We start from the raw sequence: 71,466 nt of genomic DNA, 5'->3' as shown, positions 1-71,466 counted from the left end.
TCTCGCATATCCGATTGACTCAGCCTGATGCCGAACCGCTTGATGCCGTGCTGCCTGCGGCGGCGAGGGCGGCTTTGTGCCCGCTCATCACCATGGCTGCATTTTATTATTGGGTAGAAGGAAAAAGGAAAACAGTTCGACCACCGACCGGTATTATTGCACAGGTTATTGCACAGGGTATTAAATAGTTATTGCGCATTAGTTATTACAGTTATAGTTACAGTTACAGTGCAGCATTGTATAATCTGGTAGCAGCAGGGATGAACTGCGGTAGCGCTCCTTTTTACTGACAGGATGTCTAAATGTTCAAAGTTTCTCTTGGAAAATTTTAGTTGTTTTGCATTTTACAATTGTCACATTTTGTAATTAGGTTACATGTTAAGTTTTTATTCAGGTTATCGCAAACAAACTATATTTGCAATTCTAGCCAAAACGTGAAGCACCTGATTTTTCACCAGCATAAGCACCTGAATTAAAATCACCCTTGGAGGGTCGTCCCAGGATTAGTGCAGCCAAAAAAATCTGCACTGATCATTTTATGGTGAGTGTGTTTGTCACAAAGACTTTAACCAGATGAAGACCTATAAAGAAATCAAAGGGAAAAAACAGGAGATCTGTCAAAAAGTTGGTCTCTAGAGCGCCCCTTACTGGGCTGCACAGGCTGGGCTCATTTTTCTAGATCTCCCCAGAGACAAAGTTGAGTTGTAATTAAAGTAAAACTTTCAGCGGGACTTCCAGGAAGCCACAGAGTTGCTCATTACACTGAGAGGAAAATATCTGTAAAATAATCCAGTAATTTCCTCACAGAGACAATAAAACCAATCTGAAGTGGCTTGACATGGTAAAAGCTCTGGGTCAGAAATCACCTGAGTTCAGCATCCTCCTCCCTTTTTAATGCTTTTCTGTGTTAGCTGAAACAGTTGAAAGTGTATTTATTTGGACCATTTAGACATGTTTAGACATATTTGCAACAAATAATGTCCTCTAGGTAACTGTGTCCTGCATGGCTTAAGAACATTTACCCATTAAGAGATTCTTTGAACAGCCGGTACTTTCTCTGAACTGGATAAGTTGGATGTTTAAAAGCATTTATGGAGGACTACTCAACTCAATTGTGAGATTTTAATTATCCATGATGTTCATGACTCAGCATCTCAGCATCCATGTTGTGCAAGAGGTCACAAACAAACAAAACATCAGTGAGCATAAGAGGTATCGGTGGTATGTTGCTCAGAAAGTAATCTGAATAGATCCCAATAATGTCATAATTAAAGACAATAGACTTTAGGGGATTAAAACCCTGCAGAAAAACTGCAAGATGCAATGTTTTTCATCTTCCATCCATTTTCTTACTCGCTTTATTCCTCATGGGGTCGCGAGGGGTGCTGGTGCCTATCTCCAGCATTTCAATGGGCAAGAGGCGGGGTCGTTTTTCATCTTATATGATAGTTTCGTGTTCTTGCTTTTTTTCAGCTTTTCCTGTTTGAATATGACTGGAAAATTCAAATGTTCCCTGTGAGCTAAGAGACAAAATGATAAGTTAGTACAAAAAGACTTTGCACCCTAAAAACACTTGACTGAAAGAGAAGAATTTCTAGTCTGCTTCCTTTCTGGGTGTACCAGCAGGGCGTAAACAGAAACAGGTGTGGCTGACTGGTGTCCTTATTGTTGATTGGCAGGTTACCTGCTGCTGATTATGTGAATATTGTTCATTTTCACCTGAGTCATAGTTTGGACTTTCTCTGTTTAAATTTTTTTTTAAAATAACAAGCAGATATAAGCATAATAATGGTGGCAGAGCAGTAAAACATCTGGGGACAGATTTCAGATCTCACATATTGCTGATTGAACACAGAAACACAATGCATTTTATCTTGTCTATTTATTCTGTGGTTTTAGTGTTTCTACTTGCAGTTTTATAATGATATTGCATGCTAGGTATAAGGGATTGCTACTAGGTCAACAGCTCAATCCGAATACCTTTATAGAGTAAGCAGAAGTCCATCAGCGTCTGAATAGTGCAGTCAGTGAGGAAGGAGGCAGTAAAAGGAGCCTGGATGCTTCCTACCGTGGCTAGTTTAGCCTGGGAACCCCGTAATGTCCCTTACTAAGAAGCCTTAAGGAATCCCACAATTTTTTGTGTTACATGACGTATAATAACAGCCTTCTCAGAGAAATCAATGAAAATGTCCAGAGAGAAGAGATCGACACTTTTTTAGTCCATGTTCAGAAGGCTGTAGGCCCAGATCTGACTCCATCATCCATGTTTCCGCCACGTAATGACGTCAGAGTTAAAGGCTGTCTGGAATCAGCATCCGAAGCTCCTTTCCTCCCCACAATAGAGTTCTGACTGTTGACCCCATGAAAAGTTAAGGAACAGGAGCTAGAAGCTGTTATTAAGGGTATTTGGCTGGAGTCAACAACTCAATGCCCGAAACTGTCCCTGTGGCTCCATGTTCATCCAGGAGGATTGAATGCTGCAGGTCAATGACTGGATGCAACCTGCTGGGTTTCCAGAGAGAAAACTTTAAACCGATCTGTCTGGAGGATTTGATAGAGTTGACTTTGTAAAGTGTCTTGAGATGGCATGTTAATTGGGGCTATATACATAAATTGAACTGAATTTCTCCGAGTTGCTGTGCTGGCCTGTAAAAGGCCTTGTTGCAGTGTAACGATCTTTCTGTAAAATGCTGGAACTCAACAGCCTTGCTTGTTCCAGTGTTTCCTGTTAGCCAGATAACAAAGTCTTCATGCAAGCAGCTAGTTCCCTGCGCTGCTTAGAAGGCAGGGTTACATGTAGTCTATGGGTAATTATGAAATAACTTGAGGAAACAGATCACGTTGCATCAGTTACTTAACTTTTACCTAACAGGCTATTGTTAGATCTGGAACATTCCAGAACGAAATACTTATGAGAGCTCCAAACGTCGTGGTTGATTGGCCCTTCTGGGATGACGTCCATCAGAGTCACTGTGAGTTAATCATAAAAATATGAACAATAAACATGAAATATATAAAATAAAAAAACTCTCTGAAAGTCATCTTGAGCTTATTCAACTTGTTTAAGAAATCAGTTATTTATTGGTATATTGTCATAACATGGTTCTGACAGAGGTGTGAGAACTGGGAATTTCTCTAACGTAGATCCAGAACCTTCTTGCTTCTTTTGTTCTCCTTTTGTCTCTGCCAGACCTGCTTTCTGTCCTTCATTTGACTTATGTGGGAACTAACTGAGCCATCCTGAGTGTGATTTCCCACACCGCGTGAGCCGTTGATTCAATTTTTAACTCGGTAGGGTTTCTGCAGAGAAGTAAACGCTTTGGTGTGAGTGCTGACAGGACATGTGCTTTGGTCCTAAAAGCTATCCTCAATCTGAACAAATAAGTGGCTAAAAAACTAATTACAGGCAGGTATTGATTTTATCCACAGTGTTACATTTGTGGTTAAAATGATGAACCTGTTTCTTTATGTTTATTGTTAATTTTAAGACATTTAAAACCAAAATCAGCGTAATTTGCCAGATATGCAAACACATACAAGGTAGTAATAAATTAATACAATAATACAAATCTAACATTTTGCAGTATAGAAAACATGTGAACACACTATAAACAAGCAGACAAAGCTTAGCAGAATCATTCAGTTGGGTTTAAGTACTAGCAGGGGACATATCACGCCAAATCAGCTTTTGTAGCTTACATACATTGTTTTGTGTAGGAGTGCAGAAAAGTTTACTGTAGTCTGTTCAGAAGCTGGTTGGGTCTTATTTTCCATTTTTTGAGCAACAAATTCATTGTTTTTTTGTTGTTGTACCTGTTCAATAAGTTCTCCATTCATTTTGATGTTTAAATCTTTTGTTGTCCAAATTATTTTTATAGAAAAATACATAGACTTGGTTTTGTTTAAGTTTAAACAGGATTTGTTTAGTCTATTGGACACTTTCTCCAGACTTTTGGTCAATGCGCTCCCAATAGCTGCAGAGGTTTTACCGGGCACATAAACCACTGAGTCATCAGCGTACATCTGAAGGTCGACTTTGGGACATACTTGGGCAACTCGTTCCCATACAGGTTGAAGAGAATATGCCCCAGTGTGGTTCCCTGCACTAAAGGAGGTCCAAACAGCAATCTATGGAAAACTGTTTCTCCCCCAACCTTTGGGTAAGCATGGAGCAGCATTCAATCCTTTGCTGCGAGGTGTCCCAGCTTTTCCAGCTTCATTCAGCAGCATAGTTGTCTGATTGACTGTGGACAGGAATGTATTACAGAGACAAGTGGCAATAATTTAAATATGTTCAGTTATTTATGTTTGATTTGGTTTGGAAGTTCAAATTAACAAGTTAATGTTTTTATAGCACTGACTGACCATGTAGATCATTTTGACTGAAACATTGTGATGCATAATCTGTTGGAAACTTTCTTTTCACTTAACTTTCTCCATCCGCATCTCTCCCAACATTTAATGCTCAAATGTACTCCCTAGAGTAAAGTTTCACTGTCGGTCTCGATTCGCCACAATGTAGTCAAGAGACACAGGAAGATGCTTAACTGAGGGCAACAGTTACTTGATTAATTCTTCACCAATAACCCAATACCTTCATACAGAAAGGTGAAACAGAAACTGGACCCAATTCTTGGATTGAGGAGCCATAATGCAAGATATGATTTTTTTCTGTCGGAAGTCACTTTTTGTCATCTGATTTCTCAGTTTTGTTGGCATCCTTCCATGTCCATTCATGCCAGTAAGTCCACACACTCTGTCAACTACACCCACCCCTTGCTGTGGATGGTTGTCACTTAAACATGTTAGTTTGTGAACCATTCAAGTCGACATTCTGGACTTCTCCATAATGAAGCTAAAGGCGGAAATTCAACTGAAGAAACTCTTGCTCACTTCCATCCAATCGGAGGCTGGACCGCCAATCCACTTTGAGCCACACCTCCTCAAAGCCCAATCATCATCCCGTGTTCACCTTAAAAGCAACTCCAAATCATCTCTCGGCCTGCTTTTCAGCAAGCGCAAGAACCGTCGCGCCAATGTCGGATTTCGATTCAGACAACCCTGCTGGGTCCCTGTTCCACGATCATCAAATCAATCTATCTTCAAATCCTCCCGCTCAAAGAAGTTCCCATCTAGCCCTTTCATCTCTTTCATCTCCGTCTTCTGCACTGTGCTTCAGGGGTATTTTGCTAGGCTCCGACCTAGACTCTGCTCAGCTGTCTCAGTTAGACTCCCTCTTGCCTCACCAAGATTCATCTCCATCTCCCCCTCCATCTGCTCCTCCGTCTGCTCCGAATCCAGGTCGTAAGCAGTTATGCAAATCCTCCTCTCCCCCCGCTAAACGCAGCAGAGGTTGCTCCAGGTCTACCCCAGCTCCAGCCGCCGTTACGCCCGGTCCCTCTCTTCGTTCCGATACAAACCCAGGTCCTTCTTCAGACGTCCCCGTAATGTTGGCTTCTCAATCCATAGCGGCACCACCTTTCCCCAATCCTCCCGCTGTTGATTTCGGCTTCCCTCTGCTCCACCCTGGATTCTCTTATTCGCTCAGTTTCAAGCTCATGTCTGCACGCCTTCAAGCCCTGGAAAACCAACACACTGCCACACCATCGCTGTCATTAACTTCGCAGTTAGATCACCTCCCTCCCCCTCCTACATTCACACTCGCTAACGCCCGCACCTGGCCAGCTTTAGGCAGATCATATATTCCAATGTACTCTAATGTTTCTCCTCGCCTCCGTTCAAATATTATTCAAGGAAAATATGTTAATTTAGTTTCACTCATCCTTCCCTCTTCTGAAGTTGAACACCAAGTTGCCTCAGCAGGCAATATTACAGCCATTTTCAAATCATCTGATCCCCGTTTATCTAAAGACCTCACCATTGGCCAATTCCTAGCATCATTCAGCATTTACAATGACATTCTTTGTTAAGTTTATCCGGACCGCAGGGTCGAGCTCGACACTTATCTCGCATTAATAGCAGATCTTCACATCAAATTTGGCAATAATCTCTTTTATCAATATCACCAATCATTCGCTACTAAAGCAGCTGCAACCTTGGCCCAATCCAGAGTTTGTTTGGACTGGTCCGTCTTGAATACAGATCTCTTAATCATGTTGACTCAGTCCATCCCCTGCTCTTCCTGTCATTCAACCGGTCAAGTGCTTTTTGCCCATCAATTCCCTTTAAATCTAGTACTCCATCTATTCCTCCTCTGCTCTCATCTACATTCGTCCAGCCCACTGACCGCAGAGGTAGAAATGTTCAGGTATTTAACTCCAGACCCATTTGCAATAAGTTTAATGAAAGTTTTTGCACCTTCCCTAATTGCAGTTTTCTCCATATTTGCAGTCATTGCAAGGACGCGCATTCCAAGTCCGTCTGTCCCCGCCGTGCACGCTTCTTGAGAAATCGTACCTTCAAACCTTAATAGCCCGTCATCTTTCCACCCCCATTATCATTTCTGAATTGCTGGTTTGTCTTTTTCATCATCCTGACCTCACTTTTGTCAATTTCATTCTTACCGGTCTTTCTCAAGGTTTTCATGTCGGAGTTTACAACCCCCCCATCCTCACCCACGTTTCTCCTAATCTCCAATCCGCTCCAAAAGTACCAGATATTGTAGATCAGTTACTTCACAAAGAAGTGTCCAAGGGTTTCATGATTGGTCCTTTCAAAACTTCTTCTTTTGCTCTTTTTCGTGTGAGTCCTCTAGGGGTAGCTACCTGTAAATATCCTGGGAAAAAGAGGCTCATATTGGATTTATCTGCCCCTCATTCTGGCCGTCACTCCTCAATAAATAGCCTCATCCCTCTTTCCCCTTTTTCCCTTGACTACGCTTCCGTAGACCACGCTATTTATCTGATCAAGATCACCGGCCAAGGGGCTTGGCTGACTAAAGCAGACATTTCTGATGCTTTCAAAATCGTTACCATTCACCCCTCTCAATGGCACCTGTTCGGTGCAAAATGGAAGTCCTTGTTGTATTTTGCTGTCCGTCTCACGTTCGGCTGCAGGAGCAGTCCTTGTCTGTTTGACAAAATTTCAGAAGCTTTGTGTTGGATTCTCCTTAATGTCACTCATCTTCCATGCCGTCTTCATCTCCTGGATGATTTCCTACTCATAGATCCTCCCTCCATCCGGCCCAGTTTGTCTCTTCTCAAACTGAAAAGGCTCTTTACCCGTCTCGGCGTTCCCCTGTCCGAAGAAAAAAACCATCGGCTCTGCAACAAAAATCGAGTTCTTAGGCATAGTTCTTGATTCAGTGGCCATGATAGCATCCCTGCCCGCAGACAAGCCTATAGTTCTGCATCAATTATTTCCAAACATTAGCTGCTTTCCTTGCTCGGTCACCTCAATTTTGCTATGCGCATCATTCCCCAAGGTCGTTCCTTTATTTCCCGGCTGCTTGACTTGGCTAATTCTGTTCCCTCCCTCCTAGATCAGGTTTCTCTAGATGAAGGTTGCCGTTCCGATCTTTCCTTCTGGGCTAGACTCCTTTGCGACTGGAACGGCAAATCGTTTTTCTATGACGACATCATTCAGTCTGCTGACAAGCTCCAATTTTTCACGGATGCTGCCCCATCCGTAGGTTTTGGGGTGTTCTTCCAAGATAGGTGGTTTGCTGGTTTGTGGCCTCCCTCTTTCACTAACTCTCAATCATCTGCGCTATGCGAGGTTTACCCTATAGCCGTAGCTTGCCGTCTGTGGGGCCCGCTTTGGAAAAGAAAGCGCATATCCGCTTTCTGCGACAACATTGCAGTTGTTGATGCCATCAATAAAGGTCGCTCCACCTCTCAGTCTCTCATGCCATTCATTAGAAGCATAACTTGGCAAGTAGTCATTAATAACTTTATCATCTCAGCTTGTCACGTTCCTGGTCATTTTAACCATGCTGCTAATGCTCTTTCTCGTTTGAAATTTCAGATCTTCCGTCATCTTCTTCCTTCAGCCGATCTCCTTCCGACCCCTGTTCCTCCACTAGAGGAACTCATTCTCAATTAACTCACACTCTTCATTCATACTTACTTTCTTCCAGTTTCTACATGAAATCAGGTTTAGCCCCTTCAACTCTCAGAACTTATAATTTCGCATGGCAGTTGTTTGCAAAATTTTGCTTGAGTCTCCACATACCTTTGTATCCATTACTTATTACCTCTGTTTTGGCTTTCATTTCTTACTGCTTCGACAAACGCCATTTTAAGCTTTCTTATATCCACAGCTTCTTAGCTGGTATTAATTTCTTTTCGAAATGCCATAATCCCGATTCGCCTAGTCCTTTCAAAAACCCCTCCGTTAAGCTCCTTTTCAAAGGTTTGGCAAAACATTCTTTACGTGTATTTGATTCACGTAAGCCTATAACCTACCCGATCCTTAAGAGGTTTTTGTCCTCACTTTCGTTAAGCCCCACTCTTCCTACGTTAAGTCTCTTTTATCAATCTCTTTCTCAATGGCTTTCTATGGCTTCTCGAGAGTAGGTGAATTCACTTCAACCAATAGTCATTTTGATCCTTCCTGACATTTGTCTCTTTCAGATCTTCGTTTCTAGATCGATCATTACAAAATATTTTTGAAACATTCTAAAGGGAAAGGTTCATGTTCTATTTCTACCACGCGTATAGGTGCCCCCTTTTGCTCGTTCATCACTATGTTTAAATTCGTTCAAAAACGGCAAAAGTTTTTTCCTCATTCCAAAGCTCTTTTTGTCACACCTGAGGGTTCTCCCATGTCAGCACGCTGATTTCAAGAACATCTCAGAATACTATTAGAATCCTGTGGCCTTTCATCTAGTCATTATTCCAGCCAATCATTTAGGATAGGGGCAGCCACAACAGCAGCTGCTCGTGGAGTCTCTGTGGCTTCTCTCCAGCAGTTGGGCCGATGGACATCATCGGCTTACACCTCATATATCCGCCCCGAACACTCATCAATCCTAGCAGCTCAACGCTCTCTCTGTCTGTAGGGTAAGCTAACTTCGAATACTGGTGGTGGTTTAAAATACATTCTCATCATCGCTAGACCCATCTTTTATTATCATACCCTGCCATGCTCCCTGCCACGCTCCCTGCAATGTTCCCTTCTATGCTCCCCGCCATGCTCCCCGCCATGCTTCCCGCCATGCTCCCCGCCATGTTCCCTGCCATGCTCCCCGCATGTTCCCTTCTATGCTTCCCGCCATGCTCCCTGCCATGCTCCGCGCATGTTCCCTTCTATGCTCCCCGCCATGCTCCCCGCCATGCTCCCCGCCATGCTCCCCGCCATGCTTCCCGCCATGCTTCCCGTCATGCTTCCCGCCATGCTCCCTGCCATGCTCCCTGCCGTGCTCCCTGCAATGTTCCCTTCTATGCTCCCTGCCATACTCCCTGCAATGTCCCCTTCTATGCTCCCTGCCATGCTTCCTGCAATGTTCCCTTCTATGCTTCCCGCCATGCTCCCCGCCATGTTCCCTGCCATGCTCCCCACATGTTCCCTGCCATGCTCCCCGCATGTTCCCTTCTATGCTTCCCGCCATGCTCCCTGCCATGTTCCCTGCCATGCTCCCTGCCATGCTCCCCGCATGCTCCCCGCATGCTCCCCGCATGCTCCCCGCATGCTCCCCGCATGTTCCCTGCCATGCTTCCCGCATGTTCCCTTCTATGCTCCCTGCCATGCTCCCCGCCATGCTCCCCGCATGTTTCCTGCCATGTTCCCTGCCGTGCTCCCTGTCATGATTATTCATTCATCACGTGCATCAGCCCCGAAACTGTCCATTCACCTCTCCATTCACCTCACCATCCACCTCACCTCATCTTCCCATTCATCTCGTTTCAATTTTTGGTAAGCCTTCGCAGCATCGGCCTGTTTGGTAAGCCTTAGTGGAAAGCGGCCCTGTTTTTGGTAGGCTTTTGCGGCAACGGGCCCTTTCCTAAGCTTTCACGTCCTTTCTTCTTCTCTCTGCCTTCTGAATATGCTGACAGTCTGGCCTGGACCTCGGCATTTTTTGGGGGGAAATATCCCTATTGTCATACATCTGCTTATCTACATTAAAGCATAAATCAGCGTTTATGTTTCCTGCCGAGGTCTGAGCGCCAAAGTTAAATTATTGTATCAATAAATTCTTCTAATTGCCTTTTCTCTCTTTGTGTGTTTTTCAGATTGAAATGGACAGATCCTCCACTATATTGCTAAAAGTAGGTTAAAGGCATGGATCTTGTAATATAATTTGATTAAGGAATAACAAATAAAATCAAATAATACAGTACATTTCTACATTATTTAAATGTAGAAATGCACTCAGAGAAGGATGCAAGTACCCGGTTCGATCCCCAGCGCCTGCACTCTGGGTCCCTGAGCAAGACACTTATCCCCAGATTGCTTCCCGGGCGCCACACATTTGGCAGCCCACTGCTCCCCAAGGGTGATGGGTTAAAAGCAGAGAACACATTTTGTTTCAATGTATGTTTCAATGACAATAAAGATGATATTACTATTCCTATTACTAAATACACACTCTAGAAAAGATATAGCCTTATAATATCCACTGTATGTACACAGAGGGAAGACGTGAAAGAGGCAATTCAGTATTTTCTGTATTCATGATGGTGTCAGCATCCAGAGCCTAAATGGTCGTCTAGAAGGTTGCTGGTGTGATGCCGGCTCCAGAGAGCTTCTCACGTTCCAGGCTGGAGCTAAAAGCAGAAAAAGACTCGTTGATCTGGAGCAACCAGCTTCAAAGTCGCCTCCGTGATCCAGGGACCAATTTATCTTTAACTCTCCTCTGTTCTCCTCTGCCCAGTTTGTTTTATCACCTTTTTTCTCTGTTTCATGTCATCGTTTTGTCATCGTTTAACAGCAAATAAAAATGATGATCTGGATGGAAATAAGGTAACAATTATATATGTTTTATCATCATGACACATTTCTTAATCCGGTCTAATCGGTTCATTTCTCTCCATTGATCACTAGGAGCACATTGGGTCGTTTTGGTTTGTTTCAACCAATCACAGGTCGTAGAAGACAGCATTAAACCTAGCAGCGGTGTCAACCCCACCTCACTAAGACATTTCTGTAGTTTCCTTCCTCAGAGTCGCTCTCAACAGCATAAAAATCACTGAAGCTGAAACTCCATGGCAGCAAGTTCTAGGCTAAGCTAGGAGCCCTGAGAGACTCAGAGTACCTTTATACAATACTGTAAAAAATCAAGCACGTTTTGAAAGAACAGGTTGCTCTCTGGACCTCCTGACTCCCAAATCTTCCCCAGTCAACTGTCAGTGGTATTAGAAGAACCTTCCACAGAGTCCATTCCTAAAGACTTCCAAACTTCATGTGGCTTTCCTATTAGCTCAGGAACAACGTAGAAACCTTCATGGAATGGGTCTCCATGGTGGAGCAGCTGCAAGCCAGATAGCACCAAGTACAAAGCTTTAGATGTATAAAGCACGCCGCTACTGGACTCTAGAGCAGAGGAGACATGTTCTCTGTAGAGACACGTCACGCTTGTCTGTCTGGCAATCTGACAGAGGAGTCTGGGTTTGGCAGTTGCATGACAAAGGTACTTGTTTGACTGTATTGAGCCATTTGTAAAACTTGGTGGTAGGGTGGTTCAGGTGTGGAGTTGTTCTTCAGGAGCTGGGCTTGGCCCTTACTCTGAATGCTTCAGCAGACCAAGAGATTCTGGACTATTAGATGCTCCCAACTTTGTGGGATCAGGTTTGAGACAGAGCCTTCCTTTTCCAACATGACTTAGCACAAAGGAAGGTCCATAAGACCTGGAGGAGAGACATTGGTGTGGAAGACCTTGACAGGTCTCCCAAGTCCTGACCTTGACCCAACAGAACACCTTTGGGATGAATTAGAGTGGAGACTGAGAGCTTCTCGTCCAATATCAATGGTCACAACTTCACATAAACACTCGTGAACCACCTTCCCAGACGTTCCAACGTCATGTTGGTCCACCCATACATTATTCATTACTTTCTAGCTTACAGTCCATGGTACTCATTTTTCCATTCAAACAACTCCATCTTTAAAGGCTAAAAAATTTGACACATTTTTTTATGTCCCTGTGGAACCCTGTGATAACTGTGCATGATTTATTTAAAAAAAATTTTAGCACTTGATTCTTTTATCTTCAGACAAACACAACCTTGCCAAAGGAATGTTGCTTTCAAGACATCTTCAAATGTTTGACAGCCTTGCCCTAAACATTGGTCCATAAGCAGCGCTATGATTGGATTCCAAGTCTATGTCTCCTGTGATAGCAAGCATCCTCCTGACACCGGTTTCCCATTCCCTATGTGAATCCTAAAGCATGTAGGACATGCTTTATACAGACTCTTCTGTTGGGTTTGATCCTATGAAACTATGGTTCCATACCTGTCCCTAAATGAATGTTTTCTCCTTTTCAGAGTCACTGGTCTAAATGCAAGCCTGAAATTCCTGCCACTGGACATTTCAAAGAGCGTGAGATCTAGCTTGGCATCACTACAGAAGACCTTCCCAGGTTGTGTGGAGAATGCCTTGCTGACCAAGTACCTTGAGAAAAGCCCAGTACCACTGGTAGTTTAAAATACATATTGACGGTATGTCTACTTTCTGTTTTCTTTCCAACAGCTTGTGCAGAATTTGATTCTTTCAAGGTAAGCCCAGGTTCAACAGTGCATTACACAGTATATCTACACCATGCCATGTGCATTTAAAGGACTAAATTGTCCTGCATTTCAATTGTAACAGTAATGATACAAAGGTTTTCTCCTTTTGAGTAGCTTTTACCACTAATCTAACAATTGTTGCTTTGTTTGTCCTCAGTGCAAAGAGACACATGCTGATGGTAAGTCTGCTGAATATGGCTCGTTTAGAAATTGATGAAAATGCCGAATTGGTCAAATACCATCATATGACGCACAAATCTGTTGTTTTTTTTTTTACAGAAATGCTCATCTGCTCTGGGGTAGACAGGTAAGAGCCTGGCCATCGTATATGACGCTGACTTAGCAAATAAGTTTACAAAGTGTAACTAAGGTTGCAATGTTTTCTCATTACTCTACACAGCTCCAAACTCCAGACAACACTGGAAGATGACAATTCCACTTCAGCCGTGTGCAATTTTACCGTCATTGAACATGCCTGTGCCACGGTAAGATGCTCATGTGCAAGCTATAAGACAAGATTTTGATCTTGGCTGTAGTATATTGTGGAAAAAACAACACATTCAAAGTTTGCTTTTCTTCTTTAGCCAACAAACCTCACAGCAGCCAACCTGGCCACACTCTTGAAATGCTCTGTGGAAAGCAACGCACCATATGTGGTGGAAGTTTGGCAGCTTCTTTTCCAAAAAGCATCTTCCGTGCTCCAACAGGCTCTCCCACTGTTCGCCACCATGGTATATCCAACGCAATCAATTCGAAATACTCTAGGCTTTTTGCTGTTACTTCTACATCCAACTGATTTATCTCCCATTTCTAGGCCCCCACCACCATGAACTCTGCCTATTCAAATTCTCTTGATGCTCTGGGAGAAGTGGTAGTTAAAACCCTCACTCAGGATCAACTGAAGAGTGAGGATGCCATTAGAAGTCGGTTCCAGACAGAGCTGCGTCCGTTCCTGGCCTCTCCGTCAACAAATTTCCTCTCCTGCCTTGGCTCATACAACTTCAGCTGCCAGACATACCAGATTGTGTAAGTAGATGCCAGACTTACTGCATGACCGTACACACTGTCTGAAATAAACCTGCAGATTGCTTTGAAGTTAAAATCCTTTGCTCAAATTTCAGCATCGAAGCATTCAGCAACCAAAGCTCACTGATGGACAACAAGAGAAAGCAAACAGTCTTCACTCATCTCATCCAACCGTTCCTTTCCAGAAAAGATTTGCCAGGTAAAGGCAGGCTCCCAGGTCCTCCTTGGTAATGTCTTGATTGCATGTGGTTTAAACAAGGCAGGGTTCTGACTTCCTGTCATTTTGCAGACCCTGGCTGTGTGTCATCTGCCAATGGTAGTCAGCTCTGGCTACAAGCCAACCTTGGAAATTTCTCAGAATTTGCAAGCATAGAGGATTTGCAAGCCCTCAATCCAAACTTCTCCAGTGTGAGTGTAACTAGCAGAGTTGCTTGGTGTCTTGGGGCTCTACGGACTTTTCTGCCCTGAAGTTTTAAAGTTACGTCTACCTAAATTCTCGTTTTCTACCTTTGCAGGCCCAAGCCTTGTCAGAACTGTCTCCCTCTCAGGTAGCACAGTTACTGCTGAGCTCAGACATCTCAAATGACACCAAATTGATTGATCGAGTCTTTGACCGACTGGAGGATGGAAACGCCGTTGACAACGTGGATCAATTCTTTACAAAGCTCACAGAGCAGGAGAAGGTAAGCTACACCATCAAGCGGGATAGAATCCCTGTTTTAGAAACTGCACCTAATGGCAATGAAAGCTGATTTGTAGCCTCCAAATTATGAAATGGCAATAATTCATCCAGTTCTACTGTTTTTGCAAGCTTGGACAACTAATGTATGTTGGACTTGCTTCAGAGAAACTTAGTGGTGTTGGATTGCTCTCTTGTCCTACTTTGCCAGGTCCCCGAGTTCCAAGTTGACGTGAGGGATCGCATTATGAACAGGACCTACATCATCGTCAGTCCATCTTTCCCAAAGTTCACTGAAAATGACTTTTTTGCTTGGTTTCACATCAAACTGGTCCCTGTCCTTCCAAGTTTCACTCCACAAATGCTCCAAGGTGTAACTACCAGCGTGAACTGCACAAACTATCATGTCATGTGAGTTGTATTTTAAGAACAGCCAGAGTTGAATGCTCCAAGCTGCAGAGTACTCTTAAGGGACTGTGTCTGAAAGACTTGTTCCAATCTTTGCAGTGTGAGTGGGGTGGGCAAGGTTGTCTCTGCAATACCTCAGCAAAGACTACAAGCCATTGCAGATGTTTTACTCAAATACCTGAAAAAATCTGCTGCTGTCATCAACCTACCAGGTACGTCTCCCATATTAACATTGTGTTCACTTTGCCAAGGCTTTGTTACAGGCTTAGAAAAAAAATTAAAACAAAAAATGGACAAATCCTTTGAATACCCAGAAGTTTAAATGTGTGTGTATGTGCCTCAGTTTGCAGGCAAGGAATCGACAATGATGCCCAATGGGTTGAAACAAACCTGGGTCCATTTTCTCAATACACAACGTATTCTGAGCTCAAATTCTTCAACCTCTCTCAGGTAAGAGACATCCTACTGTAGATGTCTGCAAAAGCAAGAACAAAATCTCCACTTTGTGGCGGGTCCACACACGGCTTGGAGTGTCAGGTCAAAGAGAAAAGAAATTCACATTTTCTCCTTCTTTCTGTCACCAGGGAGCACTTTTGACCGTTCTATCACCAACACAAAAAGCTGAGCTGCTAACGGATCCAGACAGCGGTGCCTTGGAGGACGCCACCCTTGTGAAGGAGGTGCTCACAAACTTGACAGAGTCCGGGGATACAGAGCAGCTCGCTCAGTTTTTACAAGAGTTCACAACAACCCTCCAGCAGGTAAATGCCAAACGGGAACTTTGACACATTTGTCCCAATGTCCTTGTTGCCGCAAACCCCGCTGATCATTTTGCAGGATTTTATTGGAAAGAAAACTCCTCCTGAGCTACAATTTGGATCTGTTTCTTTGCAGACAAACACAACCTTCATCCAAAATGTGGCTGTACGAGAGACCATCTTAAACCTGACTTTGAACAGCCTTGCTCCTAAACTTGCCTCCTTTGAAGCAGAAGACTACGAGCTCTGGTTCCAAGTCTATCTGTCTCCTGTGATAGCAAGCATCCATCCTGACAGCCTGCGGGTGATACCCAGTAACATCAGCTGTGAATCCTACAAGGCTATGTAAGACATGACCCTTAAGACAGGAATCTGATTTGTTGGGTTTGATCCATATCGAACTATGGTTCCATACTTGTCCCTATAATGAAAGTTTTCTCCTTTTCAGAGTCACTGGTCTAATGCAAAGCCTGAAATTCCTGCCACTGGACATTTCAAAGAGTGTGAGATCTAGCTTGGCATCACTACAGAAGACCTTCCCAGGTTTGTGTGGAGAATGCCTTGCTGACCAAGTACCTTGAGAAAAGCCCAGTACCACTGGTAGTTTAAAATACATATTGACGGTATGTCTACTTTCTGTTTTCTTTCCAACAGCTTGTGCAGAATTTGATTCTTTCAAGGTAAGCCCAGGTTCAACAGTGCATTACACAGTATATCTACACCATGCCATGTGCATTTAAAGGACTAAATTGTCCTGCATTTCAATTGTAACAGTAATGATACAAAGGTTTTCTCCTTTTGAGTAGCTTTTACCACTAATCTAACAATTGTTGCTTTGTTTGTCCTCAGTGCAAAGAGACACATGCTGATGGTAAGTCTGCTGAATATGGCTCGTTTAGAAATTGATGAAAATGCCGAATTGGTCAAATACCATCATATGACGCACAAATCTGTTGTTTTTTTTTTTACAGAAATGCTCATCTGCTCTGGGGTAGACAGGTAAGAGCCTGGCCATCGTATATGACGCTGACTTAGCAAATAAGTTTACAAAGTGTAACTAAGGTTGCAATGTTTTCTCATTACTCTACACAGCTCCAAACTCCAGACAACACTGGAAGATGACAATTCCACTTCAGCCGTGTGCAATTTTACCGTCATTGAACATGCCTGTGCCACGGTAAGATGCTCATGTGCAAGCTATAAGACAAGATTTTGATCTTGGCTGTAGTATATTGTGGAAAAAACAACACATTCAAAGTTTGCTTTTCTTCTTTAGCCAACAAACCTCACAGCAGCCAACCTGGCCACACTCTTGAAATGCTCTGTGGAAAGCAACGCACCATATGTGGTGGAAGTTTGGCAGCTTCTTTTCCAAAAAGCATCTTCCGTGCTCCAACAGGCTCTCCCACTGTTCGCCACCATGGTATATCCAACGCAATCAATTCGAAATACTCTAGGCTTTTTGCTGTTACTTCTACATCCAACTGATTTATCTCCCATTTCTAGGCCCCCACCACCATGAACTCTGCCTATTCAAATTCTCTTGATGCTCTGGGAGAAGTGGTAGTTAAAACCCTCACTCAGGATCAACTGAAGAGTGAGGATGCCATTAGAAGTCGGTTCCAGACAGAGCTGCGTCCGTTCCTGGCCTCTCCGTCAACAAATTTCCTCTCCTGCCTTGGCTCATACAACTTCAGCTGCCAGACATACCAGATTGTGTAAGTAGATGCCAGACTTACTGCATGACCGTACACACTGTCTGAAATAAACCTGCAGATTGCTTTGAAGTTAAAATCCTTTGCTCAAATTTCAGCATCGAAGCATTCAGCAACCAAAGCTCACTGATGGACAACAAGAGAAAGCAAACAGTCTTCACTCATCTCATCCAACCGTTCCTTTCCAGAAAAGATTTGCCAGGTAAAGGCAGGCTCCCAGGTCCTCCTTGGTAATGTCTTGATTGCATGTGGTTTAAACAAGGCAGGGTTCTGACTTCCTGTCATTTTGCAGACCCTGGCTGTGTGTCATCTGCCAATGGTAGTCAGCTCTGGCTACAAGCCAACCTTGGAAATTTCTCAGAATTTGCAAGCATAGAGGATTTGCAAGCCCTCAATCCAAACTTCTCCAGTGTGAGTGTAACTAGCAGAGTTGCTTGGTGTCTTGGGGCTCTACGGACTTTTCTGCCCTGAAGTTTTAAAGTTACGTCTACCTAAATTCTCGTTTTCTACCTTTGCAGGCCCAAGCCTTGTCAGAACTGTCTCCCTCTCAGGTAGCACAGTTACTGCTGAGCTCAGACATCTCAAATGACACCAAATTGATTGATCGAGTCTTTGACCGACTGGAGGATGGAAACGCCGTTGACAACGTGGATCAATTCTTTACAAAGCTCACAGAGCAGGAGAAGGTAAGCTACACCATCAAGCGGGATAGAATCCCTGTTTTAGAAACTGCACCTAATGGCAATGAAAGCTGATTTGTAGCCTCCAAATTATGAAATGGCAATAATTCATCCAGTTCTACTGTTTTTGCAAGCTTGGACAACTAATGTATGTTGGACTTGCTTCAGAGAAACTTAGTGGTGTTGGATTGCTCTCTTGTCCTACTTTGCCAGGTCCCCGAGTTCCAAGTTGACGTGAGGGATCGCATTATGAACAGGACCTACATCATCGTCAGTCCATCTTTCCCAAAGTTCACTGAAAATGACTTTTTTGCTTGGTTTCACATCAAACTGGTCCCTGTCCTTCCAAGTTTCACTCCACAAATGCTCCAAGGTGTAACTACCAGCGTGAACTGCACAAACTATCATGTCATGTGAGTTGTATTTTAAGAACAGCCAGAGTTGAATGCTCCAAGCTGCAGAGTACTCTTAAGGGACTGTGTCTGAAAGACTTGTTCCAATCTTTGCAGTGTGAGTGGGGTGGGCAAGGTTGTCTCTGCAATACCTCAGCAAAGACTACAAGCCATTGCAGATGTTTTACTCAAATACCTGAAAAAATCTGCTGCTGTCATCAACCTACCAGGTACGTCTCCCATATTAACATTGTGTTCACTTTGCCAAGGCTTTGTTACAGGCTTAGAAAAAAAATTAAAACAAAAAATGGACAAATCCTTTGAATACCCAGAAGTTTAAATGTGTGTGTATGTGCCTCAGTTTGCAGGCAAGGAATCGACAATGATGCCCAATGGGTTGAAACAAACCTGGGTCCATTTTCTCAATACACAACGTATTCTGAGCTCAAATTCTTCAACCTCTCTCAGGTAAGAGACATCCTACTGTAGATGTCTGCAAAAGCAAGAACAAAATCTCCACTTTGTGGCGGGTCCACACACGGCTTGGAGTGTCAGGTCAAAGAGAAAAGAAATTCACATTTTCTCCTTCTTTCTGTCACCAGGGAGCACTTTTGACCGTTCTATCACCAACACAAAAAGCTGAGCTGCTAACGGATCCAGACAGCGGTGCCTTGGAGGACGCCACCCTTGTGAAGGAGGTGCTCACAAACTTGACAGAGTCCGGGGATACAGAGCAGCTCGCTCAGTTTTTACAAGAGTTCACAACAACCCTCCAGCAGGTAAATGCCAAACGGGAACTTTGACACATTTGTCCCAATGTCCTTGTTGCCGCAAACCCCGCTGATCATTTTGCAGGATTTTATTGGAAAGAAAACTCCTCCTGAGCTACAATTTGGATCTGTTTCTTTGCAGACAAACACAACCTTCATCCAAAATGTGGCTGTACGAGAGACCATCTTAAACCTGACTTTGAACAGCCTTGCTCCTAAACTTGCCTCCTTTGAAGCAGAAGACTACGAGCTCTGGTTCCAAGTCTATCTGTCTCCTGTGATAGCAAGCATCCATCCTGACAGCCTGCGGGTGATACCCAGTAACATCAGCTGTGAATCCTACAAAGCTATGTAAGACATGACCCTTAAGACAGGAATCTGATTTGTTGGGTTTGATCCATATCGAACTATGGTTCCATACTTGTCCCTATAATGAAAGTTTTCTCCTTTTCAGAGTCACTGGTCTAATGCAAAGCCTGAAATTCCTGCCACTGGACATTTCAAAGAGCGTGAGATCTAGCTTGGCATCACTACAGAAGACCTTCCCAGGTTTGTGTGGAGAATGCCTTGCTGACCAAGTACCTTGAGAAAAGCCCAGTACCACTGGTAGTTTAAAATACATATTGACGGTATGTCTACTTTCTGTTTTCTTTCCAACAGCTTGTGCAGAATTTGATTCTTTCAAGGTAAGCCCAGGTTCAACAGTGCATTACACAGTATATCTACACCATGCCATGTGCATTTAAAGGACTAAATTGTCCTGCATTTCAATTGTAACAGTAATGATACAAAGGTTTTCTCCTTTTGAGTAGCTTTTACCACTAATCTAACAATTGTTGCTTTGTTTGTCCTCAGTGCAAAGAGACACATGCTGATGGTAAGTCTGCTGAATATGGCTCGTTTAGAAATTGATGAAAATGCCGAATTGGTCAAATACCATCATATGACGCACAAATCTGTTGTTTTTTTTTTTACAGAAATGCTCATCTGCTCTGGGGTAGACAGGTAAGAGCCTGGCCATCGTATATGACGCTGACTTAGCAAATAAGTTTACAAAGTGTAACTAAGGTTGCAATGTTTTCTCATTACTCTACACAGCTCCAAACTCCAGACAACACTGGAAGATGACAATTCCACTTCAGCCGTGTGCAATTTTACCGTCATTGAACATGCCTGTGCCACGGTAAGATGCTCATGTGCAAGCTATAAGACAAGATTTTGATCTTGGCTGTAGTATATTGTGGAAAAAACAACACATTCAAAGTTTGCTTTTCTTCTTTAGCCAACAAACCTCACAGCAGCCAACCTGGCCACACTCTTGAAATGCTCTGTGGAAAGCAACGCACCATATGTGGTGGAAGTTTGGCAGCTTCTTTTCCAAAAAGCATCTTCCGTGCTCCAACAGGCTCTCCCACTGTTCGCCACCATGGTATATCCAACGCAATCAATTCGAAATACTCTAGGCTTTTTGCTGTTACTTCTACATCCAACTGATTTATCTCCCATTTCTAGGCCCCCACCACCATGAACTCTGCCTATTCAAATTCTCTTGATGCTCTGGGAGAAGTGGTAGTTAAAACCCTCACTCAGGATCAACTGAAGAGTGAGGATGCCATTAGAAGTCGGTTCCAGACAGAGCTGCGTCCGTTCCTGGCCTCTCCGTCAACAAATTTCCTCTCCTGCCTTGGCTCATACAACTTCAGCTGCCAGACATACCAGATTGTGTAAGTAGATGCCAGACTTACTGCATGACCGTACACACTGTCTGAAATAAACCTGCAGATTGCTTTGAAGTTAAAATCCTTTGCTCAAATTTCAGCATCGAAGCATTCAGCAACCAAAGCTCACTGATGGACAACAAGAGAAAGCAAACAGTCTTCACTCATCTCATCCAACCGTTCCTTTCCAGAAAAGATTTGCCAGGTAAAGGCAGGCTCCCAGGTCCTCCTTGGTAATGTCTTGATTGCATGTGGTTTAAACAAGGCAGGGTTCTGACTTCCTGTCATTTTGCAGACCCTGGCTGTGTGTCATCTGCCAATGGTAGTCAGCTCTGGCTACAAGCCAACCTTGGAAATTTCTCAGAATTTGCAAGCATAGAGGATTTGCAAGCCCTCAATCCAAACTTCTCCAGTGTGAGTGTAACTAGCAGAGTTGCTTGGTGTCTTGGGGCTCTACGGACTTTTCTGCCCTGAAGTTTTAAAGTTACGTCTACCTAAATTCTCGTTTTCTACCTTTGCAGGCCCAAGCCTTGTCAGAACTGTCTCCCTCTCAGGTAGCACAGTTACTGCTGAGCTCAGACATCTCAAATGACACCAAATTGATTGATCGAGTCTTTGACCGACTGGAGGATGGAAACGCCGTTGACAACGTGGATCAATTCTTTACAAAGCTCACAGAGCAGGAGAAGGTAAGCTACACCATCAAGCGGGATAGAATCCCTGTTTTAGAAACTGCACCTAATGGCAATGAAAGCTGATTTGTAGCCTCCAAATTATGAAATGGCAATAATTCATCCAGTTCTACTGTTTTTGCAAGCTTGGACAACTAATGTATGTTGGACTTGCTTCAGAGAAACTTAGTGGTGTTGGATTGCTCTCTTGTCCTACTTTGCCAGGTCCCCGAGTTCCAAGTTGACGTGAGGGATCGCATTATGAACAGGACCTACATCATCGTCAGTCCATCTTTCCCAAAGTTCACTGAAAATGACTTTTTTGCTTGGTTTCACATCAAACTGGTCCCTGTCCTTCCAAGTTTCACTCCACAAATGCTCCAAGGTGTAACTACCAGCGTGAACTGCACAAACTATCATGTCATGTGAGTTGTATTTTAAGAACAGCCAGAGTTGAATGCTCCAAGCTGCAGAGTACTCTTAAGGGACTGTGTCTGAAAGACTTGTTCCAATCTTTGCAGTGTGAGTGGGGTGGGCAAGGTTGTCTCTGCAATACCTCAGCAAAGACTACAAGCCATTGCAGATGTTTTACTCAAATACCTGAAAAAATCTGCTGCTGTCATCAACCTACCAGGTACGTCTCCCATATTAACATTGTGTTCACTTTGCCAAGGCTTTGTTACAGGCTTAGAAAAAAAATTAAAACAAAAAATGGACAAATCCTTTGAATACCCAGAAGTTTAAATGTGTGTGTATGTGCCTCAGTTTGCAGGCAAGGAATCGACAATGATGCCCAATGGGTTGAAACAAACCTGGGTCCATTTTCTCAATACACAACGTATTCTGAGCTCAAATTCTTCAACCTCTCTCAGGTAAGAGACATCCTACTGTAGATGTCTGCAAAAGCAAGAACAAAATCTCCACTTTGTGGCGGGTCCACACACGGCTTGGAGTGTCAGGTCAAAGAGAAAAGAAATTCACATTTTCTCCTTCTTTCTGTCACCAGGGAGCACTTTTGACCTGTTCTATCACCAACACAAAAAGCTGAGCTGCTAACGGATCCAGACAGCGGTGCCTTGGAGGACGCCACCCTTGTGAAGGAGGTGCTCACAAACTTGACAGAGTCCGGGGATACAGAGCAGCTCGCTCAGTTTTTACAAGAGTTCACAACAACCCTCCAGCAGGTAAATGCCAAACGGAAACTTTGACACATTTGTCCCAATGTCCTTGTTGCCGCAAACCCCGCTGATCATTTTGCAGGATTTTATTGGAAAGAAAACTCCTCCTGAGCTACAATTTGGATCTGTTTCTTTGCAGACAAACACAACCTTCATCCAAAATGTGGCTGTACGAGAGACCATCTTAAACCTGACTTTGAACAGCCTTGCTCCTAAACTTGCCTCCTTTGAAGCAGAAGACTACGAGCTCTGGTTCCAAGTCTATCTGTCTCCTGTGATAGCAAGCATCCATCCTGACAGCCTGCGGGTGATACCCAGTAACATCAGCTGTGAATCCTACAAAGCTATGTAAGACATGACCCTTAAGACAGGAATCTGATTTGTTGGGTTTGATCCATATCGAACTATGGTTCCATACTTGTCCCTATAATGAAAGTTTTCTCCTTTTCAGAGTCACTGGTCTAATGCAAAGCCTGAAATTCCTGCCACTGGACATTTCAAAGAGCGTGAGATCTAGCTTGGCATCACTACAGAAGACCTTCCCAGGTTTGTGTGGAGAATGCCTTGCTGACCAAGTACCTTGAGAAAAGCCCAGTACCACTGGTAGTTTAAAATACATATTGACGGTATGTCTACTTTCTGTTTTCTTTCCAACAGCTTGTGCAGAATTTGATTCTTTCAAGGTAAGCCCAGGTTCAACAGTGCATTACACAGTATATCTACACCATGCCATGTGCATTTAAAGGACTAAATTGTCCTGCATTTCAATTGTAACAGTAATGATACAAAGGTTTTCTCCTTTTGAGTAGCTTTTACCACTAATCTAACAATTGTTGCTTTGTTTGTCCTCAGTGCAAAGAGACACATGCTGATGGTAAGTCTGCTGAATATGGCTCGTTTAGAAATTGATGAAAATGCCGAATTGGTCAAATACCATCATATGACGCACAAATCTGTTGTTTTTTTTTTACAGAAATGCTCATCTGCTCTGGGGTAGACAGGTAAGAGCCTGGCCATCGTATATGACGCTGACTTAGCAAATAAGTTTACAAAGTGTAACTAAGGTTGCAATGTTTTCTCATTACTCTACACAGCTCCAAACTCCAGACAACACTGGAAGATGACAATTCCACTTCAGCCGTGTGCAATTTTACCGTCATTGAACATGCCTGTGCCACGGTAAGATGCTCATGTGCAAGCTATAAGACAAGATTTTGATCTTGGCTGTAGTATATTGTGGAAAAAACAACACATTCAAAGTTTGCTTTTCTTCTTTAGCCAACAAACCTCACAGCAGCCAACCTGGCCACACTCTTGAAATGCTCTGTGGAAAGCAACGCACCATATGTGGTGGAAGTTTGGCAGCTTCTTTTCCAAAAAGCATCTTCCGTGCTCCAACAGGCTCTCCCACTGTTCGCCACCATGGTATATCCAACGCAATCAATTCGAAATACTCTAGGCTTTTTGCTGTTACTTCTACATCCAACTGATTTATCTCCCATTTCTAGGCCCCCACCACCATGAACTCTGCCTATTCAAATTCTCTTGATGCTCTGGGAGAAGTGGTAGTTAAAACCCTCACTCAGGATCAACTGAAGAGTGAGGATGCCATTAGAAGTCGGTTCCAGACAGAGCTGCGTCCGTTCCTGGCCTCTCCGTCAACAAATTTCCTCTCCTGCCTTGGCTCATACAACTTCAGCTGCCAGACATACCAGATTGTGTAAGTAGATGCCAGACTTACTGCATGACCGTACACACTGTCTGAAATAAACCTGCAGATTGCTTTGAAGTTAAAATCCTTTGCTCAAATTTCAGCATCGAAGCATTCAGCAACCAAAGCTCACTGATGGACAACAAGAGAAAGCAAACAGTCTTCACTCATCTCATCCAACCGTTCCTTTCCAGAAAAGATTTGCCAGGTAAAGGCAGGCTCCCAGGTCCTCCTTGGTAATGTCTTGATTGCATGTGGTTTAAACAAGGCAGGGTTCTGACTTCCTGTCATTTTGCAGACCCTGGCTGTGTGTCATCTGCCAATGGTAGTCAGCTCTGGCTACAAGCCAACCTTGGAAATTTCTCAGAATTTGCAAGCATAGAGGATTTGCAAGCCCTCAATCCAAACTTCTCCAGTGTGAGTGTAACTAGCAGAGTTGCTTGGTGTCTTGGGGCTCTACGGACTTTTCTGCCCTGAAGTTTTAAAGTTACGTCTACCTAAATTCTCGTTTTCTACCTTTGCAGGCCCAAGCCTTGTCAGAACTGTCTCCCTCTCAGGTAGCACAGTTACTGCTGAGCTCAGACATCTCAAATGACACCAAATTGATTGATCGAGTCTTTGACCGACTGGAGGATGGAAACGCCGTTGACAACGTGGATCAATTCTTTACAAAGCTCACAGAGCAGGAGAAGGTAAGCTACACCATCAAGCGGGATAGAATCCCTGTTTTAGAAACTGCACCTAATGGCAATGAAAGCTGATTTGTAGCCTCCAAATTATGAAATGGCAATAATTCATCCAGTTCTACTGTTTTTGCAAGCTTGGACAACTAATGTATGTTGGACTTGCTTCAGAGAAACTTAGTGGTGTTGGATTGCTCTCTTGTCCTACTTTGCCAGGTCCCCGAGTTCCAAGTTGACGTGAGGGATCGCATTATGAACAGGACCTACATCATCGTCAGTCCATCTTTCCCAAAGTTCACTGAAAATGACTTTTTTGCTTGGTTTCACATCAAACTGGTCCCTGTCCTTCCAAGTTTCACTCCACAAATGCTCCAAGGTGTAACTACCAGCGTGAACTGCACAAACTATCATGTCATGTGAGTTGTATTTTAAGAACAGCCAGAGTTGAATGCTCCAAGCTGCAGAGTACTCTTAAGGGACTGTGTCTGAAAGACTTGTTCCAATCTTTGCAGTGTGAGTGGGGTGGGCAAGGTTGTCTCTGCAATACCTCAGCAAAGACTACAAGCCATTGCAGATGTTTTACTCAAATACCTGAAAAAATCTGCTGCTGTCATCAACCTACCAGGTACGTCTCCCATATTAACATTGTGTTCACTTTGCCAAGGCTTTGTTACAGGCTTAGAAAAAAAATTAAAACAAAAAATGGACAAATCCTTTGAATACCCAGAAGTTTAAATGTGTGTGTATGTGCCTCAGTTTGCAGGCAAGGAATCGACAATGATGCCCAATGGGTTGAAACAAACCTGGGTCCATTTTCTCAATACACAACGTATTCTGAGCTCAAATTCTTCAACCTCTCTCAGGTAAGAGACATCCTACTGTAGATGTCTGCAAAAGCAAGAACAAAATCTCCACTTTGTGGCGGGTCCACACACGGCTTGGAGTGTCAGGTCAAAGAGAAAAGAAATTCACATTTTCTCCTTCTTTCTGTCACCAGGGAGCACTTTTGACCGTTCTATCACCAACACAAAAAGCTGAGCTGCTAACGGATCCAGACAGCGGTGCCTTGGAGGACGCCACCCTTGTGAAGGAGGTGCTCACAAACTTGACAGAGTCCGGGGATACAGAGCAGCTCGCTCAGTTTTTACAAGAGTTCACAACAACCCTCCAGCAGGTAAATGCCAAACGGGAACTTTGACACATTTGTCCCAATGTCCTTGTTGCCGCAAACCCCGCTGATCATTTTGCAGGATTTTATTGGAAAGAAAACTCCTCCTGAGCTACAATTTGGATCTGTTTCTTTGCAGACAAACACAACCTTCATCCAAAATGTGGCTGTACGAGAGACCATCTTAAACCTGACTTTGAACAGCCTTGCTCCTAAACTTGCCTCCTTTGAAGCAGAAGACTACGAGCTCTGGTTCCAAGTCTATCTGTCTCCTGTGATAGCAAGCATCCATCCTGACAGTCTGCGGGTGTTACCCAGTAACATCAGCTGTGAATCCTACAAAGCTATGTAAGACATGACCCTTAAGACAGGAATCTGATTTGTTGGGTTTGATCCATATCGAACTATGGTTCCATACTTGTCCCTATAATGAATGTTTTCTCCTTTTCAGAGTCACTGGTCTAATGCAAAGCCTGAAATTCCTGCCACTGGACATTTCAAAGAGCGTGAGATCTAGCTTGGCATCACTACAGAAGACCTTCCCAGGTTTGTGTGGAGAATGCCTTGCTGACCAAGTACCTTGAGAAAAGCCCAGTACCACTGGTAGTTTAAAATACATATTGACGGTATGTCTACTTTCTGTTTTCTTTCCAACAGCTTGTGCAGAATTTGATTCTTTCAAGGTAAGCCCAGGTTCAACAGTGCATTACACAGTATATCTACACCATGCCATGTGCATTTAAAGGACTAAATTGTCCTGCATTTCAATTGTAACAGTAATGATACAAAGGTTTTCTCCTTTTGAGTAGCTTTTACCACTAATCTAACAATTGTTGCTTTGTTTGTCCTCAGTGCAAAGAGACACATGCTGATGGTAAGTCTGCTGAATATGGCTCGTTTAGAAATTGATGAAAATGCCGAATTGGTCAAATACCATCATATGACGCACAAATCTGTTGTTTTTTTTTTACAGAAATGCTCATCTGCTCTGGGGTAGACAGGTAAGAGCCTGGCCATCGTATATGACGCTGACTTAGCAAATAAGTTTACAAAGTGTAACTAAGGTTGCAATGTTTTCTCATTACTCTACACAGCTCCAAACTCCAGACAACACTGGAAGATGACAATTCCACTTCAGCCGTGTGCAATTTTACCGTCATTGAACATGCCTGTGCCACGGTAAGATGCTCATGTGCAAGCTATAAGACAAGATTTTGATCTTGGCTGTAGTATATTGTGGAAAAAACAACACATTCAAAGTTTGCTTTTCTTCTTTAGCCAACAAACCTCACAGCAGCCAACCTGGCCACACTCTTGAAATGCTCTGTGGAAAGCAACGCACCATATGTGGTGGAAGTTTGGCAGCTTCTTTTCCAAAAAGCATCTTCCGTGCTCCAACAGGCTCTCCCACTGTTCGCCACCATGGTATATCCAACGCAATCAATTCGAAATACTCTAGGCTTTTTGCTGTTACTTCTACATCCAACTGATTTATCTCCCATTTCTAGGCCCCCACCACCATGAACTCTGCCTATTCAAATTCTCTTGATGCTCTGGGAGAAGTGGTAGTTAAAACCCTCACTCAGGATCAACTGAAGAGTGAGGATGCCATTAGAAGTCGGTTCCAGACAGAGCTGCGTCCGTTCCTGGCCTCTCCGTCAACAAATTTCCTCTCCTGCCTTGGCTCATACAACTTCAGCTGCCAGACATACCAGATTGTGTAAGTAGATGCCAGACTTACTGCATGACCGTACACACTGTCTGAAATAAACCTGCAGATTGCTTTGAAGTTAAAATCCTTTGCTCAAATTTCAGCATCGAAGCATTCAGCAACCAAAGCTCACTGATGGACAACAAGAGAAAGCAAACAGTCTTCACTCATCTCATCCAACCGTTCCTTTCCAGAAAAGATTTGCCAGGTAAAGGCAGGCTCCCAGGTCCTCCTTGGTAATGTCTTGATTGCATGTGGTTTAAACAAGGCAGGGTTCTGACTTCCTGTCATTTTGCAGACCCTGGCTGTGTGTCATCTGCCAATGGTAGTCAGCTCTGGCTACAAGCCAACCTTGGAAATTTCTCAGAATTTGCAAGCATAGAGGATTTGCAAGCCCTCAATCCAAACTTCTCCAGTGTGAGTGTAACTAGCAGAGTTGCTTGGTGTCTTGGGGCTCTACGGACTTTTCTGCCCTGAAGTTTTAAAGTTACGTCTACCTAAATTCTCGTTTTCTACCTTTGCAGGCCCAAGCCTTGTCAGAACTGTCTCCCTCTCAGGTAGCACAGTTACTGCTGAGCTCAGACATCTCAAATGACACCAAATTGATTGATCGAGTCTTTGACCGACTGGAGGATGGAAACGCCGTTGACAACGTGGATCAATTCTTTACAAAGCTCACAGAGCAGGAGAAGGTAAGCTACACCATCAAGCGGGCATAGAATCCCTGTTTTAGAAACTGCACCTAATGGCAATGAAAGCTGATTTGTAGCCTCCAAATTATGAAATGGCAATAATTCATCCAGTTCTACTGTTTTTGCAAGCTTGGACAACTAATGTATGTTGGACTTGCTTCAGAGAAACTTAGTGGTGTTGGATTGCTCTCTTGTCCTACTTTGCCAGGTCCCCGAGTTCCAAGTTGACGTGAGGGATCGCATTATGAACAGGACCTACATCATCGTCAGTCCATCTTTCCCAAAGTTCACTGAAAATGACTTTTTTGCTTGGTTCACATCAAACTGGTCCCTGTCCTTCCAAGTTTCACTCCACAAATGCTCCAAGGTGTAACTACCAGCGTGAACTGCACAAACTATCATGTCATGTGAGTTGTATTTTAAGAACAGCCAGAGTTGAATGCTCCAAGCTGCAGAGTACTCTTAAGGGACTGTGTCTGAAAGACTTGTTCCAATCTTTGCAGTGTGAGTGGGGTGGGCAAGGTTGTCTCTGCAATACCTCAGCAAAGACTACAAGCCATTGCAGATGTTTTACTCAAATACCTGAAAAAATCTGCTGCTGTCATCAACCTACCAGGTACGTCTCCCATATTAACATTGTGTTCACTTTGCCAAGGCTTTGTTACAGGCTTAGAAAAAAAAATTAAAACAAAAAATGGACAAATCCTTTGAATACCCAGAAGTTTAAATGTGTGTGTATGTGCCTCAGTTTGCAGGCAAGGAATCGACAATGATGCCCAATGGGTTGAAACAAACCTGGGTCCATTTTCTCAATACACAACGTATTCTGAGCTCAAATTCTTCAACCTCTCTCAGGTAAGAAACATCCTACTGTAGATGTTCTGCAAAAGCAAGAACACAATCTCCACTTTTTGGCAGGTCCACACACGGCTTGGAGTGTCAGGTCAAAGAGAAAAGAAATTCACATTTTCTCCTTCTTTCTGTCACCAGGGAGCACTTTTGACTGTTCTTTCACCAACACAAAAAGCTGAGCTGCTAACGGATCCAGACAGCGGTGCCTTGGAGGACGCCACCCTTGTGAAGGAGGTGCTCACAAACTTGACAGAGTCCGGGGATACAGAGCAGCTCGCTCAGTTTTTCCAAGAGTTCACAACAACCCTCCAGCAGGTAAATGCCAAACGGGAACTTTGACACATTTGTCCCAATGTCCTTGTTGCCGCAAACCCCGCTGATCATTTTGCAGGATTTTATTGGAATGAAAACTCCTCCTGAGCTACAATTTGGATCTGTTTCTTTGCAGACAAACACAACCTTCATCCAAAATGTGGCTGTACGAGAGACCATCTTAAACCTGACTTTGAACAGCCTTGCTCCTAAACTTGCCTCCTTTGAAGCAGAAGACTACGAGCTCTGGTTCCAAGTCTATCTGTCTCCTGTGATAGCAAGCATCCATCCTGACAGCCTGCGGGTGATACCCAGTAACATCAGCTGTGAATCCTACAAAGCTATGTAAGACATGACCCTTAAGACAGGAATCTGATTTTGTTGGGTTTGATCCATATCGAACTATGGTTCCATACCTTGTCCCTATAATGAATGTTTTCTCCTTTTCAGAGTCACTGGTCTAATGCAAAGCCTGAAATTCCTGCCACTGGACATTTCAAAGAGCGTGAGATCTAGCTTGGCATCACTACAGAAGACCTTCCCAGGTATGTGTGGAGAATGCCTTGCTGACCAAGTACCTTGAGAAAAGCCCAGTACCACTGGTAGGTTTAAAATACATATTGACGGTATGTCTACTTTCTGTTTTCTTTCCAACAGCTTGTGCAGAATTTGATTCTTTCAAGGTAAGCCCAGGTTCAACAGTGCATTACACAGTATATCTACACCATGCCATGTGCATTTAAAGGACTAAATTGTCCTGCATTTCAATTGTAACAGTAATGATACAAAGGTTTTCTCCTTTTGAGTAGCTTTTACCACTAATCTAACAATTGTTGCTTTGTTTGTCCTCAGTGCAAAGAGACACATGCTGATGGTAAGTCTGCTGAATATGGCTCGTTTAGAAATTGATGAAAATGCCGAATTGGTCAAATACCATCATATGACGCACAAATCTGTTGTTTTTTTTTTACAGAAATGCTCATCTGCTCTGGGGTAGACAGGTAAGAGCCTGGCCATCGTATATGACGCTGACTTAGCAAATAAGTTTACAAAGTGTAACTAAGGTTGCAATGTTTTCTCATTACTCTACACAGCTCCAAACTCCAGACAACACTGAAAGATGACAATTCCACTTCAGCCGTGTGCAATTTTACCATCATTGAACATGCCTGTGCCACGGTAAGATGCTCATGTGCAAGCTATAAGACAAGACTTTGATCTTGGCTGTAGTATATTGTGGAAAAAAACAACATATTCAACGTTTGCTTTTCTTCTTCTTTAGCCAACAACACTCACAGCAGCCAACCTGGCCACACTCTTGAAATGCTCTGTGGAAAGCAACGCACCATATGTGGTGGAAGTTTGGCAGCTTCTTTTCCAAAAAGCATCTTCCGTGCTCCAACAGGCTCTCGCAGTGTTCGCCACCATGGTATATCCAGCGCAATCAATTCGAAATACTCTAGGCTTTTTGCTGTTACTTCTACATCCAACTGATTTATCTCCCATTTCTAGGCCCCCACCACCATGAACTCTGCCTATTCAAATTCTCTTGATGCTCTGGGAGAAGTGGTAGTTAAAACCCTCACTCAGGATCAACTGAAGAGTGAGGATGCCATTAGAAGTCGGTTCCAGACAGAGCTGCGTCCGTTCCTGGCCTCTCCGTCAACAAATTTCCTCTCCTGCCTTGGCTCATACAACTTCAGCTGCCAGACATACCAGATTGTGTAAGTAGATGCCAGACTTACTGCATGACCGTACACACTGTCTGAAATAAACCTGCAGATTGCTTTGAAGTTAAAATCCTTTGCTCAAATTTCAGCATCGAAGCATTCAGCAACCAAAGCTCACTGATGGACAACAAGAGAAAGCAAACAGTCTTCACTCATCTCATCCAACCGTTCCTTTCCAGAAAAGATTTGCCAGGTAAAGGAAGGCTCCCAGGTCCTCCTTGGTAATGTCTTGATTGCATGTGGTTTAAACAAGGCAGGGTTCTGACTTCCTGTCATTTTGCAGACCCTGGCTGTGTGTCATCTGCCAATGGTAGTCAGCTCTGGCTACAAGCCAACCTTGGAGATTTCTCTGAATTTGCAAGCATAGAGGATTTGCAAGCCCTCAATCCAAACTTCTCCAGTGTGAGTGTAACTAGCAGAGTTGCTTGGTGTCTTGGGGCTCTACAGACTTTTCTGCCCTGAAGCTTTAAAGTTACGTCTAGCTAAATTCTCGTTTTCTACCTTTGCAGGCCCAAGCCTTGTCAGAACTGTCTCCCTCTCAGGTAGCACAGTTACTGCTGAGCTCAGACATCTCAAATGACACCAAATTGATTGATCGAGTCTTTGACCGACTGGAGGATGGAAACGCTGTTGACAACGTGGATCAATTCTTTACAAAGCTCACAGAGCAGGGGAAGGTAAGCTACACCATCAAGCGGCAAAGAATCCCCGTTTTAGAAACTGCACACCTAATGGCAATGAAAGCTGATTTGTAGCCTCCACACGATGAAATGGCAATAATTCAACCAGTTCTACTGTTTTTGCAACCTTTTACAACTAATGTATGTTGGACTTGCTTCAGAGAAACTTAGTGGTGTTGGATTGCTCTCTTGTCCTACTTTGCCAGGTCCCCGAGTTCCAAGTTGACGTGAGGGATCGCATTATGAACAGGACCTACATCATCGTCAGTCCATCTTTCCCAAAGTTCACTGAAAATGACTTGTTTGCTTGGTTCCACATCAAACTGGTCCCTGTCCTTCCAAGTTTCACTCCACAAATGCTCCAAGGTGTAACTACCAGCGTGAACTGCACAAACTATCGTGTCATGTGAGTTGTATTTTAAGAACAGCCAGAGTTGAATGCTCCAAGCTGCAGAGTACTCTTAAGGGACTGTGTCTGAAAGACTTGTTCCAATCTTTGCAGTGTGAGTGGGGTGGGCAAGGTTGTCTCTGCCATACCTCAGCAAAGACTACAAGCCATTGCAGATGTTTTACTCAAATACCTGAAAGACTCTGCTGCTGTCATCAACCTACCAGGTACGTCTACCAAATAACAATCGTGTTCCCTTTGCCAAGGCTTTGTTATAGGCTAAGAAATGAAAATAATCAAAACAAAAAAAGGAGAAAATGCTTTGAATACAGAGAAGTTCACATGTGTGTATATGTGCCTCAGTTTGCAGGCGAGGAATCGACAATGATGCCCAATGGGTTGAAACAAACCTGGGTCCATTTTCTCAATACACAACGTATTCTGAGCTCAAATTCTTCAACCTCTCTCAGGTAAGAGACATCCTACTGTAGATGTTCTGCAAAAGCAAGAACACAATCTCCACTTTGTGGCAGGTCCACACACGGCTTGGAGTGTCAGGTCAAAGAGAAAAGAAATTCACATTTTCTCCTTCTTTCTGTCACCAGGGAGCACTTTTGACTGTTCTATCACCAACACAAAAAGCTGAGCTGCTAACGGATCCAGGCAGCGGTGCCTTGGAGGACGCCACCCTTGTGAAGGAGGTGCTCACAAACTTGACAGAGTCCGGAGATACAGAGCAGCTCGCTCAGTTTTTCCAAGGGTTCACAACAACCCTCCAGCAGGTAAATGCCAAACGGGAACTTTGACACATTTGTCCCAATGTCCTTGTTGCCGCAAACCCTGCTGATCATCTTGCAGGATTTTATTGGAATGAAAACTCCTCCTGAGCTACAATTTGGATCTGTTTCTTTGCAGACAAACACAACCTTCATCCAAAATGTGGCTGTACGAGAGACCATCTTAAACCTGACTTTGAACAGCCTTGCTCCTAAACTTGCCTCCTTTGAAGCAGAAGACTACGAGCTCTGGTTCCAAGTCTATCTGTCTCCTGTGATAGCAAGCATCCATCCTGACAGCCTGCGGGTGATACCCAGTAACATCAGCTGTGAATCCTACAAAGCTATGTAAGACATGACCCTTAAGACAGGAATCTGATTTTTTGTTGGGTTTGATCCATATCAAACTATGGTTCCATACCTGTCCCTATAATGAATGTTTTCTCCTTTTCAGAGTCACTGGTCTAATGCAAAGCCTGAAATTCCTGCCACTGGGCATTTCAAAGAGCGTGAGATCTAGCTTGGCATCAATACAGAAGACCTTCCCAGGTACGTGTGGAGAAAGCTTTGCTGACCAAGTACCTTGAGAAAAGCCCAGTACCACTGGTGGTTTAAAATACGTATTGACGGTATGTCTACTTTCTGTTTTCTTTCCAACAGCTTGTGCAGAATTTGATTCTTTCAAGGTAAGCCCAGGTTCAACAGTGCATTACACAGAATATATACACCATGTCATGTTCATTTAAAGGACTAAATTGTTCCTGCATTTCAATTGTAACAGTAGTGATACACAGGTTTTCTCATTTTGAGTAGCTTTTACCACACACACAATCTAACAATTGTTGCTTTGTTTGTCCCCAGTGCAAAGAGACACATGCTGATGGTAAGTCTGCTGAATATGGCTTGTTTAGAAATTGCTGAAAATACTGAATTTGTCAAATACCATTATATGACACACAAATCTGTTGTTTTTTTACAGAAATGCTCATCTGCTTTGGGGTAGACAGGTAAGAGCCTGGCCGTCATATATGACGCTAAGTTGGCAAATAAGTTTACAAAGTGTAACTAAGGTTGCAATTTTTTCTCATTACTCTGCACAGCTCCAAACTCCAGAAAACACTGAAAGATGACAATTCCACTTCAGCCGTGTGCAATTTTACCATCATTGAACATGCCTGTGCCACGGTAAGATGTTCACGTGCAAGCTATAAGACAAGACTTTGATCTTGGCTGTAGTATATTGTGGAAAAAAACAACATATTCAACGTTTGCTTTTCTTCTTCTTTAGCCAACAACACTCACAGCAGCCAACCTGGCCACACTCTTGAAATGCTCTGTGGAAAGCAACGCACCATATGTGGTGGAAGTTTGGCAGCTTCTTTTCCAAAAAGCATCTTCCGTGCTCCAACAGGCTCTCGCAGTGTTCGCCACCATGGTATATCCAGCGCAATCAATTCGAAATACTCTAGGCTTTTTGCTGTTACTTCTACATCCAACTGATTTATCTCCCATTTCTAGGCCCCCACCACCATGAACTCTGCCTATTCAAATTCTCTTGATGCTCTGGGAGAAGTGGTAGTTAAAACCCTCACTCAGGATCAACTGAAGAGTGAGGATGCCATTAGAAGTCGGTTCCAGACAGAGCTGCGTCCGTTCCTGGCCTCTCCGTCAACAAATTTCCTCTCCTGCCTTGGCTCATACAACTTCAGCTGCCAGACATACCAGATTGTGTAAGTAGATGCCAGACTTACTGCATGACCGTACACACTGTCTGAAATAAACCTGCAGATTGCTTTGAAGTTAAAATCCTTTGCTCAAATTTCAGCATCGAAGCATTCAGCAACCAAAGCTCACTGATGGACAACAAGAGAAAGCAAACAGTCTTCACTCATCTCATCCAACCGTTCCTTTCCAGAAAAGATTTGCCAGGTAAAGGCAGGCTCCCAGGTCCTCCTTGGTAATGTCTTGATTGCATGTGGTTTAAACAAGGCAGGGTTCTGACTTCCTGTCATTTTGCAGACCCTGGCTGTGTGTCATCTGCCAATGGTAGTCAGCTCTGGCTACAAGCCAACCTTGGAGATTTCTCTGAATTTGCAAGCATAGAGGATTTGCAAGCCCTCAATCCAAACTTCTCCAGTGTGAGTGTAACTAGCAGAGTTGCTTGGTGTCTTGGGGCTCTACAGACTTTTCTGCCCTGAAGCTTTAAAGTTACGTCTAGCTAAATTCTCGTTTTCTACCTTTGCAGGCCCAAGCCTTGTCAGAACTGTCTCCCTCTCAGGTAGCACAGTTACTGCTGAGCTCAGACATCTCAAATGACACCAAATTGATTGATCGAGTCTTTGACCGACTGGAGGATGGAAACGCTGTTGACAACGTGGATCAATTCTTTACAAAGCTCACAGAGCAGGGGAAGGTAAGCTACACCATCAAGCGGCAAATAATCCCCGTTTTAGAAACTGCACACCTAATGGCAATGAAAGCTGATTTGTAGCCTCCACACGATGAAATGGCAATAATTCAACCAGTTGTACTGTTTTTGCAACCTTTTACAACTAATGTATGTTGGACTTGCTTCAGAGAAACTTAGTGGTGTTGGATTGCTCTCTTGTCCTACTTTGCCAGGTCCCCGAGTTCCAAGTTGACGTGAGGGATCGCATTATGAACAGGACCTACATCATCGTCAGTCCATCTTTCCCAAAGTTCACTGAAAATGACTTGTTTGCTTGGTTCCACATCAAACTGGTCCCTGTCCTTCCAAGTTTCACTCCACAAATGCTCCAAGGTGTAACTACCAGCGTGAACTGCACAAACTATCGTGTCATGTGAGTTGTATTTTAAGAACAGCCAGAGTTGAATGCTCCAAGCTGCAGAGTACTCTTAAGGGACTGTGTCTGAAAGACTTGTTCCAATCTTTGCAGTGTGAGTGGGGTGGGCAAGGTTGTCTCTGCCATACCTCAGCAAAGACTACAAGCCATTGCAGATGTTTTACTCAAATACCTGAAAGACTCTGCTGCTGTCATCAACCTACCAGGTACGTCTACCAAATAACAATCGTGTTCCCTTTGCCAAGGCTTTGTTATAGGCTAAGAAATGAAAATAATCAAAACAAAAAAAGGAGAAAATGCTTTGAATACAGAGAAGTTCACATGTGTGTATATGTGCCTCAGTTTGCAGGCGAGGAATCGACAATGATGCCCAATGGGTTGAAACAAACCTGGGTCCATTTTCTCAATACACAACGTATTCTGAGCTCAAATTCTTCAACCTCTCTCAGGTAAGAGACATCCTACTGTAGATGTTCTGCAAAAGCAAGAACACAATCTCCACTTTGTGGCAGGTCCACACACGGCTTGGAGTGTCAGGTCAAAGAGAAAAGAAATTCACATTTTCTCCTTCTTTCTGTCACCAGGGAGCACTTTTGACTGTTCTATCACCAACACAAAAAGCTGAGCTGCTAACGGATCCAGGCAGCGGTGCCTTGGAGGACGCCACCCTTGTGAAGGAGGTGCTCACAAACTTGACAGAGTCCGGAGATACAGAGCAGCTCGCTCAGTTTTTCCAAGGGTTCACAACAACCCTCCAGCAGGTAAATGCCAAACGGGAACTTTGACACACTTGTCCCAATGTCCTTGTTGCCGCAAACCCTGCTGATCATCTTGCAGGATTTTATTGGAATGAAAACTCCTCCTGAGCTACAATTTGGATCTGTTTCTTTGCAGACAAACACAACCTTCATCCAAAATGTGGCTGTACGAGAGACCATCTTAAACCTGACTTTGAACAGCCTTGCTCCTAAACTTGCCTCCTTTGAAGCAGAAGACTACGAGCTCTGGTTCCAAGTCTATCTGTCTCCTGTGATAGCAAGCATCCATCCTGACAGCCTGCGGGTGATACCCAGTAACATCAGCTGTGAATCCTACAAAGCTATGTAAGACATGACCCTTAAGACAGGAATCTGATTTTTTGTTGGGTTTGATCCATATCAAACTATGGTTCCATACCTGTCCCTATAATGAATGTTTTCTCCTTTTCAGAGTCACTGGTCTAATGCAAAGCCTGAAATTCCTGCCACTGGGCATTTCAAAGAGCGTGAGATCTAGCTTGGCATCAATACAGAAGACCTTCCCAGGTACGTGTGGAGAAAGCTTTGCTGACCAAGTACCTTGAGAAAAGCCCAGTACCACTGGTGGTTTAAAATATGTATTGACGGTATGTCTACTTTCTGTTTTCTTTCCAACAGCTTGTGCAGAATTTGATTCTTTCAAGGTAAGCCCAGGTTCAACAGTGCATTACACAGAATATATACACCATGTCATGTTCATTTAAAGGACTAAATTGTTCTGCATTTCAATTGTAACAGTAGTGATACACAGGTTTTCTCATTTTGAGTAGCTTTTACCACACACACAATCTAACAATTGTTGCTTTGTTTGTCCCCAGTGCAAAGAGACACATGCTGATGGTAAGTCTGCTGAATATGGCTTGTTTAGAAATTGATGAAAATACTGAATTTGTCAAATACCATTATATGACACACAAATCTGTTGTTTTTTTACAGAAATGCTCATCTGCTTTGGGGTAGACAGGTAAGAGCCTGGCCGTCATATATGACGCTAAGTTGGCAAATAAGTTTACAAAGTGTAACTAAGGTTGCAATTTTTTCTCATTACTCTGCACAGCTCCAAACTCCAGAAAACACTGAAAGATGACAATTCCACTTCAGCCGTGTGCAATTTTACCATCATTGAACATGCCTGTGCCACGGTAAGATGTTCACGTGCAAGCTATAAGACAAGACTTTGATCTTGGCTGTAGTATATTGTGGAAAAAAACAACATATTCAACGTTTGCTTTTCTTCTTCTTTAGCCAACAACACTCACAGCAGCCAACCTGGCCACACTCTTGAAATGCTCTGTGGAAAGCAACGCACCATATGTGGTGGAAGTTTGGCAGCTTCTTTTCCAAAAAGCATCTTCCGTGCTCCAACAGGCTCTCGCAGTGTTCGCCACCATGGTATATCCAGCGCAATCAATTCGAAATACTCTAGGCTTTTTGCTGTTACTTCTACATCCAACTGATTTATCTCCCATTTCTAGGCCCCCACCACCATGAACTCTGCCTATTCAAATTCTCTTGATGCTCTGGGAGAAGTGGTAGTTAAAACCCTCACTCAGGATCAACTGAAGAGTGAGGATGCCATTAGAAGTCGGTTCCAGACAGAGCTGCGTCCGTTCCTGGCCTCTCCGTCAACAAATTTCCTCTCCTGCCTTGGCTCATACAACTTCAGCTGCCAGACATACCAGATTGTGTAAGTAGATGCCAGACTTACTGCATGACCGTACACACTGTCTGAAATAAACCTGCAGATTGCTTTGAAGTTAAAATCCTTTGCTCAAATTTCAGCATCGAAGCATTCAGCAACCAAAGCTCACTGATGGACAACAAGAGAAAGCAAACAGTCTTCACTCATCTCATCCAACCGTTCCTTTCCAGAAAAGATTTGCCAGGTAAAGGCAGGCTCCCAGGTCCTACTTGGTAATGTCTTGATTGCATGTGGTTTAAACAAGGCAGGGTTCTGACTTCCTGTCATTTTGCAGACCCTGGCTGTGTGTCATCTGCCAATGGTAGTCAGCTCTGGCTACAAGCCAACCTTGGAGATTTCTCTGAATTTGCAAGCATAGAGGATTTGCAAGCCCTCAATCCAAACTTCTCCAGTGTGAGTGTAACTAGCAGAGTTGCTTGGTGTCTTGGGGCTCTACAGACTTTTCTGCCCTGAAGCTTTAAAGTTACGTCTAGCTAAATTCTCGTTTTCTTCCTTTGCAGGCCCAAGCCTTGTCAGAACTGTCTCCCTCTCAGGTAGCACAGTTACTGCTGAGCTCAGACATCTCAAATGACACCAAATTGATTGATCGAGTCTTTGACCGACTGGAGGATGGAAACGCTGTTGACAACGTGGATCAATTCTTTACAACGCTCACAGAGCAGGGGAAGGTAAGCTACACCATCAAGCGGCAAATAATCCCCGTTTTAGAAACTGCACACCTAATGGCAATGAAAGCTGATTTGTAGCCTCCACACGATGAAATGGCAATAATTCAACCAGTTCTACTGTTTTTGCAACCTTTTACAACTAATGTATGTTGGACTTGCTTCAGAGAAACTTAGTGGTGTTGGATTGCTCTCTTGTCCTACTTTGCCAGGTCCCCGAGTTCCAAGTTGACGTGAGGGATCGCATTATGAACAGGACCTACATCATCGTCAGTCCATCTTTCCCAAAGTTCACTGAAAATGACTTGTTTGCTTGGTTCCACATCAAACTGGTCCCTGTCCTTCCAAGTTTCACTCCACAAATGCTCCAAGGTGTAACTACCAGCGTGAACTGCACAAACTATCGTGTCATGTGAGTTGTATTTTAAGAACAGCCAGAGTTGAATGCTCCAAGCTGCAGAGTACTCTTAAGGGACTGTGTCTGAAAGACTTGTTCCAATCTTTGCAGTGTGAGTGGGGTGGGCAAGGTTGTCTCTGCCATACCTCAGCAAAGACTACAAGCCATTGCAGATGTTTTACTCAAATACCTGAAAGACTCTGCTGCTGTCATCAACCTACCAGGTACGTCTACCAAATAACAATCGTGTTCCCTTTGCCAAGGCTTTGTTATAGGCTAAGAAATGAAAATAATCAAAACAAAAAAAGGAGAAAATGCTTTGAATACAGAGAAGTTCACATGTGTGTATATGTGCCTCAGTTTGCAGGCGAGGAATCGACAATGATGCCCAATGGGTTGAAACAAACCTGGGTCCATTTTCTCAATACACAACGTATTCTGAGCTCAAATTCTTCAACCTCTCTCAGGTAAGAGACATCCTACTGTAGATGTTCTGCAAAAGCAAGAACACAATCTCCACTTTGTGGCAGGTCCACACACGGCTTGGAGTGTCAGGTCAAAGAGAAAAGAAATTCACATTTTCTCCTTCTTTCTGTCACCAGGGAGCACTTTTGACTGTTCTATCACCAACACAAAAAGCTGAGCTGCTAACGGATCCAGGCAGCGGTGCCTTGGAGGACGCCACCCTTGTGAAGGAGGTGCTCACAAACTTGACAGAGTCCGGAGATACAGAGCAGCTCGCTCAGTTTTTCCAAGGGTTCACAACAACCCTCCAGCAGGTAAATGCCAAACGGGAACTTTGACACACTTTGTCCCAATGTCCTTGTTGCCGCAAACCCTGCTGATCATCTTGCAGGATTTTATTGGAATGAAAACTCCTCCTGAGCTACAATTTGGATCTGTTTCTTTGCAGACAAACACAACCTTCATCCAAAATGTGGCTGTACGAGAGACCATCTTAAACCTGACTTTGAACAGCCTTGCTCCTAAACTTGCCTCCTTTGAAGCAGAAGACTACGAGCTCTGGTTCCAAGTCTATCTGTCTCCTGTGATAGCAAGCATCCATCCTGACAGCCTGCGGGTGATACCCAGTAACATCAGCTGTGAATCCTACAAAGCTATGTAAGACATGACCCTTAAGACAGGAATCTGATTTTTTGTTGGGTTTGATCCATATCAAACTATGGTTCCATACCTGTCCCTATAATGAATGTTTTCTCCTTTTCAGAGTCACTGGTCTAATGCAAAGCCTGAAATTCCTGCCACTGGGCATTTCAAAGAGCGTGAGATCTAGCTTGGCATCAATACAGAAGACCTTCCCAGGTACGTGTGGAGAAAGCTTTGCTGACCAAGTACCTTGAGAAAAGCCCAGTACCACTGGTGGTTTAAAATACGTATTGACGGTATGTCTACTTTCTGTTTTCTTTCCAACAGCTTGTGCAGAATTTGATTCTTTCAAGGTAAGCCCAGGTTCAACAGTGCATTACACAGAATATATACACCATGTCATGTTCATTTAAAGGACTAAATTGTTCTGCATTTCAATTGTAACAGTAGTGATACACAGGTTTTCTCATTTTGAGTAGCTTTTACCACACACACAATCTAACAATTGTTGCTTTGTTTGTCCCCAGTGCAAAGAGACACATGCTGATGGTAAGTCTGCTGAATATGGCTTGTTTAGAAATTGATGAAAATACTGAATTTGTCAAATACCATTATATGACACACAAATCTGTTGTTTTTTTACAGAAATGCTCATCTGCTTTGGGGTAGACAGGTAAGAGCCTGGCCGTCATATATGACGCTAAGTTGGCAAATAAGTTTACAAAGTGTAACTAAGGTTGCAATTTGTTCTCATTACTCTGCACAGCTCCAAACTCCAGAAAACACTGAAAGATGACAATTCCACTTCAGCCGTGTGCAATTTTACCATCATTGAACATGCCTGTGCCACGGTAAGATGTTCACGTGCAAGCTATAAGACAAGACTTTGATCTTGGCTGTAGTATATTGTGGAAAAAAACAACATATTCAACGTTTGCTTTTCTTCTTCTTTAGCCAACAACACTCACAGCAGCCAACCTGGCCACACTCTTGAAATGCTCTGTGGAAAGCAACGCACCATATGTGGTGGAAGTTTGGCAGCTTCTTTTCCAAAAAGCATCTTCCGTGCTCCAACAGGCTCTCGCAGTGTTCGCCACCATGGTATATCCAGCGCAATCAATTCGAAATACTCTAGGCTTTTTGCTGTTACTTCTACATCCAACTGATTTATCTCCCATTTCTAGGCCCCCACCACCATGAACTCTGCCTATTCAAATTCTCTTGATGCTCTGGGAGAAGTGGTAGTTAAAACCCTCACTCAGGATCAACTGAAGAGTGAGGATGCCATTAGAAGTCGGTTCCAGACAGAGCTGCGTCCGTTCCTGGCCTCTCCGTCAACAAATTTCCTCTCCTGCCTTGGCTCATACAACTTCAGCTGCCAGACATACCAGATTGTGTAAGTAGATGCCAGACTTACTGCATGACCGTACACACTGTCTGAAATAAACCTGCAGATTGCTTTGAAGTTAAAATCCTTTGCTCAAATTTCAGCATCGAAGCATTCAGCAACCAAAGCTCACTGATGGACAACAAGAGAAAGCAAACAGTCTTCACTCATCTCATCCAACCGTTCCTTTCCAGAAAAGATTTGCCAGGTAAAGGCAGGCTCCCAGGTCCTACTTGGTAATGTCTTGATTGCATGTGGTTTAAACAAGGCAGGGTTCTGACTTCCTGTCATTTTGCAGACCCTGGCTGTGTGTCATCTGCCAATGGTAGTCAGCTCTGGCTACAAGCCAACCTTGGAGATTTCTCTGAATTTGCAAGCATAGAGGATTTGCAAGCCCTCAATCCAAACTTCTCCAGTGTGAGTGTAACTAGCAGAGTTGCTTGGTGTCTTGGGGCTCTACAGACTTTTCTGCCCTGAAGCTTTAAAGTTACGTCTAGCTAAATTCTCGTTTTCTTACCTTTGCAGGCCCAAGCCTTGTCAGAACTGTCTCCCTCTCAGGTAGCACAGTTACTGCTGAGCTCAGACATCTCAAATGACACCAAATTGATTGATCGAGTCTTTGACCGACTGGAGGATGGAAACGCTGTTGACAACGTGGATCAATTCTTTACAAAGCTCACAGAGCAGGGGAAGGTAAGCTACACCATCAAGCGGCAAAGAATCCCCGCTTTAGAAACTGCACACCTAATGGCAATGAAAGCTGATTTGTAGCCTCCACACGATGAAATGGCAATAATTCAACCAGTTCTACTGTTTTTGCAACCTTTTACAACTAATGTATGTTGGACTTGCTTCAGAGAAACTTAGTGGTGTTGGATTGCTCTCTTGTCCTACTTTGCCAGGTCCCTGAGTTCCAAGTTGACGTGAGGGATCGCATTATGAACAGGACCTACATCATCGTCAGTCCATCTTTCCCAAAGTTCACTGAAAATGACTTGTTTGCTTGGTTCCACATCAAACTGGTCCCTGTCCTTCCAAGTTTCACTCCACAAATGCTCCAAGGTGTAACTACCAGCGTGAACTGCACAAACTATCGTGTCATGTGAGTTGTATTTTAAGAACAGCCAGAGTTGAATGCTCCAAGCTGCAGAGTACTCTTAAGGGACTGTGTCTGAAAGACTTGTTCCAATCTTTGCAGTGTGAGTGGGGTGGGCAAGGTTGTCTCTTCCATACCTCAGCAAAGACTACAAGCCATTGCAGATGTTTTACTCAAATACCTGAAAGACTCTGCTGCTGTCATCAACCTACCAGGTACGTCTACCAAATAACAATCGTGTTCCCTTTGCCAAGGCTTTGTTATAGGCTAAGAAATGAAAATAATCAAAACAAAAAAAGGAGAAAATGCTTTGAATACAGAGAAGTTCACATGTGTGTATATGTGCCTCAGTTTGCAGGCGAGGAATCGACAATGATGCCCAATGGGTTGAAACAAACCTGGGTCCATTTTCTCAATACACAACGTATTCTGAGCTCAAATTCTTCAACCTCTCTCAGGTAATTTTATAACAAATTTTTAAGGACCGTTAAAATGTTTGCACCGTCACAAGGATAAATCAGTTAATTTACCATTTTCTTCCTAAATCTTTTTATATGACAGACAACTATACTAAATTCAGTTTCTTCTGGACAAAAAGCTGAGTTTCTCCTTGAACCGAGCAATCTTTCCAATGCCACCCTGGTCATAGCTGTATTCAAACGTTTCACTGCGTCAGCTTCTCTTGAAGACCTGCAGTCTTTCTTTAATGTCTTTGTTGATGGCCTTGCAAAGGTAAGACCAGTGTCTCTCATTTATATATTTTGGCTTTTTTCAGTCAATGTGTAATCTTGCTCAATTTCCCTTTCTTTCCATTTCAGCCTAACGTCACTGTTGTCACCCCCAGCGTGCGTGAAAATGTGTTAAATTTAACAATAACAGCACTCGTGCCAAAATTTCACCTTCTAAACTCTGAGGGCTTCAGGTTATGGTTCCAGGTTTACCTTCCATTGTTCCTCCCAAGTGCCAACTCAACAACACTTGAAGTCCTTCCAAGAAACATCTCCTGCAGCTCCTATCAACAAATGTGAGTGAAACTTCAAGCCCATCTTCCTTCTTTTCTAGCAGTATACTGAATTAACACATTTTTCTCTATTCAGTATGAAAGGATTCAACAACGTAATCAGCCAACTGTCTGAGGCACAGAACCAGGGGTTTCTAAAGTTCGCATTGAGCTATCTCAAGGGCCAGTTGTCCTCCGGTAAACTCTTTTTAATAACAGAGTAACTTTGGATTTTCTGGACTCTATGAAATGCATTATATTGCGGTTCATGTTCAATAGAATTCAACAATTTGATCATTTGATGTTTAGGATTCTCTTGTGTCGACTCTGGGACTGACACTACTGACAGAGACTGGCTTCAGGAATATTTTGGTCGGTTCCGTTTTCAAGCCTCGTTTGAGGATTTTCTGTCCTTAAAGAAAGATTTTAAAGGAGTAAGTATTTTAGTCCTGGAATTACCATATTTACAATGATTTTTAAACACATGGTAAAAATAAGGTGATTACATTCCTCCCAAAGGTTTGCTTTTTAACCCATATATTGATGCATTTGATTGGGTCTAAATCAGAAGAGTAAATAGACAAAATACTTTTTATGGCTATCATTATCTGTAGGATGAAGTTATAATGATAATGAGATATGATCATCTATTTTTATTTTTATATTTGAGGTTATTACCAACAACACCTTTTCAGCATGAAGGGGATCGTAGTAATCAGATGTAGGGGATTTATGGGAAGGGGTTTAGGTACGTACATGTGCCACGCTGTCATCTACTGCTGATAATAAGAATTGCCAGAACAGCAGTGGCTTGTTTGTCTAAAAGAAAAGATATGTCCATCATGAAAGGTTTGCTGCTGAACTGCAGCAAACAGTTCGGATCGTGAATGGCTGAGGTATTTTTAAACTGATTGATGGCTTCTTGTGTCTAGGCTGAGGTGGCGGATCTTCTCACTTTCAGTCAGCTGAAGGAGCTTGCAGCAATCCCCTCACAGCTAAATGGAACGCAAGATGTCACAAAAGTCACGACGGTCATCGCCCCAGCAGACTTTGCTGCTTTCTTTGATTCACTCTCACAAGCAGTTGTGGTAAACAAATCATAGATTTTTATGTTCTGCTCAGTGATTATTTGTGTTTATTTGTGATTATGGTCTTGGGAGAATCCAGGTGCTTTTCACAAGGTATAAACCTCCACAATTTCTAAAGCTGACCAACATCAGACAATGTTTGCTTTGTTTTTTATGGCAATATCAATTATAAAGTTTGAATTTATCTCATATTTTGGGCACAATGTTTTTTATTAAGATGCTTAATGTTGCTTAAATTTAAATCAGATCTCATTTGTAATGCAAGGGAAAGAGAATTTAAAGTACCTGGTTGTCTGTTTAATATTCGCTTTTCAGTCTATGAAAGATCTCAACTAGTTCAAGTGACTAGTATCTGCAAGTTGCCACATGAACAAATGGTCAAATAGTAAGTCAGTGCAAGCAGGGAGCTTTGATCAAAATTATTTTACGTACATACAATCATCCACAATAAGATGGTGGAAAACAGCTCAAAATTCTCGCTTCAACAAACAAACTGCTTTCACTTGAGTATTATATTACGCTTGTGTTTTGTAGTGTTTTAAGCTTGTAATGTTTCTAAAGCTGGAAATGAAAGCATGATGCTTAGTGTTTTTCCTAATAAGTTAACTTACCACCATGAGCAGCTTGTTTGATTCTGGTGCCGGCTCTGTTTCACACAAAGCAAATTTCCCACCAGGCCAAGCCGGAGAACTACACACAGGAGGTGAAATCTGCCTTCCTCCACGTGATCTTTGACAGAGGGGATCTTGCAGCTGTCGGTGATGATGACTTCCTGCAGTGGCTGATGCGACTGAAGCCTTTACTCGTTGACCTCTCTCCAAATCTGGTGAACCGCTTTGTCAGCCTCGCGGCAAACAGGAGCTGTGTCATCAGCCAGGAGATGTAAGAGTTTATTTACCATCCAAACGAGAGTTTGCGGGACATTAGAAAACGGTGTTTCAGCTGTACAATTCTGTTTGAAATTGTGTAAAAAGTCTAACTGGTGAATTCAACCAATGTTTATTTAGGTTAAACGTTCTGGACGCAATACAGACAACGCTCAGCAACATCACTAAAACAGAGATCTACAAAAACATCCTCCTTATCCTCCAAGGTATGTCTTTAAAAATGTTGCACAGCACCCGAATTACCAGAACAGATTAAAAAGACAGGAGAGCGTCTGAACTCTAGCTCCACATGTGGGTGTAAAATATTACATTTTACATTGCAAAACAGATCAAAAGCCGCTGAAATGCTACAGCGGTGGAAGCTTCTACCTCTTCCTGAAGAACACCTTCCTCAGCTTCGGCTTTCCAGATGTGTCGACGCTCATTTCTCTCCTGCCACCGACACGCAAGTCAGAGGTGAACATTATTTAACTGCTGAAAACAGACCTAGAGGAAGATTGGTGTAGTTTGAGTATGTGACGATGAAAGCGATGTATCTGACAGAGATTTAAACCATGTTACCTTTTTAATCTTCTCCAGCTCCTAAACACCATCAGCACCTCAGAACTGGGTCAACTCCTCAGTCAACCGGGGGTAATTAATAACAGTCCAGACGTCTGCATCATCTTCAGCCACTACAACAACACCGCCACCTTCCTACAGTCGGTATGTCCCTCTCGTCAGTTTAACATGTTTGTAGCATCATCTCAGTGGTAATCTGTGTGGGTTCTCCTCACCGTGTCATTAATGGGTGCCCCTGCAGGAGGACGTCCCAGATGATGTGAGGAGGACCATCCTCCCCTGTGTGTGGCCCTTGGCTCTGAGCAGCAGCAGCAGATCTGAGGTTGATCTGTGGTTTAACGTACGCCTGAAGGACTACCTGAGGTTCCTCACCAAGGAGCTCATTAGTTCTACTGAGGTCCAGAACGCCTCATGTCTCGCCTTCCAGAAGCTGTAAGTCGGTGTTTCGCATTGATAGAACATCGACAAAGGGTTGCATGAATTTACATTTCCAATGTTTGCTGTTCCTCAGGGTGTCTTTCATGGGAAATAACTTCACCTACAACAGCTCTGAGTTTGGTCGGGAAGACGTGTACAGCAGCATCAGGAGCTACCTGAGCGCTGGTGAGATTTTGGAGTGAAGATCTGATGCGGCACAGATGTCTGAACTAGTCCTTTATGCTTTGATAATGTTTTTGATTCAGCAGCGTCTATGGATTCTAGAGCAAACATTAGGAAATAGAAAGATTAACCACTGACTTTAAGACATAAACTGTTTGATTCTGTGTGCTGTACGACATCGACCAACAAATGAACATCTATTACTTCATAATCCTGGACCATCAGGGAATTCAGCCGCCTACAACATTGATAATCCCTGTTTTTCCTCAGGTTCTGGAGTCAGATGCTACGTTCCAAGAGATCCAGAACTGAACTCTTCCTCCTGGTTTGTCAACTACATCGGCAGCTTTATCACATTTATCACTCTGGACGATCTCACCAGCTTTGTCAACACCACTCAGGTATTTCCTCAAAATCTTTATGTGAAACGTCTTGATAAACAATAGAACTCTGAATTTTACAGCTGATCACCAGACCAGTGAGATCCAGCAGGTTTTGTTTGAATTTCTCTTGCCTGTTTTACATGTTTTTTTTTTTTAGATCAAGGTGTTCTTGGAGGATAAAGCTAATCTGGAGCTCTTTAACAACACAGCCATCCCACAGGACGTAACAAACTACTATATCATCCAGCTTTTTGAGTTGAACCCATCCTTTGGACTCCTGATGTAATTATCCATCAGTTTAATGAAGAAACGTTATTTAATAAATGAGAGAACCAGTTTCAGTCACTTTGTTGAAATCCTCTAACACGTCACCTTTCCTTCAGGCTTCCAGGCTCTCTGTTGTGCTCCTCGGACATCCCAAGCTCTGTATTTTCTTCTCTTAATGAAGATGATACGATGGCCATCTTGGACAAGCTGAAGACTTTCTGCAATGGAACAAGAGATCCTGAGGTACTAGATCTTGAAGGTCTCACACAAAGAGGTTCTGCTCAGTGCTACTCCTCCTCTTCTTCCCAAAGATCTGGGAATGTGGAAATTTGAATAATTGGAGGGAGTTGACTCATTTATACTAACATAGTCCTCTTGTAGCCAGGTTTCTGTGAGACAAAATAAATCAATCTGATTATCGGAAATAATTGAATTAACTAACAAGGTCTTTGGAGGGAGAGACCTTATATTTAATAGACCACATTTACTTGTTTTATTTTTTGGTTCAGGGTGAGTCGTATTGATTTTTATTAGATTTTTATGATTTGTTCCTTTTAGATCAGTTTTTGATCTGTTAAGTTTTGGCCGTGGGAAAGACACCGTCTCAATAGGATAATGGGTGGGTAACAGTACAGAAGCTGCAGAGAGGTGTGTTAAACTACGGCTCTGCTTCCTGGTCTGGACCCTGGGTTGTCAGCATTTAGGAGGACTAATAAATCCAGCCAGATTCCTAGAAAGAAGAGCTGCACCATCCAAAGTAGGATGGATGCCGTCTCTCTTGATCAGACCAGGTTTTCCCCAGAAAGTTCTCCAGTTATCAATGTAGCCCACGTCGTTTTTAAGATTTCTGTTTTTCTGGTATGCAGCAATTAGTTGATCCTACTGATGGGATGTAGGAAAACAAGATGAAGTACAAATATCCTCTATAGCAGCTTTCCATATTTTTTTTGATTATTAAACCTTTATTTAACCAGGCAAAAGACCCACTGTGATCGAGATCTCCTTTACACACGTCATAGTGTGTTGCTGTCAGAACAACTAAACAAACATTGACAACATAAAATATGAAAAAACTTGTCGATTGTAATGCAAGTGTTGTAATTTAATTGAAATAATAATGGCCACTGTGTTCTTGGGTTTGCTCACTGATGCAATAACTTTACAGTAGAATACCCTATCTGAAAATCTGGGTCCATATAAAGGTTCAGATGGTGTTGCCATGCTGATCTGTTCACCAAAGGATAATTTATACAACAGTATGTTGAATATTACCTGTTGTATTAATGGTAAAAGTATTAAAAACAGGACAATTTGACGTAAAAGGTTTACATGAAGCATTTCTATATGATAATACATGATGGTGTGGAGGGTCGATGTGACCAGAACCTTAGTCCACTGCCATAAACAATGCCTGTTGCGTCCTGCAGATTTCTGCAGCCCTGGCATCCAACATCAAGACCGTCACAGCGCAAACGTTCCAGGATCTGGGAAGTGCCTCTTCAGGCCTGACAAACAGCCAGATCCTCTCAGCGCCTCCTGGAGTGCCGCTTTCTTCTTTGTCCACTCTGGGCTCAGTGACCACCTGGGGACAGGACCAGGCCAACACCATCATACGCTCCATCACCTCTTCAGGTTTTCAGGTACGGGCCAGACGTTACACGCAATTATCACACGTCTTTAGTTATTTCTTCTATCAAGTATAAACTGTACTTGTAAAAAAAGACTTGATTTGATAGGAAGTTGTCTAGAATCAGGTTCCAGTTCCTAAACAGTTGTTTTAATGGACGGAAATATGACCGACAGATCACCAGCTCTGCCTCCCTGGAGTCCCTGGGTACTCTTGTAGTTGGAGTTCCTTCAGCGTCAATGGACAAGATCTCAGCTGCTGAATTACTCACCGCCTCCAAGAACCCACTGCTGGTCTCCAACATGCTGGCGGCCCCAAAAGTCGTCCAGGAGACTTTTATCAGAAAGGTGAAGGTTCAACCTTTAGAATAAAGCCTGACCACATTCCTCCATCAGCATCTTTCCAGAGCAAAGTGGGATTAAAACCAGAAATATCAGCCACTGCTCCGTGAGGGATGGGTTAAATGTTCTCTTCATCTTCTTCTAATGTTTAAAGCAGTGCTACATTTGTTGGATTTTAAAACAAAGTCTGTAACAATGATCACATTAATGATGAAAGTCAGCCTGTGTGCTGCTGTGCAGTGAGGGCATGTTTTACGTTTCAGTCGTTTACATAAATCGCTGCTGCATCTTTATCCTGAAAATTAGTGCAACTTACTGTGATTTTTCAAGCTGTATGCAAACGAAATTTTGTTGTGTACGCACTTTGTGCATACACAATGACAAATAGATCTTTCTATCTATCTATCTATCTATCTATCTATCTATCTATCTATCTATCTATCTATCTATCTATCTATCTATCTATCTATCTATCTATCTATCTATCTATCTATCTATCTATCTATCTTTAGTCTCATGCATGTTTCTGCTCACCAGATCATTTCTGTGGACACCAGTCCAGCCAAAGTGGTGCAGAACGTCCCCGACGCATTAGCAGCTGAGATCCCACCCTCCCTGCTGGTCTTTGCTGAGGGGACCGCAGACATCAGTGTGATCAACAACAAGAAGTGGACATCAGACCAGGTCAGAGCTGTTTCCTGTTATAACTGCAGAATAGATGACCGATTGACCCGGGATGAAGACGCCCATGTTGAGGCCTTCAGGGTTAAATGGTGGTAAAGTTATTGTAGGGTTAGGGTTACTCTCTAACCCAGGCGTCTGCAAGCTGTTCCATCCACAGAGCCATTTATCCCCTCAGTCCACCGCATCAAAACTCGCTTAGAGCTACATGAAAACGTTTCAGTTTTGATAAATATCTACTATAGGAGATTTGTTGTCCTTTCATTTTTATTAGGTTTTAAAGAGAAAAAAAAAGAGGATGGATTTTTTTATGGGATGTTGATACTTGCGGAAATGATGTAAGAAAAGCAGCACAGTTTCCCACCTAATGACAAGAAAACCTGATCTAAAGATTGATCTTAAAAAATATCAATGGTGTTTTTAGTGTCATTCCGCTATGTAAATTCAGAAAACTGCTCAAATCTCCATTTGTTATTATATATGTATTTTAAAAAACATTACTTGGTTCTTTATCATTTTAGCCGCGGTGATTAAGAGCCTTGTCTAAGCCACAAGCTTTCAGCCAAAGTCAATTTACCTAAGAAACGCGGTTTAAAAGAGATCAGATCAATCTAAACAATCTAAATGAAACGTGCAAAGGTGACATAAGTGAAAAAATGCCTGAAGGTGGTCGAACAGTTCTGCAGGTCGCTCTAATGGACCCGAGCCGGCCCGTCCGGCCCTTCCAACATGATGTTTCAAATGTATACACGTTTAAACCTCATAGCCCTCCTCAAATGTAACGGTCCACTTACTGGCTCTGAACGATCCGGTTCACTTCGAGAGAGAGAAAGGTGGACCGAACCAGAACCAAACCGCAATAAGAGGCACTGACCTGAATTACGGAGCGGAAACTAGGTTCTGGTTCTGGTTCTGGTTCTGGAGAAAGCTCAGCCAAGGTCCAAATGCAGGCAGAACCCAGTCAGCACAAACTCTGGACGTCCTGCAGGACAAACCTCCGCATTTCCCCAACGGCCACCGTGCTGCATTCAGGTGCAGCTGGGACACTACGCTGTCGAAGTCCAAACACGTCCAAAGTGGTTTAAATGCGTTTTATTCTTATTTATGACCTCAGAATAATGGGAAAAATGTCTAAACATCAACATTAATCGCTTGCTAGTGGTTATTGTTGTATAATCTCTTTATCCAGGTAACACCATGGCTGTGTATACTTATTTAGTCATTGAAAATAGTTCAATATCCAGTCAGCTTTAAACGTTCCACTTTATTTTTTTTAAAAACATAATAAAACCAAGTTAATTTCAGAAATTGAACATTATTTGTTTATTGCTGACTGAAGTATAAGTAAGTATAAGTATTTTCTTGACTAAAGTGTACATACGCGCAATTTTACAAACCCAACACTTATTGAATCAGTAAAAGGTAAAAAGTTATTATGTTTAATAACTCTTGTTTACTCAATCAAACCTGAATTTAATTTCTTGTTTTTCACATTTCAAGACAGATGACTAACATTTCATTGTGTTTTTCCCCTTCCTTTTATAGGCCAGCTCGTTTTATGCAAATGTAGCTGAGACAAATTTCGACTCTGAGCAGTGAGTGAACAATCTTACCAACTTTGTTTTTTCCTGAGACTTTATAAGGTGTAATAATTGTCTGGGCTTTTCCTTTTCTTCATTCAGGCTTTCTTCATCTGTGCTGCAAGGCTTCACATGCGGTGCGGTTAGGAAAACAGGAAAACCCCGATTCAAACAGTTGATCCGTGCATGTAGGCCAAGGAAAGGCAGGGCTAAGGTGGAGCTGAAGGAACCACAGGTAAGATCTGTTGCAAATTACCAAGGCACTTGAAGTAAAGCTGAGTTCACACATTTCAGAGTTGTAAATCTTTTCATATGATTCCCTCCAGCTGACCTGCATGTACAACCTGCTCCGTGACGACCTCTCTCTGAACTTCACAGATTATCCTTCAGACATGCTTCTCTACTTGAAGTGAGTCTTTCTCCAAGCATTTGGCCGTCTCAACAGCATTATTGTGTCACTTGCTTGTAAACGAGACATTTGTACTAAATATGTTGTGTATCAATGCACTACAGCATTCAGGATGTCCAGAAAGGAAACTGCAGGGTCCTACTTTTCTGCACTGGGTGCTGCAGACTTCACTGTAGCCTCTGGTATCTTGAACAAGGGCCCAAAGAAGTTCAGTGAAGCCAAGAACTGCTTGGTGAGTCCCAGTAAAATCAAGAACCATTATAAAAACATTTCTATGCCAGTCTCCCTACCATAATATGTTACTTTATAGTAGAAAACATTACCTGTAGGCTACCAATTACTGTATGTATAGTAAAGAGCTTCACTGATAACCTGGCTGTCATGTTTTAGGGGATCAGTGGCCCCCGCCTCAGCAGAGACAACGTGGAGGTCCTGGGGAACATGGCCTGCAGCCTGGAAAGATCCGACATCGAGAACTCAGATCCTCTCATCCTGGAAAACCTCAAGGCCTGCAAAGATCTCTCTGACGGCCAAGTGGCTGCTGTGGAAACACTGCTGCTATCTGGGAAGACAAAATACGGGTACAAAAGCTGAATCCTCTTATTTAGTTCGTATGAGAAATTAGTGAATTGCTTTTGTCCTTAATTTTAATATGAATTGGGATAAAGGGATGTTTGTTGATAAGAGGGCTCTGCCATTTAGAAAAGCCTTAAAATACGGAACACTGATGTTAGAGTCTCTGCAAAGTGGCAGCAAACACTTACGTGGTCATTGTTGTACACAACAACACAAAGGACCCAATGGAGCCAACAGTGATCAGCTGCTGGTTAAACAAACATTTTTTTCTCTGGCTTCATTGTTTTCTAGATGATAACTTTTATTTGGATGTTTTTGTCATATTTAAACATCTTGATTTACAGAGATGTAACAAGCTGGAACCAACAGACACTGGAGAGCCTTGGGACTCTTCCTTTGTACTTAACAGGATCGATCTGGAGCCAGTTCAAGGCAGTAAGTCTTATGCTGTTGAGATGTGATATCAATGCACTACAGAATTTAACAAATTAAACTCATTTCTCTTTGCACGAGAGCACTGACTTTCTTATATTTCTACCTTGTCAGCCTACAAAGAAAAGGTTCCTTAAGAGGTTCATGCCCAACTTAAGGAAAGAAAAAACACAGAAGACGAAGCTCAAGAAGCTGTTTAAAGAGATCAACCCTCGATTAACAAAGCGAGGAGCAGGTAAATAGCTTTAGAAACCAGCTACTGAAACCAAGACTTCAATACAGAAAAAAAAAATATTACACAGCAAATTATTCAATTACACAAGTTGGAATGCCTCCTCTGCAAATCAAACCCTTGGTTTCTCTTTTTCATTTCTAAAAGGATGCACCGAGGGCAACATCACCCAGGTGACCGTTAGCGACCCGTCTTTCCCCTTTGGCTACGATCTGCTGCAGTTTGACCTCTGCCTGGACGTCCCCGTTCTAAAAGACAACCTCAACTCCATCTGCCAGAAAGTGGATGATGACGGCTACCAAAAAGTCATTCTAAACAAACTCAACCAGGTACTATGGAATCATCTTTTACTTTTATAAAGAGAATAAAGTCTCAGACATCCACTTTTTTTATGCCTCCCCATGTGCTGGTGCAGAGATTCCCAAATTATTTTAATTCAATTTTATTTATATAGCGCCAAATCATGAAACATGTCATCTAAAGGCACTTTACAAAATCAAGTTCAATCATATTATACAGATTGGGTCAGATTATACAGATTGGTCAAAAATGTCCTATATAAGGGAACCAGTTGATTGCATCAAAGTCCCGACAAGCAGCATTCACTCCTGGGGAACCGTAGAGCCACAGGGAGAGTCGTCTGCATTGTACATGGCTTTGCTGCAATCCCTCATACTGAGCAAGCATGAAGCGACAGTGGGAAGAAAAACTCCCCATTAACGGGAAGGAAAACCTCCGGCAGAACCGGGCTCAGTATGAACGGTCATCTGCCTCGACCGACTGGGGTTACAGAAGACAGAACAGAGACACAACAAGAGAGACAAAAAAGCACAGAAGCACACATTGATCTAGTAATCTGTTCTACATTAGATGGAAGTAGCGGGTGAGCCGTCTTCACTGGATGATGTCACAGTTAACAGAACGCCAGACCAGGTGTACCTACTATGAAGAAAAAGAGAGAGAGCAAAAAGTTAAAAGCTGAAATGACGACAGTCATTTCAATGTAATACAATGCAAAACTGGAGAACAGTAGACTGAAGAACAGTAGAAATCAGTAGAGTGAGAAAATTAGACCCTGATGTCCTCCAGCAGCCTAGGCCTATCACAGCACAACTATAGAGATAGCTCAGGGTATGAGCCACTCTAACTATAAGCTTTGTCAAAAAGGAAAGTTTTAACATTAGTCTTAAAAGTAGACGGGGTGTCTGCCTCACGGACCAAAACTGGGAGTTGGTTCCACAGGAGAGGAGCCTGATAGCTAAAGGATCTGCCTCCCATTCTACTTTTAGAGACTCTAGGAACCACCAGCAGACCTGCAGTCTGAGAGCGAAGTGCTCTGTTAGGAACATACGGGGTAATCAGAGCTCTGATATATGATGGAGCTTGATTATTAAGGGCTTTATACGTTAGAAGGAGAATTTTAAATTCTATTCTTGATTTAACAGGAAGCCAATGAAGGGAAGCTAAAACAGGAGAAATATGATCCCTCTGGTTGATTTTCATCAGAACTCTTGCTGCAGCATTTTGGATCAGCTGAAGGCTTTGAACTGCATTTTGTGGACTTCCTGATAGTAAAGAATTACAATAGTCCAGCCTTGAAGTAACAAATGCATGGACTAGTTTTTCAGCATCACTCCTGGACAGAATGTTTCTAATTTTGGCGATATTCCGGAGGTGAAAAAAGGAAACTCTGGAAACCTGTTTAATATGGGATTTAAATGACATGTCTTGGTCGAAAACAACACCAAGATTTTTAACTTTATTACCAGAGGCCAAGTTAATGCCATCCAGATTAAGTGATTGATTAAGAACTTTATTTTTTGAAGACTCTGTCCCAAAGATTACAACTTCTGTCTTGTCAGAATTTAAATGCAGGAAATTTAAAGTCATCCAGCTTTTGATGTCATCAAGACATGACTGCAGTAGAAGTAACTGATTGGATTCATCAGGATTTATGGATAAATATAGCTGAGTGTCATCAGCATAACAGTGGAAATTAATCCCATGCTGTCTGATAATTTTGCCAATCGGAAGCATATATATATAGTAAATAGAATTGGTCCAAGGACTGAACCCTGTGGTACTCCACAGGTGACCCTAGAGTTTGAGGAAGATTTATTATTAACATGAACAAACTGGAATCTGTCCGACAGATAAGATTTAAACCAGCCTAATGCTTTTCCCTTAATCCCTACAGTATGCTCAAGTCTTTGTAGGAGAATATTGTGATCAACTGTATCAAATGCAGCACTGAGATCTAACAGGACAAGTATAGACACAAGTCCATTATCTGAGGCCATGAGAATATCATTGGTGACCTTCACCAGAGCTGTTTCAGTGCTATGATGAGCTCTGAAGCCTGACTGAAACTCCTCAAGTAGGTCATTACTTTGTAAATGTTCACAAAGTTGATTAGCAACTACTTTCTCAAGAATTTTAGATAAGAAAAGAAGATTAGATATAGGTCTGTAATTTACTAATTCATCTTGATCAAGAGATGGTTTCTTAAGTAAAGGTTTAATAACAGCTACTTTAAAAGCCTGTGGTACATATCCATTTACCAAGGATAGATTAATCATGTCTAAAATAGGACCACTGATCAGAGGGAATACCTCCTTAAACAACTTGGTTGGGATTGGGTCTAACATACAGGTAGAAGGTTTAGATGAAGCTAAAATTTTAGATAGCTCAGAAAGCTCTACTGCTTTTAAACAGTTCAGACACTGCACAGGTTCTAAAGATTCCTCCAATGCTGCCTCACTTACTGAGGACGAGGTAATCATGTTTGTGAGAATGCCAATTATTTTATTTTTAATGGAATCAATTTTATTTATGAAGAATCCCATAAAATCATTACTGCTAAGAGCTAAGGGAATGGATGGATCAACAGAGCTGTGGCTCTGGGTAAGTTTGGCAACTGTACTGAAGAGAAATCTAGGATTATTCTTATTCTCCTCAATTAATGATGAAAGATATGCTGCTCTAACTCTGCGAAGGGTCTTGTTATACAACAATAGACTGTTCTTTTAGATTAGGTAGGATTCCTCTTGGTGTGTAGAGCACCATTTTCTCTCCAATTTCCTAACATTGTGCTTCAAGGAACGCAGCTCTGAATTAAACCAAGGAGCCAGCTTCCTGTGAATAATCACCTTCTTTTTCAAGGGAGCTACATTGTCTAATGCAGAACGCAATGACAAAGTCATACCGTTTACAAAGACATCTATTTGTGAATTGGAAGAAACAACATTGCTGCCATCTACAGGGCATTTCTGCAATACGGAGGATATTAAAAAGGGGACAGACTCTTTAAGTTTTGATACAGCATTATCCGATAAAGCTCTACTATAATGGAACCCTCTTTTGGGGGTGGAGAACTCAGTTAGATTAAACTCAAATGTTATTAAAAAATGATCAGATAGGACAGGGTTGTGAGGAAATACTGTTAATTCTTCACAATCAATGCCATATGTCAGCACAAGGTCTAAAGTATGGAGCCAAGAGTGCGTCGGTTTATGCACATTTTGAGCAAAACCAATTGAATCTAGGATAGTTTTAAAGGCTACACTAAGGTTATCACATTCTGTGTCAACATGGATGTTAAAATCACCCACTATAATAGCCTTATCAGTATTTAACACCAAATCAGATAAGAAATCTGGCAACTCATCCAAAAACTGAGTGTAAGGGCCTGGTGGACGATACAAAACAACAAACAGAAGAGGTTTTATTGCTTTGCAGTTTGGATGAGGGAAACTGAGGGTTAAATGTTCAAAAGAACTGTAGTTATTAATTGGCCTGGGACTAATTAATAAATCAGACTGAAAGATGGTTGCCACTCCTCCTCTTCCCACAGATCTGGGAATGTGGAAATTTGAATAATTGGAGGGAGTTGACTCATTTATACTAACGTAGTCCTCTTGTAGCCAGGTTTCTGTGAGACAAAACAAATCAATCTGTTTATCAGAAATCAATTCGTTAACTAACAAAGTCTTTGGAGGGAGAGACCTTATATTTAATAGACCACATTTAATTGTTTTATTTTTAGGTTCAAGGTGAACCGTATTGATTTTTATTAGGTTTTTATGATTTGTTCCTTTTAGATAAGTTTTTGATCTGTTAAGTTTTGGCCGTGGGAAAGACACCGTCTCAATAGGATAATGGATGGGTAACAGTACAGAAGCTGCAGAGAGGTGTGTTAAACTACGGCTCTGCTTCCTGGTCTGGACCCTGGGTTGTCAGCATTTAGGAGAACTAATAAATCCGGCCAGATTCCTAGAAAGAAGAGCTGCACCATCCAAAGTAGGATGGATGCCGTCTCTCCGGATCAGACCAGGTTTTCCCCAGAAAGTTCTCCAGTTATCAATGTAGCCCACGTCGTTTTCTGGACACCACCTAGACAACCAGCGGTTGAATGATGACATGCGGCTAAACATGTCATCACTGGTCAGATCAGGCAGGGGACCAGAGAAAATTACAGAGTCCGACATAGTTTTAGCAAACTCACAAACCGAAGCAACACCAACTTTGGTGACCTCTGATCGGCGTGACCGGGTGTCATTACCGCCAGCGTGAATAACAATTTTGCGGTATTTACGCTTATCCTTAGCCAGCAGTTTTAGGTAAGATTCTATGTCGCCCGTTCTGGCCCCTGGCAGGCATTTAACTATGGTCCCTGGTGTCTCTAGTGCCACGTTTCTGACTATTGAGCTCCCAATAATCAGGGTCGGCTTCTCAGCGGGTGTGTCGCTGAGTGGGGAAAATTTGTTTGAAACGCAGACGGGTTGGTGGTGAACTGGGGGCTGAAATCTAGAGCTATGCTTCCTACGAACTGTCACCCAGCCGGCCTGCTTACCCGGCTGCTCGGGTGCTTTTGGAGGACCACTAAGTGAACTAACGCTAGGTCTATGTGGCTCCGCGCTAGCAGAGGGGCGGCTATCAGCTGGCAAACAGGAAGTGACGTCAGCCAAACGGAGGTAGCAGCCTTTAGGCACAACTCTTTATTTTGCACTGAAAAGCTTTTACAGACTTTATTGTAATTCTCCTGAAACATTCAGGGGTGCCAAAAGCTGAGTAGATAAAAACCAGCGTTCCTCCACCCTTTGGGCCCTTAGGCTTAAATGTTGAGACTGTCCAGATGCATGGCACGTGTCTGCCTGTTGTGATTTTTATGACATTAAAATCCATTAAAATCCATTAACAGAAATATTAATTCTGTGTTTATTATATCTCACCTTGAATATAAACATTGAAACCTGGATTGCCTGCATTTATATTCACTGCTCACAAAGATGAAAAGACAGACGCAGCCTCCTGAAGAAATATTGAGAGAAGTTTTCTTTTTGACCTTGGCATGTATACGTGTGTAGGCATGAGTGTGAACATGTCTTGCATGTATAGGGTCCACTCATGTGTGCATGCATGAATTTGCACCCAAGGGTTACATGGGGCCCTGAAACAAGGGCAGCTCGTAGTGAAAGAGGTTGTTAAGCTGCAGGTTGTGCTCAAAATCTTTGTAAATTTTCTAAAAGTAGTGCAAAGTCTTGTTGTTCATCACAAATTAGTTTAAAGACAGCATTTGGTGTACTCCCGTTTTAAAGATGAGAATAAAGCATTTAACCTCTAAATTCAGTGTTTGTTTAACATATTTTGTCATCACCCATCTCTGTACTTCCAGGCCTTCCCCACTGGAGTTCCTGACCAGGAAGTACAGATGCTTGCCTCCGTATCTCGCGCAGCAACACTTGATGACATCTCTAGATGGAGCATCACTAGCCTGGACACCTTGGCAGCTCTCATGGACCCTGAAAATGGACCCTGGGAAAAGCCAAAGGTACAGCAGATGGACAGTAAACACTACAAAAACATTTGTTTGGCTGTAGTTTGGTCTCTAGATGTGTTTTTCTTCATGTTATATTTAGAGCAAAGAAATCATCACCAAGTACCTGAACACCTCTGGAAATTCCCTGGGCAGCAGGGAGCTGAACTTTATTGACTCCAACCTTTGCTCATTGGACACCAGCATGTTGCAGAACATCACATCAGACAGTATTGGGTTGGTGTCAGCATGAATAAATAAATAAGCATATCTGGCATGACATGTCTGCTGTTACAGCTCCACTGAGTGCATCTTTATCTTCACTCTTGTCAGAAACGCCAAGCTTCTTAATGTGGCATCGTGTTCAGCTGAGCAGAAGAGAGTCCTCTATGAGATCAGCAACAGCTCCTTCAGCATCCATCGGGATAATCCTGTTATCTTTTACAACCTGGTTAAAGGCTATCTCGGTGAGCCTTCATGCTAACTGTCTAGTTATCCGTCCGAGTAGAGTTCAGTCCGGTAACCTTCTTATTCCCTGTTGGCAGGCGGAGCGCCTCGAGCGGACATTGTCACGTTATCAACACAGAACATCAACATGGATGTCAACACTTTAACGAGTCTGGATAAAGATGTGATATCTGTAAGTTTACATGAAGAAAGCAAAACCAGAAAAAGTGGTTTATGCCTAAGTAGTTTCTGAGGATGAGATGTGATTTTAGTGGCCAACACTCTCAAGCATTATTGCATTATCTGTGTGGTAAAATTAAAGACTCTTGGCACCGAAAGGCAAACAGTCTTCCTGTTCCTGCTTTTTCTAACAGGGTTTGACGGTGACAGACGTCCGAGGTCTCATGGGGGAAAATCTACCAGATCTGAAGCTGTTTGAGAATGACACTGTGGTTCAGACCTGGGTGACCCAGCAGCTACAGTCTGACCTGGATACGCTGAATCTGGGCCTGTTAGGTGGCAGAGCAGACCCGATCACGCCAGCACCTAGCTCAAACACAACCGCCACCAACATGACAGGCCAGAATACTACAACCGCCCCCAACATGACAGGCCAGAGTACTACAACCGCCACCAACATGACAGGCCAGAGTACTACAACCGCCCCCAACATGACAGGCCAGAGTACTACAACCGCCACCAACATGACAGGCCAGAGTACTACAACCGCCACCAACATGACAGGACAGAGTACTACAACCGCCCCCAACATGACAGGCCAGAGTACTACAACCGCCCCCAACATGACAGGCCAGAGTACTACAACCGCCCCCAACATGACAGGCCAGAGTACTACAACCGCCACCAACATGACAGGCCAGAGTACTACAACCACCACAGACATGACAGGCCAGAGTACTACAGGCGCCACCAACATGACAGGCCAGAGTACTACAGGCGCCACCAACATGACAGGCCAGAGTACTACAACCGCCCCCAACATGACAGGCCAGAGTACTACAACCGCCACCAACATGACAGGCCAGAGTACTACAGGCGGCACCAACATGACAGGCCAGAGTACTACAGGCGGCACCAACATGACAGGCCAGAGTACTACAACCGCCCCCAACATGACAGGCCAGAGTACTACAACCGCCACCAACATGACAGGCCAGAGTACTACAACCGCCACCAACATGACAGGCCAGAGTACTACAACCACCCCCAACATGACAGGCCAGAGTACTACAACCGCCCCCAACATGACAGGCCAGAGTACTACAACCGCCACCAACATGACAGGCCAGAGTACTACAACCACCACAGACATGACAGGCCAGAGTACTACAGGCGCCACCAACATGACAGGCCAGAGTACTACAACCACCACCAACATGACAGGCCAGAGTACTACAGGCGGCACCAACATGACAGGCCAGAGTACTACAGGCGGCACCAACATGACAGGCCAGAGTACTACAACCGCCCCCAACATGACAGGCCAGAGTAATACAACCGCCACCAACATGACAGGCCAGAGTACTACAACCGCCACCAACATGACAGGCCAGAGTACTACAACCGCCACCAACATGACAGGCCAGAGTACTACAACCGCCCCCAACATGACAGGCCAGAGTACTACAACCACCCCCAACATGACAGGCCAGAGTACTACAGGCGGCACCAACATGGCAGGCCAGAGTACTACAACCGCCACCAACATGACAGGCCAGAGTACTACAACCGCCACCAACATGACAGGCCAGAGTACTACAGGCGGCACTAATATGACAGGCCAGAGTACTACAACCGCCACCAACATGGCAGGCCAGAGTACTACAACCGCCACCAACATGACAGGCCAGAGTACTACAGGCAGCACCAACATGACAGGCCAGAGTACTACAACCGCCACCAACATGACAGGCCAGAGTACTACAGGCGGCACTAATATGACAGGCCAGAGTACTACAACCGCCACCAACATGACAGGCCAGAGTACTACAACCACCACCAACATGACAGGCCAGAGTACTACAACCGCCACCAACATGACAGGCCAGAGTACTACAACCGCCACCAACATGACAGGCCAGAGTACTACAGGCGGCACCAACATGACAGGCCAGAGTACTACAACCGCCACCAACATGACAGGCCAGAGTACTACAACCGCCACCAACATGACAGGACAGAGTACTACAACCGCCCCCAACATGACAGGCCAGAGTACTACAACCGCCCCCAACATGACAGGCCAGAGTACTACAACCACCCCCAACATGACAGGCCAGAGTACTACAACCGCCCCCAACATGACAGGCCAGAGTACTACAACCGCCCCCAACATGACAGGCCAGAGTACTACAACCGCCCCCAACATGACAGGCCAGAGTACTACAACCGCCCCCAACATGACAGGCCAGAGTACTACAACCGCCACAGACATGACAGGCCAGAGTACTACAACCAACACCAACATGACAGGCCAGAGTACTACAACCGCCACCAACATGACAGGCCAGAGTACTACAACCACCCCCAACATGACAGGCCAGAGTACTACAACCGCCACCAACATGACAGGCCAGAGTACTACAACCGCCCCCAACATGACAGGCCAGAGTACTACAACCGCCACAGACATGACAGGCCAGAGTACTACAACCGCCACCAACATGACAGGCCAGAGTACTACAACCGCCACCAACATGACAGGCCAGAGTACTACAACCGCCACCAACATGACAGGCCAGAGTACTACAACCGCCACCAACATGACAGGCCAGAGTACTACAACCGCCACCAACATGACAGGCCAGAGTACTACAACCGCCACCAACATGACAGGCCAGAGTACTACAACCGCCACCAACATGACAGGCCAGAGTACTACAAACCGCCACCAACATGACAGGCCAGAGTACTACAGCGGCCACCAACATGACAGGCCAGAGTACTACAACCGCCACCAACATGACAGGCCAGAGTACTACAACCGCCACCAACATGACAGGCCAGAGTACTACAACGCCCCCAACATGACAGGCCAGAGTACTACCAACCGCCACCCAACATGACAGGCCAGAGTACTACAACCGCCCCCAACATGACAGGCCAGAGTACTACAACCGCCCCCAACATGACAGGCCAGAGTACTACAACCGCCCCCAACATGACAGGCCAGAGTACTACAACCGCCACCCAACATGACAGGCCAGAGTACTACAACCGCCACCAACATGACAGGCCAGAGTACTACAACCACCCCAACATGACAGGCCAGAGTACTACAAACCGCCACCAACATGACAGGCCAGAGTACTACAACCGCCACCCCAACATGACAGGCCAGAGTACTACAGGCGCCACCAACATGACAGGCCAGAGTACTACAACCCGCACCAACATGACAGGCCAGAGTACTACACGCCGCACCCAACATGTACAGGCCAGAGTACTACAACCGCCACCAACATGACAGGCCAGGAGTACTACAACCGCCACCAACATGACAGGCCAGAGTACTACACCGCCACCAACATGACAGGCCAGAGTACTACAACCGCCACCCACATGACAGGCCAGAGTACTACAACCGCACCAACATGACAGGCCAGAGTACTACAACCGCCCCAACATGACAGGCCAGAGTACTACAACCACCACCAACATGACAGGCCAGAGTACTACAGGCGCACACCAACATGACAGGCCAGAGTACTACAACCGCCACCAACATGACAGGCCAGAGTACTACAAGCCGCCACCAACATGTACAGGCCAGAGTACTACAACCGCCCCCCAACATGACAGGCCAGAGTACTACAAACCGCCCCCAACATGACAGGCCAGAGTACTACAACCGCCACCAACATGACAGGCCAGAGTACTACAAACCGCCCCCAACATGAAAGGCCAGAGTACTACAACCGCCCCCAAATGACAGGCCAGAGTTACTACAAGGCGGCCACCAACATGACAGGCCAGAGTACTACAACCGCCCCCAACATGACAGGCCAGAGTACTACAACCGCCACCAACATGACAGGCCAGAGTACTACACGCGCACCAACATGACAGGCCAGAGTACTACAACCTCCACCAACATGACAGGCCAGAGTACTACAACCGCCACCAACATGACAGGCCAGAGTACTACAACCGCCACCAAATGACAGGCCAGAGTACTACAGCGGCACCTAACATGACAGGCCAGAGTACTACAACCGCCACCCAACATGGACAGGCCAGAGTACTACAACCGCCACCAACATGACAGGCCAGAGTACTACAACCGCCACCAACATGACAGGCCAGAGTACTACAACCGCCACCAACATGACAGGCCAGAGTACTACAACCGCCCCCAACATGACAGGCCAGAGTACTACAACCGCCACCAACATGACAGGCCAGAGTACTACAACCGCCACCCAACATGACAGGCCAGAGTACTACAACCGCCACCAACATGGACAGGCCAGAGTACTACAACCGCCCCCAACATGACAGGCCAGAGTACTACAACCGCCCCCCAAACATGACAGGCCAGAGTACTACAACCGCCCCCAAACATGACAGGCCAGAGTACTACAACCGCCCCCAACATGACAGGCCAGAGTACTACAACCGCCCCCAACATGACAGGGCCAGAGTACTACAAACGCCCCCCAACATGACAGGCCAGAGTACTACAATCCGCCACAGACCATGACAGGCCAGAGTACTACAACCCGCCACCAACATGACAGCCAGAGTACTACAACCGCCACCAACATGACAGGCCAAGAGTACTACAACGCACCCCAACATGACAGGCCAGAGTACTACAACCGCCACCAACATGACAGGCCAGAGTACTACAACCGCCCACCAACATGACAGGCCAGAGTACTACAACCGCCCACAGACATGACCGGCCAGAGTCTACAGGCGCCACCAACATGACAGGCCAGAGTACTACAACCGCCACCAACATGACAGGCCAGAGTACTACACCGCCCCCAACATGACAGGCAAGAGTAACTACAACCGCCACCAACATGACAGGCCAGAGTACTACAACCGCACCAACATGACAGGCCAGAGTACTACAGCGGCACCACAAATGACAGGCCAGAGTACTACAACCGCCACTAACATGACAGGCCAGAAGTACTACAACCGCCACCAACATGCACAGGCCAGAGTACTACAACCGCCCCCAACATGACAGGCCAGAGTACTACAACCGCCACCAACATGACAGGCCAGAGTACTACAGGCGCCACAACATGACAGGCCAGAGTACTACAACCGCCACCAACATGACAGGCCAGAGTACTACAACCGCCACCAACATGACAGGCCAGAGTACTACAACCGCCACCAACATGACAGGCCAGAGTACTACAACCGCCCCCAACATGACAGGCCAGAGTACTACAACCGCCCCCAACATGACAGGCCAGAGTACTACAACCGCCACCAACATGACAGGCCAGAGTACTACAACCGCCACCAACATGACAGGCCAGAGTACTACAACCGCCACCAACATGACAGGCCAGAGTACTACAACCGCCACCAACATGACAGGCCAGAGTACTACAACCGCCCCCAACATGACAGGCCAGAGTACTACAACCGCCACCAACATGACAGGCCAGAGTACTACAACCGCCACCAACATGACAGGCCAGAGTACTACAACCGCACCCAACATGACAGGCCAGAGTACTACAGGCGGCCACCAACATGACAGGCCAGAGTACTACAACCGACCACCAACATGACAGGCCAGAGTACTACACGCGCACCAACATGACAGGCCAGAGTACTACAACCGCCCCCAACATGACAGGCCAGGTACTACAACCACCCCCACATGACAGGCCAGAGTAACCTACAACCGCCACCAACATGACGGCCAGAGTACTACAGGGGCACCCAACCATGACAGGCCCAGAGTACTACAACGCACCAACATGACAGGCCAGAGTACTACAACCGCCACCAACATGACAGCCAGAGTACTACAACCGCCCCCAAACATGACAGGCCAGAGTACTACAACGCCACCAAACATGACAGGCCAGAGTACTAAAACCTCACCAACATGACAGGCCAGAGTACTACAACCCCACCACATGACAGGCCAGAGTACTACAACGCCACCAACATGACAGGCCAGAGTACTACAGCGGCCCCACATGACAGGCCAGAGTACTACCACCGCCACAGACATGACAGGCCCAGAGTACTACAACCACCACCACATGACGGCCAGAGTACTACAAGGCCGGCACCACACTGACAGGCCAGGAGACTACAACCGCACCAACATGACAGGCCAGAGTACTACAACGACCCCCTAACTATGACAGGCCAGAGTACTACAACCGCCACCCAACATGGACAGCGCCAGCAGTACTACAACCGCCCCCAACATGACAGGCCAGAGTACTACAACGCCACCAGACATGGACAGGCCAGAGTACTACAACCGCCACCAACATGTACAGGCCAGAGTACTACAAGGCGGCCACCAACATGACAGGCCAGAGTACTACAACCGCACCCAACATGACAGGCCAGAGTACTACAACCGCCCCCAACATGACAGGCCAGAGTACTACAACCGCCACCAACATGACAGGCCAGAGTACTACAAACCCGCCCACCAACATGACAGGCCAGAGTACTACAACGCCCCCAACATGACAGGCCAGAGTACTACAACCGCCCCCAACATGACAGGCCAGAGTACTACAACCGCCACCAACATGCCAGGCCAGAGTACTACAACCGCCACCAACATGAAGGCCAGAGTACTACAACCGCCCCCAACATGGACAGCCAGAGTACTACAACCGCCACCAACATGACAGGCCAGAGTACTACAACCGCACCAACATGACAGGCCAGAGTACTAAACCGCCACCAACATGACAGGCCAGAGTACTACAAACCGCCCCAACATGACAGGCCAGAGTACTACAACCGCCCCAACATGACAGGCCAGAGTACTACAACCGCCACCCAACATGACAGGCCAGAGTTACTACAACCGCCCCCAACATGACAGGCCAAAGTACTACAACCGCCACCAACATGACAGGCCAGAGTACTACAACGCCACCAACATGAACAGGCCAGAGTACTACAACCGCCCCCAACATTGACAGGCCAGAGTACTACAACCGCACCAACATGACAGGCCAGAGTACTACAACCGCCCCCAACATGACAGGCCAGAGTACTACAACCGCCCCCAACATGGACAGGCCAGAGTACTACAACCGCCCCCCAACATGACAGGCCAGAGTACTACAACCGCCACCAACATGACAGGCCAGAGTACTACAAGGCCGGCACCAACAGACAGGCCAGAGTACTACAACCGCCCACCAACATGACAGGCCAGAGTACTACAACCGCCACCCAACATGACAGGCCAGAGTACTACAACCGCCACCAACATGACAGGGCCAGAGTACTAACAGGCGGCCACCAACATGACAGGCCAGAGTACTTACAGGCGGGCACTATATGTACAGGCCCAGAGTACTACAACCGGCCCACCAACATGACCAGGCCCAGATTACTACAACACCACCAACATGGACAGACCAGAAGTACTACAACCGCCACCAACATGGACAGGCCAGAGTACTACCAATCCGCCACCACATGACAGGCCAGCAGTACTACAGGCGTCACCAACATGACAGGCCCAGAAGTACCTACAAACCGCCACTAACATGGACAGGCCAGAGTACTACAACCGCCCCCAACATGACAGGCCCAGAAGTACTACAACCCGCCCACCAACATGACAGGCCAGAGTACTACAACCGCCACCAACATGACAGGCCAGAGTACTACAGGCGGCACCAACATGACAGGCCAGAGTACTACAGGCGGCCACCAACATGACAGGCCAGAGTACTACAGGCGGCACCAACTATGACAGGCCAGAGTACTACAACCGCCACCAACATGACAGGCCAGAGTACTACAGGCGCGCACCAACATGACAGGCAGAGTACTACAACCGCCACCAACATGACAGGCCAGAGTACTACAGGGGGCACCAACATGACAGGCCAGAGTACTACAAGGGGCCCCCAACATGACAGGCCAGAGTACTACAACCGCCACCAACATGACAGGCCAGAGTACTACAACCGCCACCAACATGACAGGCCAGAGTACTACAACCGCCACCAACATGACAGGCCAGAGTACTACAGGCGGCACCAACATGACAGGCCAGAGTACTACAACCGCCACCAACATGACAGGCCAGAGTACTACAACCACCACCAACATGACAGGCCAGAGTACTACAGGCGGCACCAACATGACAGGCCAGAGTACTACAGGCGGCACCAACATGACAGGCCAGAGTACTACAGGCGGCACCAACATGACAGGCCAGAATACTACAGGGGGCACTAATATTACAAATGGCACCGTGACACAGGGTAAATCATGATGTTTTCGTTCTATATGTGGTTCTGGTGGGGTTTAAGAAATTCCTTCTCTCCAGTTAGAATTAAAAACAGTATAAAGGAGGCTCAGTGTTGATCAGAACTTCAGCCAAGATGTCCTACCAAGCTAACATGGTGGCTGGAACATTTTTGAAACGTGTGAAGAAATGAAAAGCACTTCATTAACATCTATTATGAAAGAAGCGTGTCTGAATCATTTGATTTTGACAATCAGCAGTGGGATTTCTGTATTGAACTTTTTTTGTTTCCAGCTGCTGAAGCTACCTGAGCTTCAGCAGCTACGGAAATATTAGACTTCTCATGTTTCGGCTCAAAGTGATCAGACAGCTACTATTGTAATGAACCTTTCTGCATTAAGCAAAGATTTTTCTTTCTGAGCTAATGGTTTAATGGTGTTGTGTCTTAGACCTCATGTAGATTTGACTGTTTCTCTACATCAACATGCCACCGTCTAACAAACCTAATTCTTATTTTTAGGAAACGGAGACAGTTCAAGTACGTCCCCATCAAGCACACCACCACCTTCACAATGTGAGTGTGCTTAAACTTGAGTTTGTTTTGCTTCATTTAAAAATATGGCTTATGTAAGAAACTCTGTTCTAAATGGTCTGTGTTTGATTGCAGCTGCGACGACAAATGGTTTCCTGGAGTCTGCAAAATCACCAGCCTCTGTTCTCCTGGTAGCTCTGCTCTCGGCTGTTCTACAAGTACTACTACAACCAGCCTAAACAGCCCCTCTGCAGCAACTATCCTGGGGGTTTAACCAAGACGTTGTTTTACCTCATAGTTGAGTTATTATTACTAGCTGTTTTATGTATTCACATGTAGAAAACATGCTTAATTTTAATTCATATTCAACTCTTTACTATCCTTCTATCTTAGAACTTGTTACTGATTTGTCCCTAAAAAAATCAATGAAATCTTTAAAAGTTTAAATGAAATTTGTGGAAATTAAATTAAATAATAATTAAAGTGCATAAACAATGATACATCATGATATACATGAGTTAGTTATTATCTTTTAATAAAATAGAATTATTTTCTCTCTGTACTCTGTATCTACACAAATATATAAATGAATAAATGCCTATGAACACAAACTTTTTGTGTGCCTCTGTTTCTAATGTGACATAAATCTTACAAAACCTCAAGCATGTGACATAGTTTGGTTGTAAATCCACTTGAACAAACAGGTAATATAAAACGTATGTAAAGTATCTATAGAAGCAGTACATTTCAGAAAAAAGAAAAAATTAGCCCCACATTGTTAGAGGTTAAATACTGCTGAAACTATCTGATGTTTAAAAGTTGGGTTAGTTAAGAAGGGTAATGTTAATTAATTGACCTTAATTTATTGTCCGTACATCAAGAACGACGTGAAGAAAGCCTTCAGGCCATGAACATGAGTATAACCACACATTAGTGGTCAGTTTAGGGTTCTCTCGTCCGTATCAGGATAATAAATCATAGTTCTCTGGCTTTTTCTGCTCCTCTTCTTGCTCCCCTGCTCGTAGGAGATGTTACGTTTGGACGGCAGTGTTTGTTCTATTCTGGCTCAGGCAATGAGCCTTTCACTTTACTTCCCCCTTAACAAGCTGCTCCGTTTAGATGGTTTGGCAAACACGAGGCTTTATTTGCTGTTCCAATACAAAAACAAAAAGCGCAATTAGTGTTCTTATCAAGCTCTCATTCATTTGTCATTTATTCAAAACGTCCTTCAAGCACATTCACATCCAGATATTTCTGTTCACAATTACTTAGCTCTCAGTTTATAAATCCTGGACGGTAATCATCACATCCTGCAAGTAATCTAAATGTCCAAATGTATATTCAGCAGTTTTTCTTAACAGAATTAATCCAATGTGTGTCTCACCTTTCAATGTGCGACAGGTGAAAGTTCTTTGCGACATAATTGTCATTATGAAATATTGACAATTATATATATATATATATAAAATCCCACAGCTATTTATTTGGCTTATTTATAATACTTGAAAATCTTTATATGCACATCTATGTCTAAATACAGTAGTCTGTACTGTATGCAAGCTAAAAACCTTGAAAAAGAATGGTCTTGCACAGCTTTTTCCTAGTGTTGCCACTCTGCAGCTTTAGTGTGTCCACTTTTGCAACATGGTGCAGCCTTAGTTTATAGAAGGCAGATACAAGTAGTGAAATCAGCCCGAATACATTTCCATGCAGCACAGGAATGAAGCATCTTCTCTGATCCACGTTCACTACAACAGAACTTAACTTTTTTCTGCCTGCTTTCTACAGGCCTTCTGCAGCTATAAGAGAGAGATCTAAAACCTTAAAATTTCTTAGTAGTAAAGAGTAAATATATATGATAAAAGCAATGAAAATAGTAAATAACATAAAATATGTAGAAAATAGTAAGAATAATTCTATCATTCCCCCTGTTATCATTTAATATACTCTTTTTCTCATCTCACTTCAGTCGTTCATAATGTCTTCTTTCTTTTAAAAAGTAGCAGCTTATTAAGAGTCCTTTGGTTCAACCGCAATCTTCCGTACAGCTGAATAATATTTTCCACAACATTGAAGGTTCCTGTGTTGGAACCGCGCAGTGCTGTAACTTTTAGTACAGATCAACATGAATGCTTCATAGAGTTGTATCACACAAGAAGAAAGGTTAAGCTTTTATTTACAATTTAGGGTTCATCTAATTAAGTAAGGCCTGTTTTAGGTTCCGCAATAATGCGCACATTATTT

The 71,466-nt window shown here is 44.0% G+C and overlaps 2 protein-coding genes across 2 annotated transcripts; both read left to right on the top strand.

The window, feature by feature from the left end:
- The first annotated feature begins 12,410 nt into the window (after positions 1–12,410).
- Positions 12,411–22,494, top strand: LOC118566996. The gene is made up of 44 exons (XM_036150919.1): positions 12,411–12,481; positions 12,592–12,617; positions 12,787–12,808; positions 12,909–12,936; positions 13,030–13,114; positions 13,214–13,360; positions 13,444–13,655; positions 13,751–13,854; positions 13,945–14,063; positions 14,171–14,338; positions 14,546–14,745; positions 14,842–14,954; positions 15,086–15,192; positions 15,327–15,503; positions 15,637–15,845; positions 15,949–16,043; positions 16,155–16,180; positions 16,350–16,371; positions 16,472–16,499; positions 16,593–16,677; positions 16,777–16,923; positions 17,007–17,218; positions 17,314–17,417; positions 17,508–17,626; positions 17,734–17,901; positions 18,109–18,308; positions 18,405–18,517; positions 18,649–18,755; positions 18,890–19,066; positions 19,200–19,408; positions 19,512–19,606; positions 19,718–19,743; positions 19,913–19,934; positions 20,035–20,062; positions 20,156–20,240; positions 20,340–20,486; positions 20,570–20,781; positions 20,877–20,980; positions 21,071–21,189; positions 21,297–21,464; positions 21,672–21,871; positions 21,968–22,080; positions 22,212–22,318; positions 22,453–22,494. The coding sequence occupies exons 4-44, from the start codon at positions 12,911–12,913 to the stop codon at positions 22,492–22,494; spliced, it is 4,947 nt and encodes a 1,648-aa protein (XP_036006812.1). The 5' UTR covers positions 12,411–12,481; positions 12,592–12,617; positions 12,787–12,808; positions 12,909–12,910.
- Positions 22,495–28,908: 6,414 nt separating this feature from the next.
- On the top strand, positions 28,909–60,779 carry LOC118556594. The gene is made up of 90 exons (XM_036150583.1): positions 28,909–28,996; positions 29,093–29,205; positions 29,338–29,444; positions 29,580–29,756; positions 29,890–30,098; positions 30,204–30,298; positions 30,411–30,436; positions 30,606–30,627; positions 30,727–30,754; positions 30,848–30,932; positions 31,036–31,182; positions 31,266–31,477; positions 31,573–31,676; positions 31,767–31,885; positions 31,993–32,160; positions 32,370–32,569; positions 32,666–32,778; positions 32,915–33,021; positions 33,157–33,333; positions 33,467–33,675; positions 33,782–33,876; positions 33,988–34,013; positions 34,189–34,210; positions 34,307–34,334; positions 34,428–34,512; positions 34,616–34,762; positions 34,846–35,057; positions 35,153–35,256; positions 35,347–35,465; positions 35,573–35,740; positions 35,950–36,149; positions 36,246–36,358; positions 36,495–36,601; positions 36,737–36,913; positions 37,047–37,255; positions 37,362–37,456; positions 37,568–37,593; positions 37,768–37,789; positions 37,886–37,913; positions 38,007–38,091; positions 38,195–38,341; positions 38,425–38,636; positions 38,732–38,835; positions 38,926–39,044; positions 39,152–39,319; positions 39,529–39,728; positions 39,825–39,937; positions 40,074–40,180; positions 40,316–40,492; positions 40,627–40,835; positions 40,942–41,036; positions 41,148–41,173; positions 41,348–41,369; positions 41,466–41,493; positions 41,587–41,671; positions 41,775–41,921; positions 42,005–42,216; positions 42,312–42,415; positions 42,506–42,624; positions 42,733–42,900; positions 43,110–43,309; positions 43,406–43,518; positions 43,655–43,761; positions 43,865–44,035; positions 44,122–44,327; positions 44,401–44,501; positions 44,613–44,737; positions 45,236–45,391; positions 46,068–46,273; positions 46,399–46,484; positions 46,607–46,734; positions 46,858–46,983; positions 47,081–47,271; positions 47,351–47,442; positions 47,710–47,840; positions 47,980–48,045; positions 49,517–49,729; positions 49,893–50,063; positions 50,595–50,741; positions 52,645–52,727; positions 52,839–52,959; positions 53,118–53,261; positions 53,850–53,970; positions 54,115–54,296; positions 59,642–59,797; positions 59,886–60,019; positions 60,116–60,249; positions 60,328–60,422; positions 60,604–60,693; positions 60,753–60,779. The coding sequence occupies exons 1-90, from the start codon at positions 28,947–28,949 to the stop codon at positions 60,777–60,779; spliced, it is 11,121 nt and encodes a 3,706-aa protein (XP_036006476.1). The 5' UTR covers positions 28,909–28,946.
- The last annotated feature ends 10,687 nt before the right edge of the window (positions 60,780–71,466 follow it).

The sequence above is a fragment of the Fundulus heteroclitus genome, chromosome 19, assembly GCF_011125445.2.
Source record: "Fundulus heteroclitus isolate FHET01 chromosome 19, MU-UCD_Fhet_4.1, whole genome shotgun sequence".
Classification (NCBI taxonomy): Eukaryota; Metazoa; Chordata; class Actinopteri; order Cyprinodontiformes; family Fundulidae; genus Fundulus; species Fundulus heteroclitus.
This window is presented reverse-complemented; position numbering and strand designations above follow the sequence as displayed.

Bases quoted from the DNA above. Each gene is read 5' to 3' on its own strand.
- LOC118556594 (XM_036150583.1), top strand. From the start codon at position 28,947: ATGCTCCAAGGTGTAACTACCAGCGTGAACTGCACAAACTATCATGTC. The intron at 37,457-37,567 runs GTACGTGTGGAG...TCTTTCCAACAG, and splicing joins AATACAGAAGACCTTCCCAG to CTTGTGCAGAATTTGATTCT. The intron at 49,730-49,892 runs GTACGGGCCAGA...TATGACCGACAG, and splicing joins TCACCTCTTCAGGTTTTCAG to ATCACCAGCTCTGCCTCCCT.
- LOC118566996 (XM_036150919.1), top strand. From the start codon at position 12,911: ATGCTCATCTGCTCTGGGGTAGACAG. The intron at 14,339-14,545 runs GTAAGCTACACC...CTACTTTGCCAG, and splicing joins AGCTCACAGAGCAGGAGAAG to GTCCCCGAGTTCCAAGTTGA. The intron at 22,081-22,211 runs GTACGTCTCCCA...TATGTGCCTCAG, and splicing joins TGCTGTCATCAACCTACCAG to TTTGCAGGCAAGGAATCGAC.